The sequence below is a fragment of the Notamacropus eugenii genome, chromosome 2 (genome assembly GCF_028372415.1).
Source record: "Notamacropus eugenii isolate mMacEug1 chromosome 2, mMacEug1.pri_v2, whole genome shotgun sequence".
NCBI classification, from domain to species: Eukaryota; Metazoa; Chordata; class Mammalia; order Diprotodontia; family Macropodidae; genus Notamacropus; species Notamacropus eugenii.
The window spans coordinates 455,520,742-455,592,830 of NC_092873.1; the positions used below are offsets into that span (position 1 = coordinate 455,520,742).

General features: G+C 35.9%; 1 pseudogene; it reads right to left on the reverse strand.

Moving 5' to 3' along the window:
- Nucleotides 1-19,984: 19,984 nt before the first annotated feature.
- LOC140523180 (complement component 1 Q subcomponent-binding protein, mitochondrial pseudogene) lies at nucleotides 19,985-54,368 on the reverse strand (annotated as a pseudogene).
- Nucleotides 54,369-72,089: the final 17,721 nt, after the last annotated feature.

The window sequence follows — 72,089 nt, forward strand, 5'->3', positions numbered from 1 at the left end:
TTGTTGCCATCACAAAAAGAGAGGAAACTATATATTTTACATGTAGGTTCTTTTCCTGCCTTACTCAATCTGATGGGTGTGAGATGGTAACTCAGACTTGCTTAATTGATATTTCACTAATTAATAGTGAGTTGGAGCATTTTATATGGATATTGATAGATTTGATTTCTCCCTCTGAAAACTGCCTATTCAGTATTTTTAGTAATTTATTAAATGGGGATGCTTGGGTACTTTTAGTGGAATTGAAAAGTTTTATCAGATTACTATATCATATTATCTGTCTTGTACCACATATTTCATAATTTATTTGTTATAAAATACAAACCAAAACAGTGTATAATTAAGATAAAACTACAGATAACATTTCATAAGATGATTACAGAGCAAATCTGGAAATTATAGTATGTGTGTGATGCAGGTTAGTCAGTGATAGAAAACCAGTTTTAATATTCCTGTGAATAGTTTAAGTGCTATAATAAATAATCAAACTATTTGTCATTTCAGTAATAAAAGTATGCATGATTAGATTCTAGCATAGGTCAAAGTGCTATAAATAATTCAAATAGAGGAGTAAAACATTTCTGAAATTAAAAGCTCATGTGTTATACAAAAATAAGTATAAGTTGTTGCCTAGGTTTTTTATTCAATTGATTTAACATTCCTGTGAACTAAACACAAATATAGAATTTTTTTTTTTTGTACAAGGACAGCATTGAGTCCAGTCAAATACCAACACAAGATAAAACCATAGAACGCAAAACTTAGAAAACTTGATATCCCATATAGACAAGATTACTTAATGATTAAATAACAATCAATAAGAATTATTGAATGTCCAATTTAGACAAATCTCTGTACTTGGGAGGGGGGAAGCATAAATAAAATAATTCCCAAAGAGAAAGAGGAAGACTACACACACACACACACACACACACACACACACACACACACACACATACACACACACACACACACACACACACTGCTTATCATGCATATAGGGTATTTGTTTAGTTTCAGAGGAAGTAGTTATGGTTTGAAGGGGACCAAAAAAGACTTCATGTAGGATATATTAATTGTACTGAGGCTTGAAGGAATCTAGGAGTCAAAGATGAGGAGAGAATCAATTTTATCCATGGGGTACAACCTGTTCAAAGAATATAGATATAGGAGACAAAATGCAATGAAAGAGAGAAAGAAGACCAGTTTGACCGAACAATATGTAGCATATATAAAGGGCAGAATATAATGAGATTAATCCTTATTTTAGAAAGCAATTCCTCCTTAATTTACCATATAAAATTATGGCAAAACAAACACCTTATAAATACCTATTGAATTGAGTTGACTTTTAAGAGTGTGGTGATTAAATTCTGAGGGAATTATATTCATCATATTTTTCAACAGCAGAAAAGGTAAATGAGATGAATAAATAAGCATCATTTTCATGTTGACATGTAATGACAATTTTTGATCTTGTTTTCATGTTTTAGTAGGTTAGGAAAAAAGAATATGATGAAGCAGACATAATATTTAGGGTAGATTCTTAGAATGCATCCAGGGGCAAAATTTCATTGTAGATATCACAACATTCTTGGAAGACAGGATAGTCTTCATTCAAAGCCAGGCAAATCTCTTTTTTATTCTTCTATGTTGCATAGGAAATTAGACAAATATTTTTTTATTGGAAAAAATGGCCATTGTATTGGCCATTATAAGCAGAAACAATAATAATAATAACAATAGTATCAAGCATTTATACAGCAGTTTAAAGTTGGCAAAGGACTTTACAAGTATTATTTTATCTTCACAAAAACCTATGAAGTGGGTGCATCATCAAGTGACTTAGGTTACATCAATTTAGATGTAACAGACATCAAATCTAAGACAGATTCAAAACGAAATTTATGCTGTGAAGAAAAAAGTAAAAAGATAACATCCATTCAGAGGTCTTATCTGATTTTTAAACTTTATGCAGTTTGTCATTAACAATTTAATTTTTCATTCTTTTGAAAGTCCAAGAAATAATAATCAATACTTTTCTTAAATACCCCTTTCCTATACACACACACTCACACACTCACGTAAACCTTGAAGGATTTTTGCCTCATAGTCTTCCAAGCTCTGTGCACTGGTAAGAAGATTATGTTTTACAGAATAGCAAGTCTCATCCAATTCATTTTATTTTAAAATTTGGCTTTATTAGTGCAGGGATTTTTCCCTCAATAAATCCTTTGTATTTTCTTCTGGAAAGTTCTGGATATAGAATGCTGAAAATTCTTTAGTTCATGACCTACAAGGATTGGTTTGAGGTACTGGACATGGTTAAGTATGAGAAAAAATATAAGGGAATGCATGACAACTGTGAGTATGTGAAGGGCTGTCACACAGAAAAGGGGTTAGTCATATATTGTTTGACTCAGTGAGTATAACCAGCATCAATAGGTTGAAATTTCTAAGAACAAAATTAAGCTTGATATGTGGAAAAAACTGCCTAACCATTAAAGTTGTCGAGAATTTGAATAGTGTTAATGGTCCCCCTTCTTAAAAGTCTTCAAGCAGAATGTGGACATCCATTTCTCAGATATAGTAGAGATTTCTTCATGTATTAGTTGGATTAGGCAGCTAGTAGTCAAAAATTCTCTCTGAGAACTCCTCTGGAGAATTCATGTTTCATTTACAAATGACCACTTAACAATTCTTTTTATAAGATGGCAGAGTAGAGGCAGCAACTCAGCTGAACTCTCTCAACATCCTCCTCCTCCAAACAAACATAAAATCATTCCTCAAATTGACTTTTTGAGAGGCAGATACAGTAAAATGTCAGGGTAAGATATTTTTCCAGCCTAGAAGTTAGTCAGGCAAGGTCTGTGACATTGGATGTTTATGGGATGACTACAACAGTGTCAATGACAGCATTAGGAGCTCTTGGTCCAGAAACCATGAGGGAATAATAAAAATTATCAGAAAGAGTTTAGAGAAAATTGGTTGCCAGCACTGGTTGCTGCTAGAATTAATTGTAAACTATTATCCATTCACAGTCCTGAGTCATAGTTCCAAGTGTGGAGATGAGAGATGGGGGTTACAAGGTCTCAGTCCTGGTCTCAGTTCCAAGGCAGAGAGGATCACTAGAATTTGTGTCTGCAGGGGAGTGAAAAATAAATCAGTTCCTTTTGATTAATTAATTTATTTTTAGTTTGTTTCCTTCTTTAGGAAGAACTAGCCCTAAGTCAAGTCCCACAAAAGTAAATAGTATCATAAGTCTAGGTTACCTACATATAGGTATAAGTTGTTGTCTTTGGTTTTTGAAGAGGACCATGAAAAAGTGAAATTTCAGTTTCTCTGACTAGCTGATCAGACCAATATGAGCTCTGAATGTTCTACCACAGGTTGGGCATGGATAGTCTGTGTGTATATTTGGGGTGGATATCCCAAATTTGCACATCCTGCATTTACTTTGTGTTGTCTCAATTCTGCTTTGCTCAAAGAGAACAGCAACTTTTCTCAAGTGGGCACTTCAAACTGAGGGGTCCTATGTCATTGTCTCCCATGTTGAACAGTCAAATCTAAAGTTCTTGAGAGAGACCTTGAGGGTGTCCTTGTATTGCTTCTTCTTCGTGTGATTGCCTGCCCCATGCTAGTTCTCCATAAAATAGTCTTTTGGCAAGTGTATATTTTGTATTCAAGCATTGGAGCTGCTGTCTCTTAAGCATAGTTTGAACACAAAACAATCATTTATTAGTATATAGTTTAGAAAAAGACATAAAAAATAAAATAAGACATAATAATAAAAAAGCATAATAATAAAATAAGTTTGCTCCTTGAAAAAGCTATGTTTCCCTTTCTGGAAGAAAAGAAGACTGACCAAAGGCTCAATTCCACTTTCTGGAAGCTGGAGAAGGGTTAGGTACAGGCTAAGTTCCTAGTTCCATTCTTAGTGTATGAATTCCTTTTTTTCTTGAGTTAGAGTCTAAATTGAGTCAGGGACTCTTATAAGGAAGATGGAGGGTTGGGGTAAATGCAAACCACTGACTGGAAGTTCCTGAACACCATCTTTCTATAAATGATCAAAGAAAACTGCCTACATATCTTAGATCCATAGGATAAAATAGAAATTGCAAGACTAACAATCACCACCTAAAAGTTATACCAAAAGGAAAACTCCAAGAAATAGTCTAGCCAAAATTCATGTCAAGGCAAAATAATTATAAGCAGCCAGAAAGGAATTAAATGTCTTTGAGCCATAGTTAGTATTACGAAAGTTTTATCAGCTTCCGTGTTAAAGGAGTAGAAGTTTTGGAATATGAAATTCTGGGATGCAAAGGAACTAGGATTAGAACCAACCACGGTGTCCTCACCACACTAAGTATAATCAGGAAGCAGTGCTAAGATGGCGGAGTGAGAGCAACTATTCACCTAAGCTCTTAGACAAACTCCTTCAGATAACTCTAAGGAGAGAATCTGACCAAACTTTGGAGGTACAGAATCCAATAGGAGACAGGCTGTGGCAGATTTACAGCTCAGGATAGACTTGAAGGTCAATGGGAAGGATAGGTTTTGCGGGAGTGAGCACTCAGCACAAAGTTCAGCACATCCAGTGCAGCAGAGCAGGAGGGCCCTGGGGAGGCCTGAGGTAGCATCAGGCAGACACAGAATGGTAGCCCAGGGCAGGAGACCAGCATAACTGAGTGAGTGACAGCCACTGAGCCCCAGATATCAACATGAGCAGCTTCTGAGACTTTCAGCCTACAGATTAAATGTCTATAAGTCACCTACGTGAACTTCCAGGAGCCAGGATGGTGGAGTGATCAGTAAATGCTCTCTCCTCCCCCCTTGTTGACCTCAAAAGAACTGTAAAATATTTCCCCAGAAAAATCCTGGATTGGTGGGAACAGTCAAGGGGGCAAACAGTCTTATAGCATCTGAGGCTAGGAAAATAGCTAAGAGGGATTCCTCTTACTGTGGCAGAGGTGAACCAGAAGGAGAGGGGCCCCAGGATGGTGGAAACTCACACTAGTACCCAGGTGAGCCTCAGCATTAGGAGAGGAGCCACAGGAGTGGTGAAAACTCACACTAGGATCCAGGTATGTCTCAGTGCTCCAGGGAAAACAGGAAGACAATAGGGAAGCTGAGTTCACCAACCTCTGAGCTTGCCTTTGCCTCAGCTCAGTTGAGGAGATCTACCCTGGCTAGACCATTGCATGCTTAACAAGCTAGCCCCAGGGGAAACACACACACAAAAAAAATAAAAAGACACCTGCCCTTAGATTTTTCACACCAATCAGCTCAACACCACGTTCTGCAGCTTCTAACTGAAAGAGCCAGAAGCCACAACATACAATCACCATCATGAGCAAGAAAAAGTAAAACAAGGGTGAAAAAACCGTGGAATCTTTCTAGGGGGACAAAGAACAAAACAAGAATAACAATAGTCAGTAATGAGACTGTACTCCCATCTGAAACTTCAGAATGGACTATGAACTGCTCACATGCACGAAAAGCTCTCCTAGAACAGCTGAAGAAGGAAATAGAAGAGAAACTGGCCAATGAGTTTAAAACTACGATAAAAGAATTCCATAAAGAGAACATTTCTTTAAAAAGGCAAATTGTACAAATGGAAATGGAAGCACAAAACTGGGAAAATTGGGCAAATGGAACAGAAAGTTCAAAAACTAACTGGAGAAAATAATTCCTTAAAAGGAATAATTGGACAGATGGAAAAGGAGATGCAAAAGTGAATTGAAGAAAACAATTTGATAAAAATAAGAATTGGGCAAGTAGAAACTAATGACACTATGAGACACCAAGAATCAGTCAAGCAAAAATCTAAAGAATGAAAAGATAGAAGAAAATATAAAATATCTAATTGGAAAAACAACTGACCTGGAAAATAGATCCAGGAGAGAAAATTTAAGAATTATTTGCCTGCCAGAAACCATGATAAAAAAAAAAAAAAACGGTCTGGCCAATATCCTCCAGGAAATCATCAAGGAAACCTGTCCAGAAGTGTTAGATCCAGAGGGCAAAACAGTAATCAAAAGAGTCCACCATCTACCTCACAAAAGTAATCCCAAACTAAAAACACAAGGAAAGTCATTGCTCAATTCCAGAACTATCAGTTGAAGGAGAAAATACTACAGGCAGCCAGAAAGAAAACTTTAAAATATCGAAGAGCTTTAGTCAGTATTACACAGGAACTTGCAGCTTCTATGTTAAACAATAGAATGAACTGGAATCTGATATTGCATAAGGCAAAGGAGCTGGCACTACAACCAACGATCAATTACCCAGCAAAGTTCAGCATAATATTTCAGGCAAGGAGATGGACATTCAGCAAAATAAGGATATCCAGACCTTCTGGACAAAAAAGCCAGAATTCAGTAGAAAATTAAATCTTCAAATGCAGGTCTCAGGAGAGGCATATAAAAATAAACAGGGGAAAAGAAAAACTTGTTCATCAATTTGGGCAAACTGTTTACTGCCCTATAAAGGAAGATGATATTTGTTAATCTTGAGAATTGGGCTTCTATTATGAAATATAACAGGGATATACATAGATAGAGAAGGTATAAAGTAAATGATGAGATGATTAAAATATGATTTAATCATGCAAAGGGATTTTTACAAGAGGTACGAAAAGGAGGAAGAAGAAAATGATGAATTACATCACAGGAAGAAGTACAAAATTATAGTAGCGGGAAAGAGGGGAGGGAGATGAGCATTGATTGAGAGGTACTCTCATCTGATTTGGTTCAAGGAGGGAACAATAAACTTAATTAAGCATATAATTCTAACTAGCTCTACAGGTAATAAGAAGGGACGGGTCAAGAAAGTGGAGGGGAAGCTAAAAGGGAGGGAAGAAGTAGTAAGGGTAAAGGGGAGTAAAAGGGAGGGGGACTAAAGGAAGGAAATCAAGGCTGCAGAAGGTGGTGGCAAAAAGTGAAAACTATTGAGGAGGGAAAGGGAGATGGGAGAACTAAAAGCACAAATGGTGGGAAAGAGGATGGAGGGAAATACACAGATTGTAATCAACTGTGAATGTGAACAGAATGAACTCTCAGAATGTAGTAGATCATTTTTTTTTGTTATGTGTATTATGTTTTGGTTTGTTATATGATTTCTCCCATTCATTTTAGTTCTTCTCTGCAGCATGAATGTAGTGAAAATATATTTACTAAGAATGTATGTATAGATCCTATATAGAAGTATATGCCATCTCTTAGAGGAAGCAGGGAGATGGGGGATACGTAGGGGGGGGAAATATGAGTTATATGGTAGTGATTGTAAAACACTAAAAGTAAATAAAATTAATATATAAAAAGAAAGAAATTAAAAAAAAAACCTGAGTATAATCCTTCAAGGGAAAACATGGACAGTTTGGGGTAAAAAAGAACTTTCAAGCATTCCTGATAAAAGAACAGAGCTAAAGGAAATGTGACATTAAAACACAAAACTGAAGAATAACATAAAAGTCAAATATGAAAAAGAAGCTATAAGAATCTCAGTAATGTTAACCTTTGCTTTCCTACATGGTAAGATCATATAAATAGTGTTTTGTAAATTTTTTTGACATTTATTTTTTATATATTTTCATTGTTCCAAAATCACTACAATATAACTTATATTATTTTTCCCTTCCCTCTGCCCTACCTTCCCCTTCCCTCCTCCAGAAGGCATACAATTTTATATATGTTCTACACAGACATTCCTATTAAATACATTTTCATCATAGTCATGTTGTATATAAGAATTAAAATGAATGGGAAAAATCGTAAAAGAAACCAAAATGTAGCACAAAAGAAAATGATTTACTACATTCTGCAATTGAATTTCATAGTTCTTTCTCTGGATGTGGAAGGCATTTTGCCTTAAGAAACCATTGGGAATTTTTTAAATCCTTGTATTTCAGTGAAGTTCCAAGTCCACCAGAAAAAATTCTACCATACTGTGGTCATTGTGATACACAAATATCTCCTGGTTCTGCTCCTTTCACTCAGCATCAGATCATATAACTCTGTCCAGGTCTCTCTGAAGTCTTCCTGTTCATCATTTCTTATAGCAAAATAGTATTCTATTATGTTCATTTACCATAATTTATTCAGCCATTCTCCAGTTAATGAGCATCCCCTTGATTTCCAGTTTTTGACTACTAAAAAGAGTGCTGCTATAAATATTTTTGTTCATGTGGGACCCTTTCCCATTTTTATGCTCTCTTGGAAATACAGTTATAAAAGTGGTATTGCTGGATCAAAGGGTATGCACATTTTTGTAGCCCTTTGCGCATACTTCTAAACCACTATCGAGAATGAGTGGATCAGCTCAAAGCTCCACCAACAACGAATTAGTGTTCCTACTCTCCCACATCTTCTCCAAGATTTATCATCTTCCTGTTTTGTCATGTTAGCCAATCTGATAGGTGTGATGTGGTACCACAGAGATGTTTTGATATACGTCTCTCTAATCAATAGTGATTTAGAACATTTCTTCATATGACTATAGGTATCTTTAATTTCTTCCTCTGAAAACTGCCTATTCATATTTTGATGATGATTTATCAATTGGAGAATGCCTTGTATTCTTGTACATTTGACTCAGTTCTCTATATGTTTTAGGAATGAAGCCTTTATCACAGACACTAGATGCAAAAATTCTTTCTAAGTTTTCTACATCACTCCGAATCTTGGTTGCATTGGGTTTGGTTGTATAAAATCTTTTCAGTTTAATGTAATCCTAATTATCCATTTTGTACTTCATAATGCTTCCTATCTCCTCTTTAGTCAAAAATTATTCCCTTCTCTATAAATCTGATAAATACACCATTCTTTGCTCTATTATAGTATCAATCTTTATACCTAGGTCATGTACCCATTTGGATTTTATTCTTGTGTATGATGTCAGGCATTGGTCTATGCCTAGTTTCTGCCACACTGTTGTCCAGTTTTCAAGCAATTTTTGTCACACAGTGAGTTCTTGTCCCAAAAGCTGGAGTCCTTGAGTTTATCGAACAGTAGATTGCTGTATTTATTGCCTACCGTGTCTTGAGTACCTAGCTTATTCCACTTGTCTACCCTTCTGTTTCTTAGCCAGTACCAAGTGATTTTGATAATTGCTGCTTTGTAATACACTTTGAAATCTGGTAAAGCTAGGCCACCTTCCCTAGCATTTCTTTTCATTAGTCCCTTTGATATTCTGGACCTTTTGTTCTTCCAACTGAATTTTGATATTATTTTCTCCAGGTCTAGAAAATAACTATCCAATAGTTTGATTGTTACAGCACTAAGTAAGTAAATAAATTTAGGTAGAATTGTCATTATTATTGTACTGGCTCTGCCTACCCACGAGCAACTGATATTTTTCCACTTACTTAGATTTGACTTTATTTGTGAAAAAAGTGTCTTATAATTGTGTTCATATAGGCCCTGATTTTGTTTTTGCAGGTAGACTTCCAAATACTTTACAGTGTCTACCCTAGCTTGACATGGGATTTCTCTTTCTATATCTAAGTATGTCATCATATCATCTGCAAAGAGTTTATTCTTTGCCTCTTCTAATTACTTCAATTTCTTTATCTTCACTAATTGCTACAGCTAACAGTTCTAGTACCATACTGAATAATGGTGCTGATAATAGACATCCTTGTTTCACACCTAACTTATTGGAAATGCATGTAGCTTATCTCCATTTCATGCAATGTTTTCTAAAGATTTTATGTAGATATGGCATGTTATTTTATGAAAAGTTCCATGTAATCCTATGATCTCCAGCGTTTTTAATAGGAATGGGTGTTGTATTTTGTCCAAAAGTATATCCACATCTATTGAGATAATCATGTGATTTCTGTTAGGCTTGTTTTTGATATGATCAATAATGCTAATAGTTTTCCTAATACTGAACCAGCCCTGCATTCCTGATATGAATCCTACCTGATCATAATGTATTATACTCATGATAAGTTGCTGTATTCTTTTTGCTAAAATTTCGTATAAAATTTATGGGCTTAAAGTTGGGCCATGTTATTTCTAATTATCATTTTAATTTCTTCCTCATTGGAGATGAGTTCACCCCTTTCATTTTTGATATTGGTAATTTGGTTTTCTACATTTTTTAAAATCAAATTGATGAGAGCTTTATGAATTTTATGGCTTTTTTCATAAAACTAACTCAGTTTTATTTAGTAGTTCAATAATTTTCTTAATTTCAGTTTTATTTATCTCCCCTTTGGTTTTCAGTATGTCTAATTTGATATTTACTTGGGGATTTTCAATTCATTCTTTTTCTAGCTTTTTCAACTGCATGCCCAATTCCTTGATTTCCTCTTTCTCTGTTTTATTCATGTAGGCATTCACAGATATAAAGCTTTCCCTAAGAATTACTTTTGCAGTATCCCACAAAATTTTGTAGGTTGTCTCATTATTGTCATTCCCTTGAATGAAGTTGTTGATTGTTTCTAAATTTGTTGTTTAACACACTCATTCTTTAGGATTAGATTGTTTAGTTTCTAATTAGTTTTTGGTTTGTGTTTCCATGGCTTTTGATTACATGTAAATTTTGTTATACTGTGATCTGAAAAGGATGCATTGACTATTTCTGCCTTTCTGCTCTGGATTATGAGGTTTTTACGTTCTAGTACATGGTCAGTTTTTGTATATGTGCCATGTACTGCTGAGAAAAAGGTATATTCCTTTCTATCTACATTCACTTTTCTACAGAGATCTATCATATCTATCTTATCCAGAGTTTTATTCACCTCCTTAACTTCTTTCTTGTTTATTTTAAGGTTATATTTATGAAGTTCAGAGAGGGGGAAGTTGAGGTCCTCTACTAATATAGCTTTGCGGTCTATTTTTTCATGTAACTCATTTAACTTGTCATCAAAGAATTTGGATGCTATACTGCTTGGAGCATATATGTCGCATAATGATATTGCTTCATTGTCTATGGTGCCTTTTAGCATATAGTTTCCTTCCTTATCTCTTTCGAATTAGATCTATTTCTGCTTTTGCTTTGTCTGAGGTTAGTATTGCCTCCTCTGCTTTTCTTACATCAGCTGAGGCACAATGTATTCTGCTCCGACATTTTCCCTTTACCCTATATGTATCCCCTCATTTCAAATGTCTTTCTTGTAAACAACATATTGTTGGAGTATGACTTTTAATGAATTTTGCTATCCATCTCTGTTTTATGGGAGAGTTCATTCCATTCACATTCACAGTTATGATCACTATCTGGGTCTTTCCCTCTATCCGCTTTCCCACTATTTGTGCTTTAATTCTTCTGTCTCCCTTCTAATCCTCAATAGAGTTTTCACTTTTGAACACCATGTCCCATAGTCTTCCCTTCCTTCTTTCAGCCTCCCTTCCTTTTACTACTCTTTACCCTTACTACTTCTTCCCTCCCTTTTAGCCTCCCCTCCCTTTCTTTGCCCCTTCCCCTCCTTCTGCTTATAGATCTAGTTAGATTTATATACTTAATTTTGTTGTTCCCTCCTTGAACCAAATCTGATGAGAGTATCTCTCAAACAATCCTAATCTCCCTCCCCTCTTGCTATGCTATAATTTTGTACTTATTCCTGTGATGTAATTAACCATCTTCTTCTTCCTCTTTTCCACATCTCCTGTTACAATCCCTTTGCATGCTTAAATCACACTTTTTATCATCACATCATTTACTTTATACATGTTCCCTCTATATATGTATATCACTTTTATATTTCATAATAGATGTATAATTCTCAAGAATAACAAGTCTCATCTTCCCTTAAAGGGAAGTGAACAGTTTTCCAAAATTGAGTAACAAATTTTATTTTGTACTGTTTACCTTTTTGTGCCTCTCTTGAGACCTGTGTTTGAAGATCAAATTTTCTATTGAGTTCTGGCCTTTTTGTCAGAAAAATCTGGAAATCCCTTATTTCATTGAATGTCTGTCTCCTTGCCTGAAGTGTTATGCTGAACTTTGCTGGGTAATTGATCCTTGGTTGTAATCCCAGATACTTTGCCTTATGGACTCTCATATTCCAATTTCATGCAAGATCCTGTGTGATCCTGACTGTAGCTCCTCGATATTTGAATGATTTTTTTTATGGTTTCCTGTAGTATTTTCTCCTTCACTTCATAGTTCTGGAATTTGGCAACAATATTTCTTGCTGTTTTTAGTTTGGGATCCCTTTCAGGAGATGAAGGGTGGATTCTTTCGATGACTGTTTTGCCCTCTGGATCCAGTACTTCTGGGAAGTTTCCCTGGATGATTTCTTGGAAGATATTGTCCAGGCTCTTTTTCTTTTCATCATAGCTTTCTGGTAGGCCAATAATTCTTAAATTTTCCCTCCCAGATCTATTTTCCAAATCAGTTGTTTTTCCAATTAGATATTTCACATTTTCTTCTACCTTTTCATTCTTTAGATCTTGTTTGTCTGATTCTTGATTTCTCATAGAGCCCTTAGCTTCTACTTGTCCACTTCTAATTTTCATGAAATTGTTTTCTTCAGTTAATTTTTTCTTCACCTTTTCAATCTGTCCAATTATTCCTTTTAAGGAATTATTTTCTCCAGTTAGCTTTTGAACTTCCTTTTCCATTTGTCCAATTTTCCCAGTTAGATTTTGTGCTTCCTTTTCCATTTGTTCAGTTTTTTTGTTTAAAAGGCTATTCTCTTCAAGGAATTCTTTCTTCATACCTTTGAAATCATTGCCGAGTTTTTCTTCTATTTCCTTCTTCAGCTCTTCCAAGAGTGTTCTTTGTGCATGCATGCAGTTCATAGTCTCTTCTGAAGTTTCAGAGGGGAGTGCAGTCTCAATGCTGACAGTTTTGGTATTCGAGTTTTGGTCCTTGTCCCCATAGGAAGATTCTATAGTCTTTGCTTTCTTGCCTTGCTTCTTCTTACTCATTATGATGATCTGTGTATTGTGGACTCTGGTTCTTTCAGCTGGATGCTGGAGAATCTGGTACTGAGCTGGCTGGTGTGAGAAAGCAGAGGACAGGTATCTTTTTTATGTGTGTTTCCCCAGAGTAGCCCTCAAGCTAGTTTTTAAGTGTAGGGGAGGGATGGTCTCATCACCAGAGATCTCCTCAGCTAAGCTAGAGCAAAGGCAAGCTTAGTGCTTGGTCATCCTGACTGTCTTATTGTCTCGGTTTCCCCTGGAGCCCTGAGGCACCAGGATCCTGGTGCAAAGCTCCACCTTCCTTGGACTCCTCTAGGTTGGTTCCCTGAAGTGGGGCTGTCTGGGACAACTTTGGTCAGCACAGTAAGAGTGATTCTTTTTAGCTATTTTCCTGTCTTCTGGTGCTATAAGACTGTTTGTCTCTTCTGTTGATCCTGCTGATCCAGAATTTTTCTGGGGAAATATTTTATGGTTCTTTTGAGGTCAATAAGGGTAGGCAGAGAGAGCATTTACCAATCACTGCACCATTTTGCCTCCCAGAAGACTTACAGACCTTTAATTTGTGAGCTTATAGTCTCAGGAGCAGCTGTGGCTGATATCCAGGGCTCAGCGATTCTCATTTTCTGGACTCTGCTGGTCTCCTACCCTGGGCTGCCATTCTGCCATTCTACCATGGTGGCACTGACTCAGGCTGTCCCGTGGCTTTCTTGCTTGTCCATGCTATGGCAGGGAAGTGCTTTGCTGTGTGCTGTATGCTTCTCCACCTCTGTGGAACAGATCCTTCTGGTCGACCTTCCAGTCTTTCCTGTGCTGTAAATGTGCCAAAGTCTATCTCCTATTGGATTCTGCACCTCCAAAATTTGGTCAGATTCTCTTCTTAGAGGTATGTGAAGGTGTTTTTCTAAGAGCTTAGGTGAGTAGTTACTCTCACTCCCCATACAAATAATTTCAAAGAAAAATATCATTCCTAGGACAGTGAGAAGGATTATATATAGAAAGAAGGTGTCTCTGCGTGAATTGATTATGCCAGGATGATATAATTTGTATAGGTATGAAAGAGGGATGCTATGCAACAGAGGGGGAGGGTGCAGAAGAATGGAAAAAATGTTTCTCACATAAAACAGGAGCAAAAGAAAGAGCTATTACAGTGGAAATAAAAATGGTGGGGAGGTGAGGTGACATTTGAAAGTCACTTAACTCTGTTACTTCTGTTTCTAAATCTGCAAAATGAGATGAAGGACATGGCAAACTACTTTATTAGCTTTGCCAAGGAAACTCCAAATGGGTTCACAGAAAGTTAAGCATTACTGAAATAACTGAAGAATAACAATAACAAAAACCAAGTGATCATAATTTCAGACAAAGTGAAAAAAGAAACCTACTTACAAAAGATAAGGAAGGAAAGTATGACTTGTTAAAAGACACCATACACAATGAAGTAATATCAAAACTAAATATATATCTATATCTATCTATCTATCTATCTATCTATCTATCTATCTATATATATATCTATCTATCAATATATAGATATAGATATATAGATATATATATACACAAAAGCACCATGCATTCTGATTACCCCTTCCCCAATCTGCTCACCCTTCCATCACACCCCTCCCTTTGCTTATCTCCATCTTCTCTCTTTTCTTGTGGAGTAAAATAGATTTTTATACCCCATTACCTATATTTCTTATTTCATGCAAAAATACTTCTCAACATTTGCTCCTAAAACTTTGAGTTCCAACTTCTCTCCCTTCCTCCCTCACCACCCATTCCCACTGAGAAGGCAAGTAATTCAATATACATTATATATATGGTTTTGCAAAAGACTTCCATAGTAGTCATAATAGTTTCATAATAGAATAACTGTATTTCCCTCAATCTTATCATGCCCTTCATTTATTCTATTCTCTCTTTTGACCTTGATCCTCCCCAAAAAGTGTTTACTTCTAATTAGTCCCTCCTCCCACTTGCCCTCCTTTCTGTCATCCTCCCACCCCACTTATCCCCTTCTCCCATACTTTCCTGTAGGATAAGATAGATTTTCATACCAAATTGAGTTTGCATGTTATTCCCTCCTTAAGCCAAATGTGATGAGAGTAAGCTTTACTTTTTCCCTCTCCACTCTTCCCTTTTCTCCCCCATTGAAAAAACATTTTCTTATGTCTTTTATAAGTGATAATTTGCCCCATTTCATTTCTCCCTTTCTTTTTTTTAAATTTATTTATTTGACATTCATTTTAACAAAATTTTGGGTTACAAATTTTCTCCCCTTTTGTCCCCTCCCCCCCCCAAACACCGAGCATTCTAATTGCCCCTATCACCAATCTGCTCTCTCTTCTATCATCCCTCTCTGCCCTTGTCTTCATCTTCTCTTTTGTCCTGTAGGGTCGGATAACTTTCTATACCCCTTTACCTGTATTTCTTATTTCCTAGTGGCAAGAACATTACTCGACAACTGTTCCTAACACTTTGAGTTGCAACTTCTTTACCTCCCTCCCTCCCCACCCCTTCCCTTTGGAAGGCAAGCAATTCAATATAGGCCAAATCTGTGTAGTTTTGCAAATGACTTCCATAATAGTTGTGTTGTATAAGACTGACTATATTTCCCTCCATCCTATCCTGTCCCCCATTACTTCTATTCTCTTTTGATCCTGTCCCTCCCCATGAGTGTCGACCTCAAATTGCTCCCTCCTCCCCATGCCTTCTCTTCCATCATCCCCCCCCACCCTGATTATCCCCTTATTCCCCACTTTCCTGTATTGTAAGATAGGTTTTCATACCAAAATGAGTGTGCATTTTATTCCTTCCTTTAGTGGGATGTGATGAGAGTAAACTTCATGTTTTTCTCTCACCTCCCCTCTTTATCCCTCCACTAATAAGTCTTTTGCTTGCCTCTTTTATGAGAGATAATTTGCCCCATTCCATTTCTCCCTTTCTCCTCCCAATATATTTCTCTCTCACTGCTTGATTTCATTTTTTAAAGATATGATCCCATCCTCTTCAATGCACTCTGTGCACTCTGTCTCTATGTGTGTGTGTGTGTGTGTGTGTGTGTGTGTGTGTGTGTGTGTGTGTGTGCATGTGTGCGTGTGTAATTCCACCCAGTACCCAGATACTGAAAAGTTTCAAGAGTTACAAATATTGTCTTTCCATGTAGGAATGTAAACAGTTCAACTTTAGTGAAGTCCCTTATGACTTCTCTTTGCTGTTCACCTTTTCATGGCTCTCTTCATTCTTGTGTTTGAAAGTCAAATTTTCTTTTCAGCTCTGGTCTTTTCATCAAGAATGTTTGAAAGTCCTCAATTTCATTGAAAGACCTTTTTTTCCCCTGAAGTACTATACTCAGTTTTGCTGGATAGGTGATTCTTGGTTTTAGTCCTAGTTCCTTTGACTTCTGGAATATCCTATTCCTTGCCCTTTGATCCCTTAATGTAGAAGCTGCTAGATCTTTTGCTATCCTCATTATATTTCCATAATACTTGAATTGTTTCTTTCTGGCTGCTTGCAATATTTTTTCCTTGACCTGGGAACTCTGGAATTTGGCCACAATGTTCATAAGAGTTTCTCTTTTTGGATCTCTTTCAGGCGGTGTTCTGTGGATTCCTTGAATATTTATTTTGCCCTCTGGTTCTAGAATCTCAGGGCAGTTTTCCTTGATAATTTCATGAAAGATGATGTCTAGGCTCTTTTTTTGATCATGGCTTTCAGGTAGTCCCATAATTTTTAAATTGTCTCTCCTTGATCTGTTTTCCAGGTCAGTTGTTCACCAATGTGATATTTCATATTATCTTCTTTTTTTAAATTTTTTTTTTAATTTCTTTGTTTCTCATAAAGTCATGAGCTTCCATTTGCTCTATTCTAATATTTAAAGAAGTATTTTCTTCAATGAACTTTTGAACCTCTGTTTTCATTTGATTAATTCTGCTTTTTTAAAGCATTCTTCTCCTCATTGGCTTTTTGGACTTTTTGTGCAAATTGAATTAGCATATTTTTAAAAGTGTTATTTTCTTCAGCATTTTTTAGATCTCCTCAGGTCTCTTTTTGACCTGCTTTTCTTGATTTTCTTGCTACATTCTCATTTCTCTCCCCAATCTTTCGTCCACCTTTCTTACTTAATTTTCAAAATCATTTTCGAGCTCTTCCATGGCCTGAGACTATTGCATATTTATTTTGGAGGGTTTGGATGTAAAGCCTTGACTTGGGTCTTCCTCTGATGGTATGCATTGTTTTTCCTTATTCTAAAGGATGTAAAAAAATACCTGTTCACCAAGAAAATAGCCTTTTAGAGTCTTATTTCTTTACGTTTTTTGAGCATTTTTCCCAGCCAGTTATTTGACTTTTGAGTCCTTTGAAAAGAGGATGGTATTCTCTGGGGATCTGTAAGTTCTCAGTTCCTCCAAGGTGGCTCAATCAAGGGAGAGGAGTTTAACTCCTCTCCAGGACTGCTCTCTGTTCTGGGAGCAACCACAAGCACTCTTCTTCCTAGGATCTGTGAGGAGAATTCTCTCTCCAGAGCCTCCTCCAGCTCCACTAGCCAGTACTCCTCATCACCCCAGGATAGCTACTCACAGCTGAGACTCAGATCAACTATTCAATTCCCCCATGGTCTTTAAACTGAGGGCTCCAAAAATGGATGCTACTGCAGTGGCTGCTGCTGACAGGTCCAGATTGCATTCTCTTCTTTTCCAGGTGAAAAAGCTTTTTCACTGACCTTTGAAGGTGTCTTTGGCATTCATCGGTTGTGCGCTCTGGGAACTGCTGCTGCTTGGGGTGGCACCGTGAAGTCTTCTTTGGTCATGTCCTATACTCTGCTCCAAGCCCGGTGTATTAGACCTTTCTTGTCAGTCTTCCAGCCTATCTTGGGATGGAAATTTCTTTCACTTTGTCATTTTGTGGCTTCTGCTGCTCTAGAATTTGTTTAAAGTTATTTTTTGCAGATATTTTATGGGCTGTGGGGGAGGAGCTTCTACACATCTGTCTTTCTACTCTGCCATCTTGGCCTGCAGCTTGTATACTTAAAAAAATCTTTTTTGACAGTTTTTTTTTTCAGCATTTCCAGTATTGAAGTATGTTTTACCTGACTTCAAATGTATAATCAATATTATATTATCTTCTCAAGGAAAGACAAGCTGCTGCTTTGAAACTAAAAATGTTTAGAATTTATCATTAATTTTTAAAAATTGTAATTGTAAATTACTTAACAAAATAAATTACATATATATGTACATATACATATATTTTAATATTGTTAGAAACTAATAAGAATAATTTACTTTCTGACACATCAGTGATGAGTTACATTTAAATATATACATATTATATGTGTTTGCATATACGCAACTTTTCTCCTTTAGTTACTAAAGCATTAAAAGGTAAAATTCAAACACAATTCTGGAAGTTTCATAGTCAATAATATGTCCTTAACATATTTTCTGAATTTAATTTAGTTGAATCTTTAGTCTTTCTAGCCAATTCACTTGATTTTGATCAGTCATCACTGATGAAGTATCTTTAAAACTACACAAAAAACCTACAAGTAAGTTATTTATACAATTTAAAAGAAAAAATGTGCTTTACTTTTCTGAGTTTTTTTGTAATTAACCTATTGGGGGGGGGAGCTAGTGACAGTATGGTATATCTTGCCAGGACTGTGTACTTTAACTTTCAACTTAAGAGCCCATTCCCAATATTTTACATCTATATTTATATCTATATACACACATGTGTGTATGGGCATATTTTAATATAGAAGAGATGTTTTTTCATTGAGAAAGAATGGACTACTTTTAAAATTATGTATAACATATACGTGTATGTGTGAATGTATGTAGGCATGTTAATGTGGAAGAGATGTTTTTCCCCTTGAGGAAGTATGACCTACCTGTTCATAAGTTGTTTTTCATTTTGGGCTTATTTCAACAATGTCAGGTGTTTTTTTTTTTAATTTTTGAATCATGATAATGTCACCTTAATCCTTTTTTTTAGATAGGTCTCTAGATGGGGCTTTGTCTCCCTAATCTTCCTATCATCACAAATCCTTAGGAAGTGTTTCTTCCATCATCTTCTGCTGTTAAACCAATATTGTAGTCCTTCTAAGATTTTCTTCTATGGTTCACTTAGTTAGAAATTTTCCCTTTGAAATTATAACCTTTTTCTTTTTTGTCCTATTTTTTTAATAATCTAATTGTGTTCTCTTTTAATAAGACAACTAGGGAAGAAAATCAAAACAGCTTTAAAGTCTGTAAATATGTAACTGCCTGCTATATACCAAACACACTGCTAGACGTGAGGGAGGATGTTTCACTATTTCATTGTATTTTTGATGGAAGGAAGGAAGGAAGGAAGGAAGGAAGGAAGGAAGGAAGGAAGGAAGGAAGGAAGGAAGGAAGGAAGGAAGGAAGAAAGGAAGGAAGGAAGGAAAATTTTATTGGACATTGAATACTAGGGACATAATATTATCAAGTAAGACAGCCTCTGCTCTCGAGTTCATATTCTAATAGGCATAGACAACACAGCTAATTTAAGCTATAAGTCAGAAAATTTCAGCTTTCCTTAATGAGGAGAAGCAAAGCAGATGGTACAGTATATTCTTTAATTTCCTTTCCATTGATAAAATTGTATGTATATTTAGTGTTGAATCATTTGCCAGTGCTAACCTGGGTAACAATAATTTTCTCCTTTTTTGTGGATCTTTAGTAGTTGTGGATTCTGATGAGGCATAGCATTTGTAAAAGGAGTTGCTAGGTTGTATCACCTATGGGCTGCTACTCTTCTTGTTTGCTGGGGGAATCTTAAAAACAAGGCTGGTAATCTGTTTTTTATTTTTATTTTTTTTTTTATGGACAATTCTGTTTATTCCTGGGAGTGGGAAGGGGGCTCAGGGGAGCACGGACTGACACTGGGTTCTGGAAAAGTCCCAGGGTTTTATTTCCCCTCATTCTGTGGTAGTGTACAAATATGCCAGCAAAGAAAATAAAAGGGCTCAGGAACATAATTTAGGCCTGGTGGTATTTTGCGGCACTATCTACACAACAGCTTCTAGATAATGTTCTCTTGGAAAGAAGGTCTCTGAATGCCCTGCAGGCCCTTGGTCTCAGGCCTTCCTACTGACACTTGACAAACCCTTTCAGGTCTTCCAGAAAGTTGATGTGCTCCTGGTGCTCTAAGGCCATGCTGAGCTCAATCAGTTCATCTGCAAAGGTGTTGTCCACACCACAGTTAGCCAGAAAGTTCATCAAGTGGTTGCACGGGGCCAAGTCCAGGGAATCTGTGTTGCATGTAGTTTGTGTCCTTCCAGTCAGATTCAGTGGTGGGCTGAAAACTGACTTCCTGAATGGAGAAGACATCACTCTTATCCTCATCTTCCTGTCCAACCTCATATTCTGTATAGTGGCAGTCCAGCACAAGGGCCTTCTTGATATCATCCTTCATGACCTCCACCAGGAAGTTTGGGGTTGATGTAAGCTCAGGCTCTTGCTGTTCCTGGACTTTCTGTCCCACTGATGGCTCATCATCAAATGTCAGTGGGACACTGTTGTTAATATTAAATGTGACTGTGATCATCTCGCCCTCGAATCTCCAGACTAATTTGGCCTCTGTCCCTTACACACCCAGTTCCCAATCCTTGGGCATCTTGGGGAGGGATTTGTGTTTCTGAATTTTCCTCTCCTCTTTAATTTCATTGGTCAGGAATTCAGCAAAGGCCTGGTCCCTCTAGGTGTGGAGCCCCCCACACATGCACGAGCATAAGCCAGGGGTGCTCTGGGGCGGCTGCAGGACCAAGGCTGGTAATCTGGAGCATACTCTCTAGCATAGTAGTTCTTGGCCTCGGCATGCTGGAAAAAGCTGCTCTGAAGCAATTAAGTGGAACATTAGATAGACTGCTCTGCCCAGAGTCAGTAAGACCTGACTCATGACCAGAGTTCAAATCTAACCCTAGACACTTAACAGCTGTGTCATTCCAGGGAAATCATTTAACCTTTACCTCCCTCAGTTTCCTTAACTATGAAGTGGAGATAATATTAGTACCTATTGTTGTTACGTAGATTAAGTGTGATAATATTTATAATTGCTTAACTGAGTACTTGAAATATAATAGATGCTTAATAAGTGGCTGTTTCCTGCCAGTGCATGTAACATACTTTCATAACTGTTATAAAGGCATTGGAGGATATTCAAATTTTATACAAATATAAATTACAGAGAAATGTTTGCAGACTTACTTAAATGGTAACAAATAGAGACCAAGAAATTACCTGAGCATATGACTGAAATATATGGATTTTTACATCTATTTCATTTAAATAAACTTTTTTAAACATTTATTGCATTAAAAAAAAAAAACAAAAACAAAAACAAACTTGTGCTAAAATGGCAATTGGCCAAGAGAGCATCTAACAGACAGAAAGCACTGGAAATTTGTTACTATCTAAGCATAATTTTCAAAATGACAATTGATCATGACACAAATCATATTTGAAAATCTGAAAAAAATATTTTCATTTAAAAATCGTTTGCTCTTAGTTTAATCATTCCTAATAACATCGCAGCTACTAAAGTAATCTTCCTGAGCTAGAGGTCTAACTATTTCACCTCTCAATAGTCAATAAACTTCTCAACAGAGTCAAGAAACTTCAGTGGCTCAGGATGGATGAAGTCTCTTTGACTTTTAATGATCTTTATAAGGCAGTTTTTTCCTAGGCACCTAGGTGGTGCAGTGGATAGAACTCTGGATCTAAAGTCAGTAAGATGAGTTCAAATCTGGCCAGTTGTGTGACCCTCAAAAGTTACTTATCCTCTCTCTGCCTCAGTTTGTTCCCCTGTAAAATGGGAATAATAATAGCATTTACTTGACAAGTTTATTCTGATGAACAAAGGGAATATTTGTAAAGTGATCAGTGCAGTGCCTAGAATAAGTAGGTGATTATTAAATACTTCCTTCTTATGTTTTACTCTCCTCTAAGTACTATATGATGCAGTGACACTGAATCACATTCCTTGCTGTTGCTCTTCTAAGACACTCCATCTCCTAACTCCTGATTTTTACTAGCTTTTCATTTCTCATGCCTGTAATTTTTTCCCACTTCATCTTTTACTCCTGGCTTCTTATAAGTCTTAGCTAAATTATTCTGTTTTGTAAGATGTCTTTCCCAGCTTCCCTTAATGTTATTACCTTCCTTCTATTGACTATCATACACACACACTTGTGTATATACACATATACTTATGTGTGTATAGGTGTGCCCATGCATTCATATACAAATAAATACAAACACACATACTGCACTCACCTTTCCTGAAGTCCTGCTAAGTTATCATTAAACTGCAATATTGTTTCACTCCATCTTTTTGTATTTTTTATCATTGAAGAATCCATTTAGAGGCTTGATTTATCATTATTTCTCAGGGAAACTAAGGAGAGCTCAGGCAACTTTCTGGCTTTTCTCTGCCATCTTGTCTCCAGCACCCTCTCCTCTTAAATTATTTTTTACTCTCTTCTTCATTTATATTAATTCCATTTTCCTGACACATTGTTATCAGCCAATATTTGGGTATTTAGGTCCACGGATTTAAAGATTAATTCCCATGAATAAATATTTATGTTCATTTTTCATATAAGGTCATTTTAGGCTACAAATACCTTAAGGGTAGGTACTGGACAGTGATTTTCCTCCTTTTTTATTATTAGCTCTTACCATGCTATTTTGCAAATGTTAAGCATTTTATCAAATCTGTTGAATTAAATTGTTCTAGAATTATTTTAGGCATGATCATCCCTAAAACCTGAAACAAAATTTTAGTCATTTTAACTTGTAAGAGTTTATAGTTTCAAAACTCCCTCAGAAAGATGTTCATGGTCTGAAAACTAAATATATTTCTCTGACATATATACATAGAATAAAAACCTTTTTTCTGTGGACATGGTAGCTAGGCTTCTAGAGATGGATTCATTTTTTTTTTTGAATAGCAGTTAATTAGTGTAGCCCCTTTCTTTTATGATTTAAACTACTTTGTAAAGGCAGAGTCCTACTATAAGTCTTTATATTTTTTTTTAGTATGTAACTAGTTTAATGGAGAATAATACACTTACAAAATCTTAATGAGCTTTTTTCTCCTACCCAAGAACTCTTGAAACCTTTAATTCTCTAATGATGCTCCTCTCAGGAGGTAAAAACAAGCGTTATTATAATGTTAGGCTTCTCAAAAGTTTTTCAAAGTACCTACTTTATAAAAATGAAGTAATTTCTAGCCTAGAACATAACTTGTATATAATATATAAAAATGAACTTTTGTTACTTCTGGAAAATATAGTTCTAGGTATCAAATCATTAATCACAAGTAACTAACAGAGAAACAGATACATAAATATATCATGGGAGATGATAAACGGATGATATATTGATCTATAGATCCATCAATATATAGATGTAAATTTGAAGAAAAACTCTCTGAACAATTGTTTATAATTTAATTGGGAAAGAAGCACAGAAAAGGAAGCTGAAAAGCATTTAAGGCATTTGTGGAGAGAAAGTAAAGACAAGAAGGAAAGATGGAGACATTCAGTCAGAATTTGAGCCAAGAGGAACAAGCATGCAGGCATGGTTGGCTTGGTACTTCATCAAATTGAAATTTTCAAGAGGAACTATGCAACTGGAAGTGGAATCTTCCTTGGTGAAAAATCTGCTGCAGTGGAAGAGGAATCTCGAAATGTCAGTAGCAGTTCAAGAAATATATATCTACATTTGGTGATCATCCTGGTGATACGATTTCTTTGTATATTTGTGCCTGAATTTTTATGTTATTTTGTAGTCTTTTCTTTCTATTGGAAATTATGCACTCAAGTAACTTGTTGACTCTTCTAATGAGGGTAGTTATTGAAAATAGATTGTTACAGCTAATTCAAGGCAAGTGAAATGATTATATGAAATATATTAATAAGTATATTTTGTCTTGTTTTTGAAACAGTAGAAAAGTAGAAAATACAAATTGCATCAAAATAACCCACAAGGGCAGCAGCCCTTGAAATCTTCAGCCTGAAGACGGACTTCGGTGGGTCACTACTTGAACTTCCAGGAACTGGGATGGCAGAGTGATCAGTAAGTGCTCTCTGCTCCCCCCTGATGACCGTTGGGGAACCATAAAATTCTTCCCCAGATTAATCCTGGATCAGCGGGAACAGCAGAAGGGGGCGGGTGGTCTCATAACACCAGAGGCTGGAAAAGTGGCAAAGGGGGATTCTTCCTACGGTGGCGGAGACGGCTGGAGGGACAGATGACCCAGGGCAGAGAAAATTCGCACTGAGACCCAGGCAAGCCTCAGAGCCTGGAGACGAGCCCCAGGAGGGGCGGGAACACGCATCAGCTTCTAGGCGTGCCCAAGCCCTCCAGGGGAAAAGGGAAGACAATAGGGAAGCTGGGATCACCATCCCCTGACCCTGCCTTTGCCTCAAGTCAGCTGAGGAGATAGCCTGAGGACAGACCACCCCTCCCACATACCTAACAAGCTAACCCCAGGGTTGATCGGGGAAACAAAAAACAAAACCCTGCTTTTAGCCTAGACACACATCAGCTCAACTTAAAGACCTGTACCTTCTGACTGAAAGAACCAAAAGCTACAACACTCAGCCAACATCATGAATCGGAAAAAGCAGACAAAAAGTGAAAAAACCATAGAATCTTTCTATGGGGATAAGGACCAAAACACAAACACCAAAGAGGTTAGAGCTGAGACTGTACTTCCATCTGAAACCTCAGATGGGACTATGAATTTCTCGCAAGCACAACTAGATTACCTGGAACGTCTGAAGAAGGATATAAAAGAAAAACTGGCCAATGATTTTAAAACTATAAAAAAAGAATTCACTGATGAGAACATCACCCTGAAAAACAAAATTGAAGAAATGGAAAAGGAAGTTCAAAAATTAACTGGAGAGAATAATTCCCTAAAAGGAAGAGCTAATCAAATGGAAAAGGAAACCCAAAACCTAATTGGGAAAATTGATCAGATGGAAAAGGAAACCCAAAACCTAACTGGGAAAATTGGTCGAATGGAAAAAGAAGTACAAAAATTAAATGGAGAAAATAGCTCCTTAAAGGGAAAAATTGGTCAGATGGAAAAGGAGATGGAAAAGCTAACTGAAGAAAACACTACGATGAAGATTAGAATTGGGCAAGTAGAAACTAATGACTCAATGAGGCAACAAGAATCAGTCAAACAAAATCTAAAGAATGAAAAGATAGAAGAAAATGTAAAATATTTAATTGGAAAAACAATTGACCTGGAAAATAGATCCAGGAGAGAAAATCTAAGAATTATTGGCCTGCCAGAAACCCATGATGAAGAAAAGAGTCTGGACAATCTCTTCCAGGAAATCATCAAGGAAAACTGTCCAGAAGTACTAGACTCAGAGGGCAAAATAGTCATCGAAAGAATCCACCGTTCCCCTCCCGAAAGGGATCCCAAACTCAAAACCCCAAGAAATATAGTTGCCAAATTCCAGAGCTATCAAGTGAAGGAGAAAATACTACAAGCAGCCAGAAAGAAACAATTCAAATATCAAGGACACACAGTCAGGATCACACAGGACCTTGCAGCTTCTACATTAAAAGATCGAAAGAATTGGAACCCAATATTCCGTAAGGCAAAGGAGTTGGGACTTCAACCAAGGATCAACTAGCCAGCAAAGTTCAGCATAACATTTCAGGCAAGGAGAAAGTCATTCAACGAAATAAGGGATTTCCAGAGCTTCCTGACCAAAACACCAGAACTCAATAGACAATTTGATCTTCAAATGCAGGTCTCCAGAGAATCATAAAAAGGTAAACAGAGGAGAAAAAACAAAAACAAAAACTTGCTACTCAAGTAGGGCAAACTGTTTACCTCCCTATAAGGGAAGATGATACCTGTTAATCTTGAGAACTGTACAGCTATTATGATAAAAGGGATATACGTAGAGGCAATGGGCATAAAGTAAATGATGTCATGTCAAAAATATGATTTAAGTATGAGAAGGGAATGTAATAGGAGGTGTGGAAAGGGGGAAGCAGAAAATGGCAAATTATATCACAGGAAGAAGTACAAAACTATAGTAGAGGGAAGGAGGGGATGGAGATGAGCATTGTTTGAGAGGTACTCTCATCTGATTTGTTCAAAGGAGGGAACAATAATATTAAGTAGATAATCCTAACTAGCTCTATAGGTAGTAGGAGAGGAAGGGGGAAGAAAGGGGAGGGTGGCTAAAAGGGAGGAAAGAAGCAATAAGAGTAAAGGGGACTAAAAGGGAGGGGGGTCAAAAGAAGGAGGGGAAGGCTGCAGGAGGAGGGGGAGAAAAGTGAATACTATTGAGGAGCGGAAGGGAGACGGGAGAGCTAAAAGCACAAATGGTAGGAAAGAGGTTGGAGGGAAAAACACAGATTGTAATCATAACTGTGAATGTGAATGGAATGAACTCTCCCATAAAACAGAGATGGATAGCAGAATGGATTAAAAGCCATAATCCAACAATATGCTGCTTACAAGAAACACATTTGAAACGGGGGATAAACATAGGATAAAGGTCAAAGGATGGAGCAGAATATATTGTGCTTCAGCTCATGTAAGAAAGGCAGGAGTAGCAATCCTAATCTCAGACAAAGCAAAAGCAGAAATAGATCTAATCAAAAGGGATAAGGATGGAAACTATATCCTGCTAAAAGGCACCATAGACAATGAAGCAATATCATTACTAAACATGTATGCTCCAAGTGGTATAGCATCCAGATTCTTAGAGGAGAGGTTGGGGGAGTTGAAGGAAGAAATTGATAGCAAAACTATACTAGTGGGGGACCTCAACCTCCCCCTCTCTGAACTCGATAAAACCAACCTCAGATTAAACAAGAAAGAGGTTAAGGAGGTAAATAAAACTCTGGATAAGGTAGATATGATAGATCTTTGGAGAAAATTAAATGGGAGTAGAAAGGAATATACCTTTTTCTCAGCGGTACATGGAACATTTACAAAAATTGACCATGTACTAGGACATAAAAATCTCACAATCCAGTGCAGAAAGGTAGAGATAATCAATGCATCCTTTTCAGATCATAATGCATTAAAAATTACATGTAATAAAAGGCCATGGAAAGAGAAACCAAAAATCAATTGGAAACTAAATAATCTAATTCTAAAGAAGGGTTGGGTTAAAGAAGAAATCATAGAAACAATCAACAATTTCATTTGAGAGAATGACAATAGTGAGACAACATACCAAAACTTATGGGATACTGCAAAAGCAGTTATTAGGGGAAGTTTTATATCTCTGAATGCTTACATAAATAAAATAGAGAAAGAGGAGATCAATGACTTAGGCTTGCAGTTGAAAAAGCTAGAAAAAGAACAAATTGAAAATCCCCAAGTGAGTACCAAATTAGAAAAACTGAAAACCAAAGGAGAGATTAATAAAATTGAAATTAAGAAAACTATTGAATTAATAAATAAAACCAATAGTTGGTTTTATGAAAAAACTAATAAAATTGATAAACCTTTGGTCAATCTGATTAAAAAAAAGAAAGAAGAAAACCAAATTACTAATATTAAAAATGAAAGGGGTGAACTCACCTCCAATGAGGAGGAAATTAAAACAATAATTAGAAACTACTTTGCCCAACTTTATGCCCACAAATTCGATAATCTAAACGAGATGGATAAATATTTTAAAAAATACAAATTGCCCAGATTAACAGAAGAGGAAGTTGAATACTTAAACAACCCCATCTCAGAAAAAGAAATTGAACAAGCCATCAATGAACTCCCTAGGAAAACATCTCCAGGGCCAGATGGATTCACAAGTGAATTCTATCAAATATTTAAAGAACAGTTAATTCCAATACTACATACACTATTCTTGAAAATTGGGGAAGAAGGAGTCCTCCCAAATTCTTTCTATAATACAAATATGGTTTTGATACCCAAACCAGGAAGAGACAAAACAGAGAAAGAAAATTATAGACCAATTTCCCTAATGAATATAGATGCAAAAATTTTAAATAAGATTCTAGCAAAACGAATACAGCATCTTATCACGAGATTAATACATTATGATCAGGTAGGTTTCATACCAGGACTACAGGGCTGGTTCAATATTAGGAAAACTATTAGCATTATCGATCACATCAACAGCAATGCTAACAAAAACCACATGATTATCTCAATAGATGCAGAAAAAGCTTTTGACAAAATACAACATCCATTCCTACTAAAAACATTGGAGAATGTAGGAATAAAGGGAACTTTCCATAAAATAATAAGCAGTATCTATCTAAAACCTTCAGCAAGCATTATATGCAATGGGGATAAGCTAGATGCATTCCCAATAAGATCAGGGGTGAAACAAGGTTGTCCATTATCACCACTATTATTTAATATGGTGCTAGAAATGTTAGCTGTAGCAATTAGACAAGATAAAGATATCCAAGGAATTAAAACAGCCAAAGAAGAAACTAAGTTATGACTCTTTGCAGATGATATGATGATTTACCTAGAGAATCCCAGAGATTCAAGTAAAAAATTACTAGAATTAATAAACAACTTTGGCAAAGTTGCAGGGTACAAAATAAACCCACACAAATCTTCTGCATTCCTATATATTAGCAACAAAGTCCAATAGCAAGAGATAGAAAGAGAAATCCCATTTAAAGTTAGGGTAGACAGTATAAAATACTTAGGAGTCTACCTGCCAAAACAAACCCAGGGATTATATGAACACAATTACAAGACACTTTTTGCACAAATAAAGTCAGATTTAAGTAAGTGGAAAAACATTAGTTGCTCATGGGTAGGCCGTGCTAATATAATAAAAATGACAATTCTACCCAAATTAATATACTTATTTAGTGCCATACCAATTAAACTATCAGACAATTACTTTCTAGAGCTGGACAAAATAATATCAAAATTCATTTGGAAAAACAAAAGGTCCAGAATATCAAAGGGACTAATGAAAAGAAATGCTTGGGAAGGTGGCCTAGCGCTACCAGACCTCAAACTGTACTATAAAGCAGCAATTATCAAAACCACTTGGTATTGGCTAAGAAACAGAGAGGTAGACAAGTGGAATAGACTTGGCACTCAAGATGCAGTAGGCAAGGAATATAGCAACCTTCTGTTTGATAAACCCAAGGACCCCAGCTTCTGGGATAAGAACTCATTGTTTGACAAAAATTGCTGGGAAAACTGGATAACAGTGTGGTGGAAATTAGGCATAGACCCATACCTGACACCGTACACGAGAATAAAGTCCAAATGGATACATGATTTAGGTATAAAGATTGATACCATGAATAAACTGGAGAAGCAAGGAATAGTGTATTTATCAGATCTATGGAGAAGGGAAGAATTCTTTACTAAAGGAGAGATAGATTGCATTATGAAATGCAAAATGGATAACTTTGATTACATTAAACTGAGAAGTTTTTGCACAACCAAACCTAATGCAACCCAAATCTGGAGGGATGTAGTAAATTGGGAAAGAATTTTTACAGCTAAGCTCGGGGATAAAGGCCTCATTTCTAGAATATATAGAGAACTGATCCAAATGTATAATCATACAAGTCATTCCCCAATTGATAAATGGTCAAAGGATATGAACAGGCAATTTTCAGAGGAAGAGGTTAAGGCTATCTATAATCATATGAAAAAATGCTCTAAATCACTATTGGTTAGAGAGATGCAAATCAAAACAACTCTGAGGTACCACATCACACCTATAAGATTGGCAAACATGACAGAACAAGAAAATGATAAATGCTAGAGAGGATGTGGGAAAGTTGGAACACTAATTCATTGTTGGTGGAGCTGCGAGCGCATCCAACCATTCTGGAGAGCAATTTGGAACTATGCCCAAAGGGCTACAAAAATGTGCATACCCTTTGACCCAGCAATATCGTTACTAGGACTATATCCCCAAGAAATCATAAAAATGGGAAAGGGTCCCACATGTACAAAAATATTTATAGCACCACTCTATGTAGTTGCCCAAAACTGGAAGTCAAGGGGATGTCCATCAATTGGGGAATGGCTGAATAAATTATGGTATATGAATGTAATGGAGTACTATTGTGCCATAAGAAATGATGAACAAGAAGACTTCAGAGAGGCCTGGAAGGACTTATATGACCTGATGCTGAGTGAAAGGAGCAGAACCAGGAGAACTTTATGCACAGCAACAACCACAGTGTGTGAGAGTTTTTTCTGGTAGACTCAGATTTTTGTAATAACACAAGAACTTCTTACCAAAAAAAAAAAAAAATCCCAATGAAGGATCTCAAGGCAAAATGCCTGCCACACTCAGAGAGAGAAATATGGAAGCCACTCACATATTGTAGCAGATCATGTTTGTGTATGTGTATGTGTTTGTGTATCATGTTCTGATTTGTTATACGATTTCTTTCATTTATCTTAGTCTGACTACATAGCATGACTATAGTGAAAATATACTCAATAGGAAAGTATATGTAGAATCTATACAGAATTGTATGCAGTCATGGGGAGGGAGGGGGGTAGTGGGGAGTAGGTGGGGAGGGATAAAATCGCAATTGCATGGCAGTGATTGTTAAACATTACAAAATAAAAAAATAAAAAAAAATAACCCACAAGGAGATATACATTGTAAGTTATCTCTTGCAACTCACTCAAAACACAATGTTAATGTAAACGAAGTGTGTCTATATCTATCATTTGGTAATCCTTGTGACTATTCTGGTTTCTACATTGTTTAATGCTATAGCTATAATGATGGGACTCTAATATAGAGTTACATAGGCTGGGAGGTCCTAGTGAACACTAAGCATATAGGGAATGATAGCTTTGGACTTTTCCAATATTCTGACCTATTTTAACCTTGTGTCAAACATTGAATGGTCTCTGCTTCTTATTAGTTAAAATTCCAGGTCAAATATACTTTTCTGCTGATTCAAAGAACTAATTCAAATTCTCATCCACTTTCTGGTCCCAATAAAGAAACTCCCTTGACCTGAGCCTGGTATTAATAAGTGACTCTGGGAATTTCTTCAGCAGATCTGGGTCTTATTAAGAATGGCTTTTCCCTCATCAATTATTTGTTCTCAGGGAAGTCTGATTTTAGAGGATAAAATTCCCATGTTTGAATATAAAATTTTAGAATGTATTTTTCCTAACATGACTCTTTTTATCTTAAGCTGAGTTAGTTTTGATGAATGTGTAAGGACACACCTCTTTATGTGTGAAATTGTATCATAATGAAGTTCATGTTTACACTAGCACCCCAAATATCAATTTCTTGAGCATTGCTCAATAACCAATTATTTGGCTTCTTTGCTTTAACCTCTGCTTTGAAGTCAAAGGAAGCATTGTTGTTTAGATATTTCTCCATTATGCTTTTTTTCATTTTTAATCAGTTGCTTTCATGATTTCTTTACTCATTGTGGGCTGGGCATTGTATATCTTCCAGGGTGTTAAATAGTCAGTTTCATAGCCTAATCATTGCAAATGTGCTCATGGGAAATGGTTCCCAGTTAACATTTATGTTTTTTATCAATGATATTTGACTTTTCTTGAGTAACCTTAAGGTAACACAAAGAATAAGAACTTGGGGTCAGGTGAAAAGACAGGGTTAATAATAATGTAAGATATTTAGGAGCAGGGATAGATATTTAGGGGAAAATCACATTACCTTCCAAATAATTTTGGTCTTGTGTATACAAAACAAACAGAACTTTCCTGTTGGTCATAATTTATGTTTTTAGAATTAAGTTTACTTAGTATGTTATTAATATACACAGTCATTCTTTCATTCAAAAATATTTTAAGCATTTATTATATATTGTATATAATACTGTGAGAGGCCTAGAGGAAGACACACACACACACACACACACACACACACAGACAGACACTGTAACAGCAAGGAACATGGTATTTGTTTGTTGGGAGTTGTTTTCCAGGCTCAGGCTACATTGTGAGCACCTGCACATTCAGTCCACTTTCAGCCCTGATGGTTCACAGGTATGCTGAGTCACGTGGGTTTCATGTCTGCTGACTCTGAGCCAATGAGAAGCCAAGTCTCAGTTATATGTACTCTAAGGTTAGTGTTTTACTTTGGGAGTTCACTTATGAGAAGGATCTTGTGTTTACCTGGTAGAGACTGAGTGGCCATATATTCAGATGCCCAAACTGGTCAGATGAAAAGGCTCTCTTGGTCCAGGAATGTATGTAAATTGTATAGCAATTATTTTTCTGATTCAGACAGTAGAGTCCTGTCTGTTGGTTTTGATAAAGATAAAAGGTTGTCTGTTGAATAGGTGGAAGGCTTGGTAATTTTGGCAATGGAAAAGATAAAAAGGTCTATCTGGAAGCATTTGTTTGAATTGATTAAAGTGATTGTTGACCCCTTGAAAGCTGCCTTTCCTTTTATAAGTGCAGATTTGAGAACCTGCGATAGTAGGCCTCCCTGTGTATGGTAGGGTACTTACTGATACACACACACACACACACACACACACACACACACACACACACACACAGAAACCAAAATTATTACCTCCATAGAGACTGCAGTTTGTTATGGTGGTAAAAAATAAATGCAGATTGGTTTATTAATCAAGAATGTGTGTTGGGGAAGACTAATACGAAATATGGCCACAAATGCAAGCTAGAACCAAACTTTGAAGGGTTTTGAATGCCAGGCAAATTAATTTGAACTTTATTCAGTAGATAGTGAGTCACTAAAGATCTTTGAAGAGTGATATCACTAGATCTATGCATAAAAAAAGGCATTATGAGAGAAGAAAGAGGAGGTTACAGGTAAAGGGGCCTATTAGGCTGTCCTAATAGTCTTAGCAAGTAGCAATAAGGACTACTTTGTACGAGGGTGATATTGGTACAAATAGAGAAGAGATTTTTAAAAATGGTGGAGGTGGAATGGGCAACTGACAAATCTGAGAGATAAATGAGAGAGAAGAGTCAGTGATAATCTCAAGATTATAAACATAAGAGATTGGGCATATGGCAGTACCACAGACAGAATAGTGATGTGAGAGAGAGTAACAGGTTTAGGGGAAAATGTAATAAGTTTACTTTTTGATATATTGATTTTTTTCAAAATATATTTCCACAGTAATCATATTATGAAAGAAGAATCAGAAGTGAATAACCATGAGAGAAAAAAAAAAAGTGAAAATAGCATGCTTTGATCTGCATTCAGACTCCACAGTTCTTTCTCTGGTTGTGGATAATGTTCTCCATAATGAAACTTTTAGAACTGTCTTGGATCATTTTATGGTGACAAGAGCTAAGTCTATCATAGTTGATCATCACACAATGTTGCTCTTCCTGTGTACAACATTCTCCTGGTTCTGCTCACTTCATTTAGTATCTGTTCATGTAATACCAGGTTTTTCTGAAGTTTGCATGCTCATCATTTCTTATAGCACAATAGTATTTCATTATATTCATATACTGAAACTTGTTCAGCCATTCTCCAACTGAGGGACATTCCTCATTTTCCAATTCTTTGCCATCACAAAAAGATTTGTCATAAATATTTCCATGCATGTGGGACCTTTTCACTTTTTTGTAATCCCTTTTTACAGACCAAGTAGTGATATTGGTGGATCAAAGGTATGCACAGCTTGGTTGCCCTTTGGGCATAGTTCCAAATTGCTCTCCAGAATGAGTGGATCAATTCTCAATTCCAGCAAAAATGCAGTATTATTCCAATTTCCCCACAACTTCTCCAACATTTATCATCTTCCTGTTTTGTCATGTTAGCCAATCTGATAGGTGTCATGTGGTATCTCACAGTTGATTTGATTTGCATCTCTCTAATCAGTAGTGATTTAGAGCATTTTATATGACTATAGATAGACTTAATTTCTTCATCTGAAAAGTACCTGTTCTTATCATTTGGTCAAATGACATTTGGGGGATGACTTGTATTCTTATAAAATTGACTCAGTTCTCCATATATTTGAGAAATGAAGCCTTTATCAGAAACACTTGACTGTAAAAATTGTTTCCCACCTTATTGCTTTCCTTCTATTCTTGATTGCATTTGCTTTGTGCAAAACTTTTTTAATTTAATCAAAATTTTGCATTTTGAATTTCAGAATGATCTTTATCTCTTGTCTAGTTATAAATTTTCCTTTCTCCATAGGTCTGACAATGAAACTATTCTTTGCTCTCCTAATTTGCTTATGATATCACCCTTTATGTCTAAATCATGTACCCATTTAGAAGAATTAGACTCATATGATTACAGTGTTTTAGAATTGGAAGGGTTCTTCCATATCATTTGATGGTGTTGGTTGCAATAATGAATGGATGAAAATATTGGGATGGCAGTCTTCATAATATAGAAACATTCTCATCACTCACAACTCTCTTTCAGCTATTGTTTCATGCATTGCCATTTCAATTCAATCTGAATGGGCTGAAATAATCAGATAGCTTTTATGCCCTAAAAGATTCACTTTTTCTATCAATGCAGAAATTGTTAGGTTTTTCCCCCAAACCAACATAGAACACTGTCTCCTGAGACACAACTCTTTATTAATGAGAGTGGCTGAGAAAATTGAACTTTATCTTCAGCCAACACAGTTAAACATAGTGTAAAGTGACAAGTGACATCCAAAACTCTTCAGAGATAGATATTTGTCAGATAAAGGATAGTCAGGCAAAAGCAGACCAAATCAAATTTTTCCTAATAAAAAAGTTCTCTTGTTTTCTTTCTGAAAAATCCAATGATAACTTAGGGATTACTGCTAAGCAAAGGTTTGGCAAAGAAAAATAGTGTTCCATCTTCTTTTCTCTCTTATTCTAATCTCTACTTATAATACGCTGCATTCTATCCAGATCAACATAAAATCCCTGTGATATTAAATCATGACCTACTAAAAAAATCAGACCATAGGTTTCTGAAGAATATTTAAATATTTTAACGTGAGTTTACTGATTCACAAAAAGTATTTGGCTTTGTGTGAAATATGAGATAAAGTGGTAGATTAGGAAAAAGAAGAAAAAAACTTTGGTTCTAACCCACTTTGGATACAACTCATTTTAACTTGCTGAACCTCAGTTTGTTCATATGTGAAATGGAAACAATACTTATAAAGTTGTGGCAATTTTGTAAAGTAATACACTAAATTCTTTTGCCCACCTTTACATGATATGTAAAATTGAGTTATTATCATTATTATTATTATACTAATAGCATATTAGAAAAAAAGCAGAGAAAAATAAAGGTGCAATGCTAATAAAAATGCTATTGAAATACTTTATGATGAAAAAATACTCAGTTCTTTTAATTGAATTAAGGATACTCAGGACTAGTTATCTGGTCTGTTGTGCAACAAATGACATTATAAATCCAGTAGAGACATTAAGGAAAGGATTGAAAGCATTTTCATTTCTTTTTATGTTAGTCATTTACTAAGAGATGGGCCAGCCAATTGATTTTTCTCTTTATTTTGCATATAATGCTAGGAAGGCAAAGCTTCAAATAAAACCAATTCCTCTCCCTCTCTTTCTAATCAAATAGATATGTAATTTAAATTAAAAGTCTAATTCAAAGATATATCTAATTGAAATGTAATGATACAAGAAAAGTAATTATTAAGCATGTTTTGTAAAGGAAATCAATGAACTGACCCAGAGGACTAGAAACAAAATGGAGATCTGGAAATAGTAATTTCATTCCATCTAGGCCATTAACTTAGGGACAGTACACACAAGTTGTCCTTGCTTCTTGTAGTTTGCTATTCAGTGGTTTGATAGAAATGAACTAAAGACTTCAGCATACTTTTTATTGAGAAGAAATTATCATTGTATTTAATAGACTTCTTTTCAGATACTGGTTCGATTGAGCTAAAGAGGATATTTTACCCCTTCAACCCAATGAAAAGTTCTGTAAAATAGAAGGAAAGCTGTTAGAGAGTAAGAAAGATAAAACATTAACATCCACAAATTAGATTTATCTTCACAAATTCCTTAAATAATATTAGATCAATTCTTCTCCCAATTTAGAATATTTTGTTAAAAATTTCTGAATTGGCGATTTTAGAAAATTCATCTCAAATCAATCACAGATCAATAATAAAATAAAAGCAACTATGACAGAAAATATCTTAATTAGCAAGTTACATTTAAAATCATTTAATTTACAGGTGGAGCCAAGATGGCGAAGTAGAAAGACGCACATACACATAGCTCCAAACCCACAAACCACAGAATGGCTAGAGGGGACCAACCCAGGGCGAATTCTGCACCCAGAGATCACGGAATATTGGAGCGAGAGAGATTTCTGTTCCAGAGAGACCTACAAACCTCTCGCGGGGGGTCCTTCGCGCCGTGGACTGGGCGCTGGGACGGGGAGCAGAGGGCAGCCCTGCCGCGGCCACGACACCGTGAAGAAAAGATCCGAGAGGGCTACGGGGACGGGATCTCCAGCGGCCACGCGGGTCCCCCCACCCACAGAGGGACCTGCAAACCTCTCGCAAGAGGTCCGTCGCACTGCAGACGTGGAGCCCAGCCCAGACCTGCGGCGGCCGCGGCTCCAAGAGGCACAGATCCGAGCAGGCTTCAGAGACGGGATCTCCAGTGGCGGCACAAGTCCCCCCCACCAACAGGTGACTGACGGGGGTAGGTGAGAGAGTCTCTTTGGCGGGTTGAGAGGGGAGTGGGGTGCCCCCAAGGCTCAGGCCCCCCCAGGAGATAGAAGCTGAGAGGCGGCTACAGACAGGGGCTCCCCAAACGGGCGGGAGCCTGGATCCATTGTGGAAGGTCTGTGCATAAACCCCCTGAGGGAACTGAGCCAGAGAGGCGGCCCTGCCCCTGACCACCTGAACTTAATTCTCACACTGATTAGCAGCCCTACCCCCGCCAAAAACCCTAAGGCGGGAAGCAGCATTTGAATCTCAGTCCCCAAACGCTGGATGGGAGGACCAGGAGGCAAGGTGGGTGTGAGGAGAACATTCAGAGGTCAGGTCACTGATTGGGGAGAATGCCCAGAAAAGGAAAAAGAAATAAAACTATTGAAGGGTATTTTCTCGGAGAAAAGACACTTCCTCCCTTCCTTCCTGATGGGGAGGAACAATGCTTGCCATCAGGCAAAGACACAGAAATCGAGGATTCTGTGTCCCAGCCCACCCAATGGGCTCGGGCCATGGAAGAGCTCAAGAGGAATTTTGAAATCAAGTTAGAGAGGTGGAGGAAAGACTGGGAAGGGAAATGAGAGGGATGAGGGAGAAGCATGAAAAGCAGATCAGCTCCCTGCTAAAGGAGAACCAAAAAAATCTTGAAGAAATTGGCACCTTGAGAACTAGCCTAACTCAGTTGGCAAGGGAGGTGCAAGGGGCCAATGAGGAGAAGAATGCTTTCAAAAGCAGAATTAACCAAATGGAAAAGGAGATTCAAAAGCTCACTGAAGAAAATAGATCTTTCAACACTGGAATGGTATAGATGGACAGTAAGGACTTTATGAGAAAGACAGATATCTCAGAACATACCGCGCAGATTCGAAAAATGGAAGATAATGTGAAATATCTTATTGGAAAAACAACTGACCTGGAAAATAGAATCAGGAGAGACAAAGTAAAAATTCTGGGACTACCTGAAAACCATGATCAAAAGAAGAGTCTAGACATCATCTTCCATGAAATTATCAAGGAAAACTGCCCTGAGATTCTAGAACCAGAAGGCAAAATAAATATTCAAGGAATCCGCAGAACACCGCATGAGAGAGATCCAAAAAGAGAAACTCCTAGGAGCACTGTGGCCAAATTCCAGAATTCCCAGGTGAAAGAGAAAATATTGCAAGCAGCTAGAAAGAAACAATTCAAGTATTGTGGAAATACAATCAGGATAGCACAAGATCTGGCACCCTCTACATCGAGGGATAGAAGGGAATGGAATAGGATATTCCAGAAGTCAAAGGAACTAGGACTGAAGCCAAGAATCACTACCCAGCAAAACTGAGTATAATACTTCAGGAGAAAAAATGGTCTTTCAATGAAATTGAGGACTTTCAAATTTTCCTGATGAAAAGACCAGAGCTGGAAAGAAAATTTGACTTTCAAACACAAGAATGAAGAGAACCATGAAAAGGTGAACAGCAAAGAGAAGTCATAAGGGACTTACTAAAGTTGAACTGTTTACATTCCTACATGGAAAGACAATATTTGTAACTCTTGAAACATTTCAGTATCTGGGTACTGGGTGGGAGTACACACACACACACATGCACACACGCACACACACATAGAGACAGAGTGCACAGAGTGAATTGAAGAGGATGGGATCATATCTTAAAAAAAAATAAAAAAATGAAATCAAGCAAAAAAAATCATTTAATTTGAATTTTAAAAAATTAAAAACCAAATTATGAGTATAAAAATAGATAACATGACATATTCTACTTTGACAGTGAAATATTTTCAAACATCAAAGGATTTTCACATTTCAACATTTATCTTCTTACTTTTTGTGCCTATATTGTTTCAAACCTGCTCAGAACTTAAATAAAACACAGTGTCTCTGCCATTCACATTGGCACTTACTTATATATTTATTGCCTTCTTTTGTGCTAAAATTGGTTCTTCTAGAATCCTAAGAATTGAAGTCCGAAGAAACATTATAAGTTATCTAGTCCAATCCCCCTCATTTTGCATGTGAGAAAACTGAAGGCCAAGAAGGAATAATTTTCTCCAAAGTCACACACCTGTTGTAAGTAGTAGAGATAGGGTTTAAACCCAGGTTCTCCTATTCTAAATGCAGTGCTCTGTCTAGTACACTGCTCTATTTTCAGATATACATTTTTGATTTCCCTAGAAAAACTGTAAACTCCCTAAAGACAGGAATTCTTCTCTTTACATTTGTTTCCTCCATCAGACTTAGTATAAATTTATGCACCTAGTGGTATATGAATAAATATTTATTGAAATGAATTGAACAATACTTTGGATTCATAGTTCACAAGGTATGCAATGTTATAAGTGAAACATAGAGATAATCAGACTCAATTTGACTGTCACATGGCATACCTAGAAGTGAATTGAACAGGCCCTTTTTGTTCTACTGACGCATTTTTTACTGTATTGCATTTTTTGTTTTCATAATAGTATTTCCTATCTTCTTCTTCCTTTCTCCTCTCTTAGCTCTTCTCATAGTGTTCTCCTTCTTTACCTTTTTTTTTGTCCATGAGTTTGGGATTTGTTATCATTTTTAAACATATAGATAGGACATCATCAAGGAACATTACTTCCTACAACACTAAATCCTGGTTTAAAACCTCAGGAAAATCACATTGCCTAAAATCTCTGGATTACCACTACTTTAACTGAAATAAGGGTACAATAATGCCACAGAAAGTTACTATAAGAATTTACTAATGATTTCAAATGAACTGAAAGTATTCTTTAAAGTACAGATAAAAGGAGTAGAGCCAAGATTGTGGAATGAAAGCAACTACTCAACTAAGCTCTTAGACAAACTCCTTCAGATACCCCTAAAAAGAGAATCTGATCAAAGTTTGGAGATGCAGAATTCAATAGGAGACAGACTGTGGCAGGATTACAGAACAGGACAGACTGGAAAGCTGACAGGAAAGATCTGTTCTGCCACTGGGGAGGAGTCCACGGCGTACAGCACAGAGTGTAGTATCCCCACCACAGCAGTGACAGGCAGGAAAGCCCTGGGATGATGTGAGGAAGCAGCAGCACAGTGGAAGAGCAGCCTGGGATGGGAGACCAATGGAGCCAAGCTAGTGACAGCCAAGGTGCCCCAGGTATCAGCAGCAGCTTTGCCTGACACTATCAGCTTGTACATTAAATGTCTGTAAGTCTTGAACTTGAACTTCTGTGAGTGAAAATGGCAGGGTGATCAGCAAATGCTCTCACCCCCTCCAATTGTTGACTTTGAAAGAATCACAAAATAGTTCCCCAGAAAAATCTTGTAACAGTGGGATCAGCAGGTGAGACAAACAGTGTCAGAGCACATGAAGGTAGGAAAATTGCTAAAGGGTGTTGCTCTTACTGTGACAGAGGATTGAAGCTGTCCCAGACAGCCGCATCTCAGCAAAGATCTGGAGCCCCAGGAGGGTGGAGCCCACAACCACTAACACCAGGAACCCAGGCATGCCCCAGCACTCCAGGGGAAATGGGAAGACAATAGGGGAGCTGGAATCTCTGACCTTGTCTTTGCTCTAGCTCAGCTGAGGAGATCTCCCTCAACCAGATTCCCCACACTTAACAAGCTAGCTCCAGGGCTAATCTGGGGAGGAAAAAAAAAAAAACAAAACAATCCAGCCAGATTCTTCTTTCTCACACCAGTCAGCTCAAGACCAGGTACTTTAGTTTCCAGCTGAAAGAACCAGAGGCCACAGTACACAAAGTGTCATCATCATGAGTAAGAAAAAGGAAAACAAGAAGAAAAAGACCATAGAATCTTTCTATGGGGACAACGACCAAAGCACGAATGCCACAGAGGTCACTGCTGAGACTGTACTCCCATCTGAAACTTCAGAAGGGACTCTGAATTGTTCTCATGGACAAAGAGCACTCTTGGAAGAGTTGAAGGAGGAAATAGAAAAAAAGCTGGCCAATGGTTTTAAAAGTATGAAAAATGAATTCCTTAAAGGGAATAATTGGACAGATGGAAAAGGAGATGCAAAAGTTAACTGAAGAAAATTAGAATTGGGCAATCAGAAGCTAATGACTCTATGAGACATCAAGAATTAGTGAAACAAAATCTAAAGAATGAAAAGATAGAAGATAATGTAAAATATCTAATACAAAAAACAACTGACCTGGAAAATAGATCCAGGACAGAAAATTTAAGAATTATTGGTCTACCAGAAAGCCATGTTGAAAAAAAGAGCCTGAACAATATCTTCCAAGAAATCATCGAGGAAAACTCCCCAGAAGTGCTAGATTCAGAGGGCAAAATTGTCAACGAAAGAATCCACCATTCACCTTCCAAAAGGGTTCCCAAACTCAAAACACCAAGAAGTAATGTTGACAAATTCCAGAACTATCAAATGAAGGAGAAAATACGACAGGCGTCCAGAAAGAAACCATTCAAATATCGAGGCGCAACACTTAGGATCACACAGGACCTTGCAGTTTCTACACTAAAAGAACAAAAAAATTGGAATATGATATTCCATAAGACAAAGGAGCTGGGACTGCAACCAAAGATCAATTACACAGCAAAGTTGAGCGTACCATTTCAGGCAAGGAGATGGACATTCAATGAAGAAGAGATTTTCAAACCTTCCTGATAAAAAGGACAGAACTCAATAGAGAATTTGATTTTCAAATGCAGGTCTCAAGAGAGCATAAAAAGGCAAACAGGGGAAAAGAAAAACTTGCTATTCAATTTGGAAAGACTGTTTACCTCCCTATAAGGGAAGATGATAATTGTTAATCTTGAGGACTGTATATCTTTTATGAAATATAAAAAGGATATACATTGATAGAGGGAACAGGTATAAAGTAAATGATGTCATGATAAAAATGTGATTTAAGCATACAAAGGGATTGTAGCAGGAGATGTGAAAAGGAGGAAGCAGAAAATGGTAAATTACATCATAGGAAGAAGTACAAAATTATATTACAGTAGAGGGAAAGAGGGGAGGGATATGAGCATTGTTTGATGTTCACTCTCATCTGATTTGGTTCAAGGAGGGAACAACAAAATTAATTAAGTATATAAATCTAACTAGCTCTATATGCAGTAGGATGGGAAGGGGCAAAGAAAAAGAGGGAGGTTAAAAAGGAGGCAAGAAGTAGTAAAAATCAAGAGGAGTAAAATGGAGGGGTGCTGAAAGAAGGGAGGGAAGACTGCAGGAGCTGGTGGTCAAAAATAAAAATTCTATTGTGGAGGGGAAGGGAGATGGGAGAACTAAAATCACAAACGGTGGGAAAGAAGGTGGAGAGAAAGACACATAGTAATCATACATGTGAATGTGAATGGGATAATCTCCCGCATGAAACAGAGATGGATAGCAGAATGGATTAAAAGTCATAGCCAAACATTATGTTGTTTACAAGAAACGCATTTGAAATGTGGGGATACACACAGGATAAAAGTAAAAGGTTGGAGCAGAATATATGGTGCTTCAGCTAATGTAAGAAAAGCAGAGGTATAAATCCTAATCTCAGACAAAGCAAAAGCAGAAATAGATCTAATCAAAAGAGATAAGGAAGGAAATGATATCCTGCTAAAAGACACCATAGACAAGGAAGCAATATCATTATGCAACATTTCTCTAAAATATTTTTAAAATTATCTTGATACTCCATAATTTCTGTAATAACTATCCTAAGTTGATACTTTAAAATAGTTTACTTTAGATCCATCTAATTTTCCCAATGTTGAACTAACCCTTGTAAAGTCAAAAAGCAAAAAACAAAAATAAAAACAACTGACATATGAACCATATCCCAATAGATTAACACATTCTGTAGCTATAGTCACTCAGTTATTCATTAAACCAGTGTATTTCATCAACTGGTTTTTGTGATTTCTTGTTAAGTTAATTAGAATTGAGATACCTTTACATAATAGTTTTATTTTTTCTGGTTGTCATTTCATGTATTAGTATGCCAAAATTTTCATTAGCAGCTGATTATCCTGTTTCTGTGATTAGCTAAGCTCATCCTCAGAAAACAGACTTGGCTTTATAGCATTGTTTTAAAACAACAAAGCACTTTCATCCATATATCAAGATGATCACAAATTCCTTGGAAAATATAACAGAGAAAAAAAAAAACTGTTCCATAAGTCTCTGATAATAAATATCAAGCAATGTATAACCCTGGGAGAGGCATGTTAACCAAAAGATTTGAAACTGTAATAGAACAAATCCAGCACAGAGTCAAGGTAGAAAAAAAAAAAAAGATCCCTTGTGGTTAATGAAGTATTCTTATTTGTGTTAAACCTTATATTGATCACATCATGCCCTAAGACATTGTAGAGCCTTCCCTAAGAAATACGTATTCATTTAAAGGAGTTTGCCATGCCAATAACACGCTAGCACACTAAATGGATAGAAGATTGCACAAATTTCATTGTGCATCTGAATGGACACCTAGTAGAACTCATTCAACAGTATGTATATCTGAGATGGAAAATACAGATAGGCAACATTCCAGCACTGAAAAGAATGAAGAGAGAAGGCTGAAAGGTGTTTAAACAATTGGAAAAAAAGACTTTTATTGCTTTTAGTTGGTTTTCCCAAAGTCTACATAGGACCTCATTTTAGTTAAAGAAGTTGAAACCCAGAAATCTTGATTCAATGCTACAGAAAGTAATGGAAATGATTCCCAGACATTAAAGTTGCAAAAATGTTGTGTCCTCATGGCATGAAAGGATAGGGAAAAGAAGAATTATGTGGAGAAGGGAGCTTCCTCGTCACAGCAGTAAAAATTATCTTTTCAATATCAACTTTTTTGTATAATTTGTGCTGGTCTGCATTTGTATCTAAAGACCACTGCCTCCAAAGATTTAAAGATGCAAATAAATCTCACAAGGGAAAAGAAAAGATGCAAATTGATTCTTAACACCCTGCTCTTATAAGAAGAATTCCAATGAATAAGAACAAATGTCAACAAGAACAGATGTTTTCAAGAAATATGTGGCAGAGAGAGAAGATGGGCTGATCACATTGCAAGAGCAAGGGATGACAGTTGACAGCCAGAGTGTTTTACTGGTACATTATGACATCAGGAGAAATAAGCAAAACCTACAAGTTCGGTAGAACCATAATGGGAGGAAATGGTAGAGAGTCCCACAAAATGGGCAAGAATGAATTTGTTGTTTGGATTGTTGGAGGAAAATTCTCAAATGATGAGATCAGAAAAACTTGAGTTATTGTGTAAATTGTTTTCCTCATTCAGCATCTTTTTCTGTGCAATAATTTGTACAAGTTTCCTCATGTTTCTCTGATTTTGATATATTAATGTTGGTGTTACAATTTTGTTTTCCAGTTATTCACCTCAATTCATTCATCATTCCTAAATTAATAGTCACCCACTTTCTACTTTTTGCTACTAGAGTAAGAGAAATAGATTAACCCCTACTACCATGCAAGTTAGGCTGATTTTCCTTAAAAGTAATTGATAACATCCTCAAGTCTATATTGTATCAAACTAAAGACTCAGATTTTTAATAACCCTTCCTATTGCCCTTAGTTCAAAGCCACAAGGAACTCCAATAGTTCTCTGATGCTTCCTTGGTAGATCAGCCTGGGCAAATCAGACAAGGGAGATTCTCTTAGCTGAATCAGTTTGGAGGTGTACTCAGAGATTATCCTTGTTAAAAATTCTCTTCCTGCTGTGCCTAGCAAAATCTTTTCATAAATGTTAAATCATCTGAGTATATTATTTTGTTTAAATGTTGAATCTAAACTCCAAGGAGTCTGGACTGAGTTAAGATCATCTTAGAAGGAATTCATACCATGTCATTCACTATGCAAAGGATCAAATTTAAATTCTATCTTTTAAACCTCTTCAACCCTGGTCCTTTCCTCCTTTTCTAGTCTTGACACTGAACACTGATGTTCCTGGCACAAAAATATCATTTCCAAATCCCAGGAATTTTCACTAGTTTTCTCTTATTCCTCTAACTCTTTCCCTCATTGTCTCTGCCACCTGACTTCCTTCCAGTCTCAGGAAAAGTTCCATCTTCTATAAAAAACAAACAAAAAAAATCTTTTTAGATTCTCACTATCTTCACACTTTTGCTCTGACATTATCTTCATTTTAGTATGCTCATATCTTGTTGGAAAACTTTGTCTCCTTTATTTTATTGGAAGTTCTTAGATAGCAGGAACTTTTTTTAACTTTTCACTCTTTTTGGAGGGACAGTGCCTGGCAGGTAGTGGGTACATATTAAATGTTTTCTGTCTTGACTTGAAATGACTTATTACAGTGTTGTATGGATTTTCTTGTTTGCTTGGCCAGACCTATGATTTCATCCAGTCAAGGAACTTGATGGTGTGTGAACTCCTTCTACTCTGAAGGTTAGAAACTCATATATGATGCATTCTTTGAAGTTTGCCTGGTGAGCTGTGAGGTTAGCTAAATTGCCCATGATCACAGACTTGCCAATGAGTTAAACCCAGAGTTGAAAAGGAAGAAGAGAGTAGGCTGAATTGTGTTCTAGCAATTGTAAAAACACTTTTACTTCCATTAGTTAGTTTTTCTGAACATCAGGCAGGACTTGAAACAAGTCCTTCTGACTCTATCTGACCCTCAAGATTATCCCTTTAGTTTCTATTTTATATTGCTTTTTACTCCTGGTATAGTTTGAATATTTTATAATGTCTGAGATCTCTCTCCCTTTAGCCTTCTAGTGCTATGTCTTCTAATTTAAGAAAAAGAGAACAAGTGGTTTTATACAGTTTTCTCCCTATAGTATGTTCTGCTAATTTTGAGATTCCTCTTTTGTATGTTTTCTAAAACAGCATATTGAAAAAGTAAAGACAGACATATGTAGGTCTTTCATAGCTATGATCTGGTGAGAAAGAACCTTAATTATTTCTCTATATTGGCCTTTCAGAGCCAAGTGTCTTCAGTTATGCAATGGTTTACCAATTTTAATAAAGCAAAGCACAAATTTAGACTGTAGAAAATAATGAAAACATAGCTCACAGTTTTCGGCTATTGCTGTCTATTAAGTTAAAATCCATTAAAATGAATGTATTCTGCTCACAACTACAAATCACATTAAGGACTGTGGAAATTGCTTAAACAAGAATTTACTATGCCCAGAATATTCCAGCCTTTATTATAGTTTGAGTGCAGTCAGGCACCACCTAAGTGGTGGCATTCTGTGCCTTATGCTTTTCTCAAAATGGAAATGTTGCTGCATTTTACCTTTGTGAAAAATTCCAATTGATTTTTAAAAACAAGATGGCATTATGAGTCATTAAGAATATTTCTTCTTGCAAATCCATGTTTTAGAAAATCAGAAGTGGTGCAATTAATCTTCAGTGAAGATAGTTGTGAATAAATTAATTTCATGGGTTTAGGAAGAGGAAACCAAGAAGATTAAAAAGAGATGATGCCTGAACCAGTTGGTGACCTTTTTAAGTTGTACTGTTATTTGTGTCATTACTATTAGTGGGAAGATTTCTGGTCACAATCCAGCAGTCCAAATGCTCTCAACAACTGTTTTTTCCACAGAAAAGAGAATATAGAGAAGATAAATTAGGAGCAAGTTTAAACCAATGATGTCTATGGCATTTGAATCAATAACTAGCACTCTCAGGAAAGAGAAATCAACTTCATAAAACAATCTTTCTAGCAAGATTATGTGCTGCTCCTGAAAATGTATAGACTCTGATACATTAGGGATGCAATTAATAATGGCTGATGGTTACGTGTTTTGGAAAATCCTTGCAGAATAACAAGAGACTGCTATAACTCATGTTTTAATGAGGCTAGGTGTATTTGGAGAAGGAAATCAATGTGTTGAGTGCTAGAAGAGCACTTCTGGATCCTATCGCATTAGCGCTATACCATTACTAACAACGTTATTATCCATGTTTGGATACACATGAAGATGCTTTGGAATAACTAATGGTCCCATGAATGATCTGTAACAATTATAAAAAAGATAACCTTTTATTTATTTGATGCTAATTGCTCTCCATTTATGTCACTTATCTCCCTCCTCACACTATTTATTTCCAGTGCACTTCAAACCTAAAATTAATAATGCTAAATGTGAATTTCATTGAAAAGTCTCTCAGGAGAGAATCTGATGTCAGGTCACTCATATATAATAGCTGGCATTTAAAATAAGGTATTCTCCAAAAATTTGCTCTTTTTTTTATTTTAGACAAATACTAAAACTTAAGTACATAAGAAAAGAAAAAGAAACATTATAAACTTAAATATAAATAAGGAAAGAATAAAATGTGTCATGTGCACATCAGAACATAGGAGAGGATTCAAAATATATAGCAATAATATATCATTTCAAAAAAGTCCATACATTAAATAATATGCATTAAGTTAAAAGCTGTCCCTCTTTTCTTTGCTTCCTTGTAGGTTCTCTTTTGTTCTCTGCTGTACAATTCTTTGTTCTTTTTTCTCCCTTCCTCTCTTCTACTTACCACCCCAAGGCTACAGTTGAGAATGGATATATTAATTTATATAGGCATATACATATATATATGACATATATATATATATATATTTCTTAGGGAAAGTATATGTTTATGTATGTATACTTACATAAGCATATACTTTCCCTAAAAGATTCTACTCATAATCTTGTTTTTATGTTGGTGTACATCTTTTTTTTTTCCTATTTCTCCTAACTCTTCTACTTTACTTCTACCTGCTACCTTGATCTCCTCATATTTACCCTACCCCTACTCCAGCAATCCTTTACACTCCCATTCCCCTAAATTTAAATACCCTTTTGTACACCCCTTTGACCTATTCTGTCCCTTCCCCTCTAAAGCTTCCTCCTTTATCCTCCTAATCCTCTAAATCTAAACACCCTTCTTCATCCCCCTTTTAACCTATTCCTTCACCCTCCCTTCCGAAGATCCTTCCTTTATCCTCTCCCCCTGCTTCTTCCCCTAGAGTTTTATATACTTTTTAAATTTAGAAGACTTTTTATACTCTTTTAGATGTGTATGTATTTTTGCATCTTAAATCCATCACCAATGAAAGTAGGTTTCCAGAACTAACATCCCTCCTCCTCAGCTAATTCTACCGCATCAATTCTTCCTTTATTCTTTTTGCTGTTTTACGTAGCAAAATAGTTTTTTTTTTTAGTTTTACTAAAATAGTTTTACTTTTTAAAGTCATCTCATACTCAAATCTACCCCAATTTTTTTATAAGCTACCTAATTTCTAGTAACAATTTTAGACATAGGTTTTATATTTTCCACACCTAAAAGGTAAACATTCTATCCTTATTGAGTCTCTTGTAATTGGTCATTGGAATGTACCTTATAGTTTTCTTGGCTCTCGCATGTCAAATTTTCTGTTGAGTTCAGGGTTTATTTCAACAGTCCTGAAAATCTGACAATTGATCAAATGTTCGTTTTTTTTTCCCATTCAAAATTATGCTTAACTTTGCTGAGTGTGATATTTTCTCCCAGAGCCCCAGTTCTTTTGTTCTTTGATATATACTGTTCAAGACCTGCAATCCTTTGGTGTTGTCACCACTAGGTCTTCTGTTATTCTAATTGTGGTACCTTCATATGTAAGTTGGTTTTTTCTTGTTACTCATAATATTTATCCTTGATTTGGGGGTCTGGGAATTTAGCTATAATATTATATATGTTTTATAATGTAATATATGAATATTTTATAATACATAATATATAACTTATTATAATGCATCATATCATATTATATCATGTTATGATATATTTCCTTCTAGGATTTCTTTCAGGTGGTGATTGATAAATTTTTTGTATTTCTACTTTCCCTTCTTGTTCTAATGCTTCTAATGCTTCAGGACAATTTTTTTTATTATTTCTTCTATTATTGTATCAAGATTCTTTTATTGATCAGAACTTTCAGGTGATCCAATTATTCTTATGTTTTCTTGATCTGTTCTCTAGATTCACTGTTTTTTCTTAACATTACCTTATATTTTTTCATTCTTTATATTATGTTTTTGTATTTCTTCATCTTTTATTACTTCATTTGCTTCTGCTTGCCCAATTCTGAAGGATTTTTCAAGGAGTCATTTTATTCCTTAAGATTCTGAGTCTCCTTTTCTAACTGGTTGATTTTCTTGTCATAATCTTGTTTTTCTTGTAATATTCTTATTTTTCCTTCATCTCTGTCATTTGATTGTTTAAGTCTTTTTAAAATTCTTCAATGAGTTCTTTTTAGGCAGGTGACCATTTAACATTACTCTTTGGGGTAGAAGTGGGTTTCTTTGTTTTGGTATCCTCCTCTGAATATGAACCCTAGTCTTTTCTATTCCTGTGGGATCTTTCTACAGTTGGATTCTTTCTCCTTTGCCTGTGAATTTTTTTTTTTTTTTTTTGGTAACGGTGTAGTTTTTATAATCACCTCTAGACCTGGAGTGTGGGGGATAGTGGCTCTGCCCTCTGATTCTCTTCAGTTCTCCCCTGTGACCTTGAACTCAATTTGAAACGTCCAGTCTCCTATAAGTGCCCACAGTCACTGACGTCCCCACACCACTGCTTTTGCACTGACCAGGGCATGTGCTAGTTCCTTCTCGCCCTCAGTGCTTTGCAGCACAGCTGGGTCTGGCATTCTTTGTCAGCAGAGGCTTCCTAAATCTTCCTGACTCAGACACCCAACTCCCGTCACTATTCCTGTGGCAGAGCAGAAGCTGCTTCCCAACCCAGCTAACCCCAGGACTTGCCTCTTGTTGTTTAAGCAGCTTGCTACTTGTTATTAAAATGGACCCTAGCCTGGAGGTGTTTACTCTTTACATGTAGGAAATCTAATCCTGGGATTTTTCTTTAGGTCTTTTTCTGAATGTTCCAAGTGTACCCTTGTTCTGCCCTTCTCTCATTTATTTTCATGGTTCTATGTTCACCCACAGCAGCTATTTTATCTCTTTTGTGGAGGAAAATCTTGAAAGCTGGAAAATTTTCTGACACATTCCACCATCTTCCCAGAATCTTCTCCCTAAGATATTCTCTGTTGAGCATTTTGGGGCATCTAGGTGACACAGTGGAAAGAATGCCAAGCCTGGATTCAGGAAGGCTCATCTTTCTGACTTCAAACACTTACTAGTTCTGTGTTCCTGGGCAAATCACATAACGTTGTTTGCCTCAGTTTGCTTATCTGTGAAACAAACTGGATAAGAAAATGGAAAACAACTCTAGTGACTGTGAAAAGAACAGCCAAAATGGGATCATGAGGAGTTGGACACTACTGAAAGAAGACTGAACAACATAAAGTGAGTATTTACATTTTAGAACTTGTTTCTATAGACTTTTTCCTATTTCAAATGAGTTTCTGTCATCAACAAGTAGAGGAACATTGAGTAGAGGAAGGTTTTCATTGTATGCCCCTGAAGTCCATACCATACAAAAACATAAGGCATATATCATATGTGTTAAGAAAGTCCTTTGAGCCTATGCTCTAATTCTTGTTTTACTTTAACCATGATTCCTCAGTTTATTCACCCTACCTTTTTAAGAGATTACCATTTCCATAGAAAAGATAGAAGGATTATAAAAGGTCCATTTCATTTCTGTTGGCTATGCCCACATTAAATCAGTGGACTACTGCTATTCTTGAGCATTAGCAAGTATAGTAAATCAAAGGCCTCTCTTCCTGAAACACTCATTTACCCACCAACCCTCTATAGGATATATACTGGTTTGGTGGAAGAATTTTAAAAAATAGTGGTAAATCACAATAAGGAATTATCTAATAATGAGTTGCCAAAGGCAAGCATTAAGGGATTGGTAGTGCTCATGGTAGCAGTGACATAACTAGGGTCTGTAGAAAATGAAATGGGGTTGAAGAATGGTTGAAATGGTGGATAAATAATTTTGTATTGCTGTGATGGTTTGGGAAGTACAGTATGAAGAGATTGATAAATTGCATGTCACAAAGCTAGTAACCAAACTATACCATTGATTTAAACAATATACAAGTGAGAATATAAATTATTGGAAGCAAATTTGACCAATTTGCAAATTCCTATGTACAACATCACATCTCACATTTTTGTGCTTTAGCACAGACTATCTTCCATGGAATTTATTTTCTCTCCTAAGCTCTACCTTTTGGAAACAACAGATCCCTGTAATATTCTGAGGCTCAAGTATCACCTCTAACAAGAGATTTTTTCTCAGTCCTCCAGTCATTAATATCTCTCAGTTCCATCCTCAGCACCTTGGAATTATCCTTAAAAGAAGTTACTGTAATCTTTTTCCTAATATTTTATTTAAAATTTTTGCTTCTATGTTCATTATATAAATTGCTCCATAATTTTTTCTCTCTGTTTTGACTCTTCCCAGTTTAGGTATCAACACTATATTTGTATCAGAAAAATAATTTGGTAGGACTGCTTCACTTATTTTCCCAAATAGTTTATATAGTATTGGAAAAAAAAAAATGTTCTCTGTACGTTTAGTAGAATTACCCTGTAAATTTATCTGACTCTGAAGATTTTTTTTCTCTAAGGAGTTCATTGATGGCTTGTTCAAATTCTTTTTCTGAAATGGGGTTAAGTATTTTATTTCTTCTATTGTTAATCAGGGTAATTTATATTTTGTAAATATTCATCCAATTCACTAAGATTGTCAAATTTAGCGGCATAGAATTGGTCAAAATAACTCTCTATTATTATTTTCTTATTTCCTCTTCTTTGGTGGTGAATTCATCCTTTCTTTAAGATGCTAGTAATTTGGTTTTCTTTTTTAAATCAAATTAACTAAATGTTTATCTATTTTATTATATTTTTTCATAAAAACAGCTATTAGTTTTATTTATTAGTTCAATTGTTTTCATAATTTTTTTCTTTATTAATGTCTCCTTTGTTTTTCAGAATTTCTAATTTAGTATTTAATTGGGGATTTTTAATTTGTTCTTTTTCTAGCTTTTTTAGTTGTACACCCATTTCATTTATCTCCTCTTTCTATATTTTATTCATGTATTTAGGGATATAAAACTTCCCCTAATCATCGCTTTCACTGCATCCCATAAGTTTTAGTATGCTGCCTCATTATTGTCATTCCCTTGGATGAAATTATTGATTGTTTCTATGATTTGTTTGACCCATTCAGTCTTTAGGATCAGTATATTTAGCTCCCAATTATTTTTAGTCTATCTTTCTATGGCCCTTTATTACCTGTAATTTTATTGCATTATGATCTGAAATGGATTCATTTAATATTAGTGCTTTTCTGCATTGAACTATGAAGTATTTTTGCCCTAGTATATGGTCAGCTTTTGTGTAAGCATTGTGTACTGCTGAGAAAAAAGATATTTTTCTTTGTATCTGCATTCAGTTTTCTCCAGAGATCTATCATGTCTACCTTATTCCGAGTTCTTTTCACCTCCTTCACTTCTTTCTTGTTTATTTTGTCATTAAATTTATTAAGTTTTGAAAGGGCAAGTTGAGGTCCACCACTACAGTGGTTTTGTTGTTTATTTGTCCTTTAACACCCTTAACTTCTCCTCTAAGAATATGGATGTTATACCACTTGGTGCATATAGGTTTTGTAATGGTATTACTTCATTGTCTATAGTACCTTTTAGCAGTATGTAGTTTCCTTCCTTATCTCTTTTAATTAGATCAGTTTTTGCTTTTGCTTTGTCTGAGATTTTTACATTGGCCAAAGCACAATATATTCTAATCTGGACTCATCTCTTTATTCTGTGTGTACCTCTTTGCTTTGAATTTGTTTCTTATAAACAACATATGGTAGGATTATTGTTCTTTCTTTTTAGTTTTTATTTTAAAAATATTTTTAAAATATTATTTATTTATTTTTAGTTATCAACATTCATTTCCATAAGCTTTTGAGTTCTAGATTTTCTCCCCATCTATCCCCTCAATCCACCCCAAGACACCATGCATTCTGATTACCCCTTCCCCCAATCTGCCCTCCCTTCCATCACACCCTTCCCTTCCCTTATTCCTATCTCTTCTATTTCCTTGTTGGACAAGATATATTTCTATACCCTGTTACCTATATATCTTATTTCCCAGGTGCATGTAAAATCAATTTTTAACATTTGTTTTTAAAACTTTGAGTTCCGACTTCCCTCACTTTTTTCCCTCCCCACTCATTCCCACTGAGAAGGCAAACAACTTAATATAGATTATATTTGTGTAGTTATGTAAAAGACTTCTGTAAAAGTTATTTTTTGAAGGAATAAGTATATTTTCCTCCATCCTATTTGGCCCCCTATTTATTCTATTCTCTCTTGTGACCTTGTCCCTCCCCAAAAGTGTTTACTTCTAAATTACCCCCTCCTCCTGTTTGCCCTCCCTTCTATCATCCCTCTACACCCCACTTATCCACTTCTCCCTTACTTTCCTGTAGTGTAAGATAGATTTTCATACCAAATTGATTGTGCATACTATTCCCTTCTTAAGTCAAATCCAATGAGAGTCAATTTCTCTATCTATCTATGTGTATGTGTGTGTATATGTGTGTGTGTGTGTGTAATCCCTTCAACTACCCAAATACTGAGAAAAGTCTCAAGTATTACTAATATTATCTTTGCACGTTAAAATATAAACAATTCAACTTTAGAAAGTCACTTATGATTTCTCTTTCCTGCTTAGCTTTTCATGTTTCGCTTGATTCTTGTGTTTGAAAGTCATATTTTCTATTCAGTTCTGGTCTTTTCATAAAGAATATTGAAAGTCCTCTCTTTTAATGAATGACCATTTTTTTTTCTCCCTGAAATATTATACTCAATTTTTCTGGGTAGATAATTCTTAGTTTTAATCCTAGATCCTTTGACTTCTGGAATATCATATGCCAAGCCCTTTGATCCCTTAATGCAGAAGCTGCTAGATCTTGTGCTATCCTGATTACATTTCCACAATACTCAAATTGTTTCTTTCTGGCTGCTTGCATTATTTTCTCCTTGATCTGGGAACTCTGGAATTTGGCTACAATATCCATAGGAGTTTTCTTTTGAGATGTCTTTCAGGAGGCAATTGGTGGATTCTTTGAACATATATTTTACCCTCTGTTTCTAGAATACCAGGGCAGTTTTCCTTGATAATTTCATGAAAGATGATGTCTAGACTTTTTTTTTTATCTTGGCTTTCAGGTCAGTTGTTTTTCCAATGAGATATTTCACATTGTTTGCTATGTTTTCATTCCTTTGGTGTTGTTTTGTAATTTCTTTATTTTTCCTAAAGTCATTAGCTTCCATGTGCTCCATTCTCATCTTTAAGGAATTATTTTCTTCAGTGAGCTTTCGGATCTCCTTTTCCATCTGACCAATTCTGCTTTTTAGAGCATTCTTCTCCTCATTGGTTTTTTGGATGTCTTTTGCCATTTGGGTTAGTATATTTTTAAAGTGCTATTTTCTTCATCATTTTGGGGTCTCCCTTAGCAAGCAGTTGATTCTTTTTTTATGATTTTCATGCAACATTCTCATTTCTCTTCCCAATTTTTGCTCTGCTTCCCTTACTTGATTTTCAAAATCCTTTCAGAGGGCTTCCATACCCTGAGATCAATTTATGTTGTTTTTGGAGACTTTGGATGGAGGAGCTTTAACTTGGTTTTCTTCTATTTCCATTCTTTTGTCTCTTGTCAACAAAGTAAGATTCTATAGTTTGATTCTTTTTCCAGTTTTTCCTGATTTCCCCACCCATTTGCTTGACTTTTGAGGTCTTTGTCAAGGTAGCTCTTTGCTTCCAGTGGGGGTAGAGGGTGTATTATCAGCTTCTTGATTCTCCATACAATCTATGTACTGAGAGCTCCAGAGACAGTGGCTGCATCTGCCGCTGCTGCTTCTGTGGCTGCTGTGGGTTCCTCTGCTCCATCCCCCCCTCTGTCACCCTGGGGCTGGGGCCAGACCACTCCATTCCACTCTCCTGCACTGTTCCCACAGCCTGTTCCCACTGACCTTCCAATTTGTCCTTGGCATTTATGGGTCCTGAAGTGTGGCAACTGCCACAGGTGTGAGAGATTCAATCTCCCCAAGACCTGCTCAGATCCTGTTAGTCCCAGTGTGGCTCGATAGACACTTTCCAGTGACTTTCCAGGCTGTCTGTGACTGGAAATTCTCTTCACTCTGTCATTCTATGGGTTCTGCAGCTTCATAATTTGTTTAAAGTCGTTTTTTATAGGTGTTTGGCTGGGCTTTGTGGGAGTGATTTAAAGTCAATGCTGTTACTCAACCATCTTGGCTGCTCCCAGGATTGTGATTCTTAATCCATTCTGCTATCCTCTTCTGTTTTATGGAAGAGTGTATCCGATTCACATTATGATTACTGTCTGTGTCTTTCTCTCTATCTTATCCCCCTCCCCATTTATGTTTTTTATCTCCTTTCTCCCTTTCTCTCCTCATTAGAATTTTGTTTTTGACAGTTGCCTGTCCCTCATTCTGCCTCCCCTTCTCTTCCCTCTTCTCTCCACCCTATCCATTTTCTTTCCTCTTTTCCCTCCTACTTCCTAAAGTGTGAGTTAGATTTCTACACCTAACTCACTATGCTATTTCCCTCCTTGAGTCAAATCTGATGAGAGTAAGTTTCATACAAAGGCCATCTCCCTCCCTTCTTTTCCTCTACTGTAATATGTCTTTACACCTCTTGATGTGAGTTATTTACTCTTTTTTGTCTCCTCTTTTCCCTTCTCCAAGTACAATTCCTTTTCACAACTTAGATTTTTTACCACCATATTAAAGTTGACTTAAACCCAGACCCTCTGTCTATGTATACCCCTTCAAAATTTTGTAATAAAGATGAAGTTCTCAACACTTACAATGATCATTTTCCCTTTTAGGGATGTAAATATTTGCTACTATTGAATTGCATAGTTTTTTTTTTCCTGTTTATCCTTTTATGCCTCTCTTGAGTCATGTATTTGAAGATCACATTTTCTATTTAGCTGTGGTCTTTTCATCAAGAAGGATTGGAAGTCCCTTATATTATTGAATGTCATTTCTTTCCCTGAAAGATTATACTTAAATTCACTGGTTCTAATTCAAGCTCTTTTGTCTAATGGAATATGATATTCCAAATCCTGTAGTTTTTAATGTAGAAGCTACAAGGTCCTGAGTAATCTTGAATGTCATTTCATGATATTTGAATTGTTTCTTTCTGGCTGCTTATAGTATGGTCTCTTTGACATGACAATTTTGAAATTTGACAACAATATTCCTTGATGTTTTCAATTTGGATCTCTTTTAAGAGGTGATTGATATCTTTCAATAACTGTTAACTTCTGGTACTAGAAGCTTAGGGCAGTTTTCCCTGCTGATTTATTGAAAGATGCTGTCTAGGCTCTTTTTTCATCATGGTTTTCAGATAGGCCAAAAATTTTAAAATGATTTCTTCTGTATCTATTTTCCAAGTCAGTTGTTTCTCCATTGAAATATTTTATATTTTCTTCTATTTTTTTCATTCTTTTGATTTTGAATGATTCTTGATGTCTCTTAGAGTTATTTGCTTCCACTTGCCCAACTGTAATTTTTAATGTATTGTTTCTTCAATTATAATTTGTACCTCTTTTCCCATTTGGTCCATTTTACTTTATAAGTTCTCTTCAGTGAGTTTTTGTGCTTCTTTTTCCATTTGGACAATTGGATTTTTTTTAAGGACTTGTTTTCTACAGTCAATTTTTGTCCTTCCTTTTCTAACCTATTGACTCTCTCTTATTTGCCTGTCATTTACTTTCTCAATTTTTCTTCTACCTTTCACTTTTGATTTTTAGCATCCTTCTTGAGCTCTTAAAAGAAGATTTGTGGGGCTTAAGAACAGTTCATATTCATCTTTGAGGTTTTGATGTGGGTATATTGACAATGTTTTGCTCTTCTGAGCTTTTGTTTTGACCTTCCCTATCCCCATAGTAAGAATCTGTGGTCATTGCTCATTCTTACATTTTGCTGATGGTGTTTGCTTATTTCTTGTCTTTTAAAGTTGGGTACTCCTACTGAAGTACACCACTTTCTGTGCTATGGGCCAGGGGCCTGGTCACTGGCTTTGTGTGCTGGAGCCTCAGGTGCTGGCAGCTTGGAGTTCTAGGTCTGGCAGCTTACATGGTACTGAACTGGCTTCAGCAATACTGAAGCTCTTGGGGTGAGGGTGAGTGGTCTGGCCCCTTGATGACACCTGCTCATTCAGGCTGATTTGGAGCACTACAAGGTTTGGATGTTGGGGGATGCTGGTTTGACTGGAGTTGTGCCTCCAGGAGTTGTGCTTCCTGGAGTTTGGCTGAGGCACCGTGAGGTTTGGCTTCTGTAAGACACCTGCTCCCCTGGTGCAAGTGGTAATTTTCTAAGCAAGAGTCTAGTTGTCCTGCCTTTGCTAAGGCACTCAGGGGGTCCTGGTGTTGGCACTTGCCTACCCAAGGGCTCAGAATCTTTCCCTACTTTGTTGAGGTAGGTCTTGCCACTGGTTGCTGGGATGCCTCCCATCCTGTACTGCTCCTCTTCCACCAGGTGAGAGGGGCCTTTGCCATTAATCCCCCAAACTTCTTGGGCTAGAAGACTGCTGTAGACTGTTTTTCTTCTGTCTCTGCTTTTCCAGGGTTTTTCCTGGGATGATATTTTCTGGCTTTTTAGAGGTCAGTAAAGGAAAGTGAGAGCATCTTACCTCTTATTCCACCATCTTGGCTCCCAAATCCAATATAATTTCCTCAGTTTTCCTTCTTCTCTACATCATTTGACACTGTTCTTCATCTTGTCTTACCTGATTATTCTCTCATCTATGGGTTTTCTATGATACTGCACACAGTTCTCCTCATATCAGATCTTTCTCTCTCACTTGAAGGTTCTTCATTCATGTTATGCTCAAATAACATGAGTATAACCAAAAGTTCTTACTGAATCTTCTCGTTTTTCATCCCTCTATCACATAACCCTTGTTGAGAGATGGTAATTTAATTAATTCCAATAGATTTAAATATCATCTCTATGTATATGTATATATATTTCATACATATATATATATATATATATATATATATATATAAAACTATTAGTAGTCTCTCTCTTGAACACCAGCTGCCCATGCACAAATGTGTTTTGTATAACTTGAACAAAATGTCCCATAAGTATCTAAAAATCAAGTCCAGAACATAAGTCATTATTACCCTTTCCCCAATGATTGTTAATGTATATGTTGTACATGTGTGTATATAGTAGGTATGAATCTATATACATGCAGAAAATCTATCATCAATCTATGTCTATCTCCTGGACCTTATTATTCCATCAAATCTGCTCTCTCCAAAGTTGCAAGTAATCTCCTATTTCAATGGTCTTTCATGATTCCTCATTCTCCTCCTCATCTGTAACACCTTTTACAAAGGGGATCACCCTCTCCTCAATAATTTCTTCTCTCTAGGCTTTTCGAACACCAACATCTGCAGATCCTTCTACTTCTTTAATGACTCCTTCTCAGTTTCTTTTGATGAATCTTCATCCAGATCATTTCCTCTAATAATAGATATTCCACAGTGTTCTGTCTTAGGCCCTATTTCTATACTACTTCACTTGGTAATCTCAATACTTCCCATGGTTTTAATTACACCTCTATAGAGAAGATTCTCAAAACTACTTATTCTGCCTCAACCTCTCTGATGACCTCCCATCTCACATCTCCAGCTGTCTTTCAGACATCTCAAATTGGATATTCGGTAGACACATTAAACTCCACATATTCTAAATCAAACTTTCTTTCTCCAAAGCCTCCCATGCCCTCACACCTTTCTTATTATTATAGAAGGTACTGTCATCTGTCTATGACCATAGATATCACCTTCAACTCTTCAGTCTTTCTCACTCTCCATTTCTCATTTTGAGACCTGTAGATTTTACCTTTGGGACATCTCTCAATATGTCCACTTCTTCCTTTGCCACTGTCACTGCTAATGGATTTGCCTGCTTCAAATATCTCCCCACTCTAATCTACCAACTATTCAGATACCAAAGTGATTTTCCTACAGTACAATTCTGACCATGTCACACACTCTCTGCTCAATAAACTCCAATGGCTCCTTTTCATTGCCAGGATCAAATATAAAGTGCTCTCTTTGACCTTCAAAGCACTTCATCACATATCCTCTTTCTACTTTTCCAGTCTTCCTACAACTTAATCTCTCATACTGTGACTCTTTGATGCAGTGACACTGTCCTTTTTGCTGTTTCATTGACAAGACACTCCATCTCTGTTCCCCAGCATTGTTGTGCTCTCACCCATGTATGAAATGCACTCCCTCTTCATCTCATGCCTTCCAAATAATTCTTTTTAAAATAATAAGGATGAGAAGGGAAAATAACTAAAGATTTCACTGGAAAATATTTTTAAGTGAAGAAGAATAGAATTGTAGACAAAATAGCATAAATAAGACATGTGGGAATACATGGGAGTAGGTTTTTGTATAATAATGAATGATTTCATAAAATGAAACATGAACAAAGTTTCAAGTTTGTTCATTTTCTACTTCACTGTCTGGCTAGCTAATCCACATTTTCATCTTCTTGAAGAAGACCTTCAGTTCTCCTGATGAAAATGAACATATTATGAGACATTGATGTGCTGACTCTGGTCCTCTGGCTTTGTGAAGTCCTGACTGAAGATGACACATTTTTCCTTCCAATATTTTTTCCAGCTACACATTATCTTTGCAGTTTCCACTCTATTCAGTAATACATTTTGTAACATGTTACTCTTCTCTGTATAGGGATCAATATTGTTGTTAGTAGACACTTAAAGATTTTCAGATTAACTCACTCTGAAGAGTTGAAAAACATTCATTTTTAGAAGAGATCCATTATCTTTATTATGCTAAGTAACGTAAATTCTTTAAACTGCTATGTATTTAGAAAACATAGGATGTTATTTACATTAACATATAGCCTTTCTAAATAGGCTTAGGTAAAAATATAATTTATGCTACGAGAACCTCTGTCAGGAAAATTTCTTAACAAGAAGAGTGATTGTTTTATAACTAACCCAAGACAGGTGGTTTTTTTTTTTTTTTTGCTGAATATATTTTCACTCTCATTCTCATGCAGCTAAATTTGCAAAAAATATATATGTATTTTTGTCCAAAATCTCTTTTATTGTATCTCATCTTTCTATTTGCAGGAAACATCCATGACATAGAAATTGAAGACTATTACTGTGTTGTATCAATTTGACAATCAATGGTAGTGTCTCTGTGTCACAATGACCCTACAAAAGTCAGTTGAAAAATGTCTCATGCATAGAGGCATTAACTCAACAAAAAGGAGTGTCTCTTTGAGCTGTTTTTTCTGTTCTTTGAAGAGCTAGAAGGGTGAATAGTTGGATAGGGAGGAAAAATCTGACACCCCATCCCTGATGCATTTAGGAGAATAATGGATACCATGGCTGAATCTACATATGTACATTTTATCTTCTGGGAATAGGTGGAAAATGGCCAAAATTTGTTGGCTGCAGGATAGATAGCATCTCATTTCCTATTGTGACTGGTTGCCAATCAACGTTCTATAGCATTGCAAATGACACTATCTGTATTGGCTATGTATCAGTAATATCATGCCTGGACTATAGATCAAATAATGACTACTCCACCTTAGAAATAAGTAATGTTGAGCCAGTTACCACCTCCTTCCTTACTACACACTCTTCCTGAAGTAGTGAGATACTTAAAAATCATGATAAGTAGATTGACTTTTACACATCCCTCCCCTTTAAATTTAGATGATCAACAAATGCTTTTCTTAATTAAGCAATGTTATTTGATTCAGTCATTATTTTTATATTATTGTTCTGGTAGCAATCTATTATCCCAGAGAAACTCCTGAGTTTTTCCCCATTCTCAAATCATAGCAACAAACAAGCAAAAATCTGGAGAAAAAATAAAGTTATTTTATTTTACACATACTGCTATCAAGGGTGGGGAGCCTGTGATTAGATTATATTAAAAAATGAACTATAGATTTTTTTGTGGAGCATGTTTTACATGAGTACTTTCATGTTTATTTTCTCCTAAAATAATTTTGTCAGGTTGGAGGCTTTATTTATTTTGTTAAATATTTCTCAATTACATGAAAAAATTAAGCAATAACTTTTTTGAACTTTTGAGGTCCAAATTCTTTCCTTCTTCCATACTCACCTGCCTACTGGAGAAAGTTAGCACTTTGGTTTCAATTATATTTGTGGAATCACACAAAAACTTTCCACATTATTCGTGTTGCAAGAGAAAACAAAATAATAAAGAAAAAATATATACGTATGCATGTACATATCTCAGTTTGTATTCAGAGTTCGTTATCTCTCTGGAGGTGGATAACACTTTTAGTTATATGTTCTTTGGAATTGTCTCAGATCATTGTCTTACTCAGAAGACCTAAATCTTCCACAGTTGATAATTTTTTTTACAATAATACTGTTACTATTTACACTGTTCCCCTGATTATACTTCCTTCACTTTGCATGAGATCATGTAAGTCTTCCCAGGTTTTTCTGAAGCCATCCTACTCATAAATTTTTATAGAATAATAATATTCCATCACAATTATATACCACAATTTGTTTAGCCAATCCCCAACTGAAGGGTATCCTTTCAATTTCCAATGCTTTCACACAACAAAAAGAGCTAACAGAAAACAATTTTTGCACGAGTCGGTTTTTTTCCCTTTTCTTTAAACTGTTTGAGATATAGACCTAATAATAGCACTACTAGACCAAAGGTTATGCACCATTTTATAACCTTTGGGCATAGTTTCAAATTGTTCTCCACAGTTGTTGGACTAATTTACAATTCCACAAACAGTGCTTTAGTATTCTAATTTTTCCACATTCAATTCTCTCATTTTCCTGTTCTTTGCTGGTATCTTAGAATTGTTTTAATTTGCATTTCTCTGATTCATTATGATTTAGAACACTGTTTCATGTTACTATTGATGACTTTAATTTCTTCTTTTGAAAACTGCATATAAATATTCTTTGTCCATTTGTCAATTGTGGAGTGAAATTATTATTTTTTATAGATTTGGCTCAGTTCCCTATATATTTGAGAAATGTGGCTTTTATCAGAGAAACTTGCTACTGTATTTTCCACAACTTATTGTTTTCCTTTTAATTTTGGCTGCATAATTTTTGTGCAAAAGTCTTCAATTTCCTGTAATTAAAATTATGCATTTTACTGCTTATAATTTTCTCTATCTCCTGTTTGGTCATAACTATTCTCTTATACGTAGATGTGACAGAAATATTTTCCCCATGCTATTTATTTATAAAACTCTATATATCTAAATTCTTTATCTATTTTGATCTTATCTTGATATATGGTATATCTTATAAGGTGTAAGATGTTGGTCCAAACTTAGTTTCTGTCGAACTGCTTTTTTCACTGCTCTTTTCAAAACTAATTCTGGTGTCTTGGACATTTTTGGTGCTCCCAAAGTGCTGTGATCTGGGAAGAAGTGTAGTGCGCTAGTAATGTAGTGATCTGCAGTCTGGCCCTTAACCAGGAAAAGTCCCTGAACCCTTGGGATTGCAATCAGTAATGTTCTTCATGGCCCCTCCTCCCTTGGGATAAGAAATAATACTGGTTGGGGTCCCTGATCCATTGGGTCAGATGTAACACTGCCTTTTGTGGTTCCCACTCCCTCTTCACTGAAAATGTTCCTTTCCTTGAACTATGACCCAGAAGTGAGAATAGTCAATGGAGTTACAAAGACAATGTGTGGTCTTATGTCCAAAGTTACCACCAGAGTAGTATATAATCTCTTTCTAAGCAGTTGCTAGGTCATTTACAATCTCTGGCTTGGGAGCTCTTGAAGCTACTGCTGTTTTGCTTCTGTCTACACCACCTACTCCCACCACTGATGTTTCATCTACATGAACTCTGAGCCAGTCTCTTACCTCATGTCACAGAATTCTTTTTCCATCCTTCTACATTGTCTTGAGCTAGAATAATTTCTCGTTCTAACCTTTTGTTCATTCTTTCACTTTAGAATTTGATTTGAGGCATTATTTTAAAGTTGTTTGGAGGAGAATATTAAAGACTGGCTGAGTGCTTCTGGACTCTGACGTTGTGGCTCAACTTTTAGAAATATGTTCAATTTATTTAACAATATTGGTTAAACATGTATTTTGATGGTTGGAAATCAATTTCATTTTAAAGAAATTGTCTTATATAAGACACTCCTTAGAAAATTATAAAATTTAAGAGTTGGAGGAGAACTTCAAGGTCATCCAGTGCAGATGAGGAATTTGGGCTTAGAGATGTTAAAAAGTATATTTAAGGTCAAGCATGCAATAAGCTGGTATTTGTACCAAGATCATGTGACTCCAAGAATAGTGGTGTTTCCATTACATCTCATGTATCATTTTCTGTATCCTCAAGATCAAATGTAAGCTATAAACTAAAATGTCATTACTATTTAATTAAGAAAATTTAAAATTTATTTAATATTTTGTTACTTTGATTTGAATGATTTGATTTGAAGCTAAAGACCAGAGAAAGACCTGTGATAGGAGGCTGCGTTAAAATACTATTTTAGGGAAACTTACAACACATGATGAGAGAGAATTCTTTCTTAAAAAACCTGTGAAAAATACTGAAGAAAAAATGTTGTCACTGATGAATTTCTCACCTCATTTTTTAAATAGTCATAAATTTCCAAACTCTTTCCCTCCATACCCTAAATGATATGGATAAGCATAGATGATATAGATATAGACATAGATACCTAAAAGTTTTTAGATATCTCTATAAAATTTAGTAACTTCAGTGCTCTGAACAAACAAAAATAAGTCATCTGTTCTACTTAATGGGCTTCACAAGTATGTATGAAGATATTTCACAAGTACCTTCAAAAGTATCTCTTTCCCTCTTTTAATAGTACTTAGCATCATGGCAGATAAAATGAAATGAATAATAAATGCATTTTAAGGCAATGTCTTATTTTGTATTGGATAATATAATACTTGCTTTCTTAGAGACCTATTTATGGTATGTCTATTGAAATGAAGTCCATTCTAGCCATTAAAAGGAATTCACAAACATTAGATGGTATGGGAGGACATGCATTATAAAACTCAAAGAGGTTTTAAATGCTATATTATTACTCAAGACTTTACATTATTCGCAATTTTTGATTGAGAATATCTTTGAGAAGCTATTCTCTAACTGGAAATTGTGTTTTGAGGACATTTTATATAGCAATTTCACTGTCTACTGAAGTAATTTCTACCTGAAATGAAAATTTTAAAAAATACCAGTTTATATTTAATACACTCAAGTTTCCAACAGAGTGGTAATTCTTTTCCCCTTTCCTGAAAGAAAGACATTAGGTATTTAAAGCAGAATCAGATACTGAAAAAAATAAACCAATTTGAATCCTGAAGCAAATGAATAACATATCCCACCCATGAAATATAATTATTTTTTTCCATTTTGAATGGAAGCCTTCAGTATCTTCTTTATCTTTCCCATCCATGACTTACAGATCTCCCTAACTCATGAGAGAAAGATTTTGCTTTTCCTTCATGGGTGAGGGATTTTGCATTTATTCCTTGGTGTTTCCACTCAGGCTGACCATAACACGAAGTCCATTGTCCCTCAAAAATAATATGCAGTTGAAAGGTAAGAATTATAACATCAAAGAAGAAAAACATGCTGAACTTCAAAGTCATTTCTTATACTACATTACTTCCTCTTTAAATAATGATAGTGGATACACCTAAATATATCTTCATTTTCTTTGAGTGCATTGTCTTATTTCAGGATCTCATAATGGAAAGAGAAAAGGTTTTTTGCCAGAACCATTTAAAACTTGGATGTCATAGTACACAGAATAGTTTCACTGACTGTGCTTTTGAAGGCTTGAGAGAATTGCTGTCACTGCATTTCACCAACACGTGCATTTTTCCTTCTTTTGGTTTTCATCAAGTCTTTGGTATAATTCTAAGTTTAAAGACTACTTCCTTACTTATGCTCTTTTGAAAGAAGTAACCTAGCTAAGTATTGGGAACTTCATCTGCAGTATGGTCAGAATGAAATGAATACCATGCCCACAGCAACTCTCAACGTTCATTTCCTGAATGGTAGAGTAAAGGTGCAAGTAATAGCAACACAAATGAAAACACAATAACTTTAGTTGAAAGTGCTTACACTTTTCTCCCTACAACATAAGAAAATAATAATATTTATTGATAAAATTTCATTTTGAACTCAGCTGCAGTTTTAGGATCACAGAAATAAATAATCAGTTCTCTTGTCTTGTTTGGTCCCAGTTGAAGATAGCCATTTAAATATGTTTCATTTAAGTACTTAAAAATCCCACTCAGGCCAATACATTCATCTTCACATAATTAGTCTATTTCTTATGGAAAACTGACAAAAAATACTTGTAGAATCTGCAATATCTTGTACTATTCATAATTCAATAATAGGCCATTTATGATGACATATGATAGACCTAATGATGGTCATTTAGTTGCATTTCAGAAGGACTGTTGATTACTATTATTGCATCACATTAAAGACTTGACAAAGAGTTTATTGTTTAAAGTATTAAGCAAAAGAGTCAAAGAATGTTACACTACTTTTGAAAAAGACTTAACTTCTACTGTGAATAAAGTTGAACTTAATCTGTGTGTTTTAAGAGTCTTGCCTTTTTATGTGTAACTGAAATTTCTAAAATTTTGGCGTCTTATAACCATTTGTTGCCTGCCTAGTAATCCATATTTAATTAAAAAGTATAACAATTTTATATTGTTTATCATTTTCTTTCCTAACTGTAATTGAAATGTGGTTGACATTGGCTGAAAGTCATTTTTAAAATTTGTACAACATGCTACAATATATTGCTCTAATTATAAGCTTTAGCATTGTTAAATTGTACAAAAATTGATAGATGGAAAATTAGGAATAAAATAGGTATGTTATAATCTTCTCAGCTTTTGTGCAATATTTTATAGATTAAAATCCATACACTATCTCTGTAATTACAAGTAAGGCAACCCAGGCAGTAGTAGCACCATACCATCTTTCACTTTTTCCAGGAACTGTGTAACATACTCCAACATTATAAGATCTTAATTTATGAAGACAATAAAATTGTTCTATAGCAATCCTAATTTCAGTAAGAAAAACTGCAAGATCAATAATCCTGAAATATGTGAAATTCAAGCTAGAGTAGCATGCAATATCAGCATTCTAGACTCATTTTTCAGGTTTATGCAGAATCCCTCTTATCAGAAAACTCTGTAGCAACTTATAATGGATGGATATAAAGGAGAATAATGGAACACATATATTAAATTTGTTAGCTAGTTCTGGTAATTACTGCTGTAAAAGGCTCACATACCTATCCAATGGATGTCAAAGTTACTTGAATGAACTTCCTAAATGCTACTTTGGATTTATAACATTATGTTGAAGATGCATTAAGGAGAGACCTAATAAATGATCATTTCGTTATAATATAACATAACCGTTGTTGGAGAGGGGGTTCCTAAATGGTAATTAATGTGAGTACAGTTTAGAACATCTTTCTACTATTTAGTCTTTTGAGAAGGAACATTAGGTTATAAATTTGGTGCTCCATGATAGCATACAAATATTTTGACAGGGGATTTAATCATTTGTGGCTGCCACAGACATCAGATCTCCATGTATTTTGTTACTCACCTTTGATTTTACAACTGCTCTCAATTGCTTCTTCCAGATTGATCAAAAAGCCTTTTGCCTAGGAATGGGTTGTGGGACTCTTTAACATTTTCCCTTGCTATGGAGAGGAAAAAAAAAAAAAACAACTTGAGGGGCAGAGAGAAGAAAGGAAAGCCAACTCTGGGTGGGGTGAGTGGGTGCAACCATATCAACATTTGACAAATAGGTCTTGTATAGGCCTTATTCCCAAAATTTTCACTTTTACTGCAATTTTGAATATATTTGGCCTAACGTGAGCCAGATGTATGTTATTCAAAGATATTGTAATTATCTACTCATAAATATTTCCTTTGGTAGAAAATTTATTATGAAAATTTTCCAGAGAATTAATGCATTAAAGTAAATTCCAGACAAGTTTTTAAAAGACCATATGGATAACTTTGCTAATCACTTTCTCCTTCCCTCTCTCTCTCTCCCCCTCACTCCCTCCCTTCCTTCCTCTCCATCTTTCTCTCTTTTTGTGTGTTTCTGTCACTGTCTCTTCTGAACCTCTTCTCTGTCTTTTTCAATAAATTTCAGTTTCTTTCTGTTACCTTCAGAATCCAGTAAAAAATCATTTGTCAAGTTTTTAAAGTTTTTTATAACCAATCCCCTTTTTACTTGAGCAGTCTTCTCACAGTTTAAACATTTCCACATACTCTATAACACTCCTCTTACCCAAACTTCATGAAAGCCTAGTCTTGACGTGGAGAATTGGATGTGATTAGATTTGCATTGCATTGACTTTCTTGCTGTTCCTAGAATAATACTCTACATCTCACTGTAGTAAATTCTCACATTATCCACCATTCATGGCATTTTTAAAAAAAGAAAATAGTTTTATTTTTTTCTTATGTTTTTATAACATATTTACTTTTTCAATTCTCAACATTTGCTTACACAAGAATTTGAATTCAAAATTTTCTCCCCATATCTCTACCCCCTCCCCTCATTGCACAGCTTGCATCCCATCCACCTCTTCCTCCAGTCAGTCCTCCATTCTGTCACCTGCCTTCTTCCATCCCTCTCCCCTTTGTTTTCCTCTACGGTAAAATAGATTTCTATCTCTCATTGCCTGTATGTCTTATTTCCCAGTTGCATGCAAAAACTAGTTTTCACATTCATTTTTTAAAGCTTTGAGTGTCATATTCTCTCCCTTCTTCCCTCCCCACACACCCTTACTGAGAAAGCAAGCAATTCAATATAGATCATACATGTGTATGACAATTCTATAATAGTTATGTTGTGAAAAACTAACTACATTGCCTTCTGTCCTATCCTGCCCTCTATTTATTCCATTCTCTCTCTTGACCTGCCACCCCCATAGCAGTGTTTCTTTCTGATTATACCTTTCCCCAGTTTACTCTCCCTTCTCTTATCTTCCATCTCCTATTGCCTTCCCCCTACCTTTCTGCAGAGTAGAATAGATTGCCATATCCAATTGAGTGTGTCTTATTCTCTCCACAAGCCAAATCTCATGACAGTAAGGCTAACCTATGTGCCTTCATCTCCCTCCTCTTTCCCTCCATTGTAAAAGCTCTTTTTTGCCTCTTTTATGTGAGATGATTTACTACATTCTCCCTTTCCCTTTCTCTTACTCCTGGTACATTCCACTAAATAGCAAATTTAACTTTTTTGGTATTCACCCTTCAAATTCAGCTCATTCTGTGCTCTCTCTCTCTCTCTCTCTCTCTCTCTCTCTCTCTCTCTCTTCTCTCTGTTTCTCTCTCTCTCTGTTTCTCTCTCTGTCTATATATATATGTGTGTGTGTGTGTGTGAGTGTAGATGTGAATATATATGTAAGTGTGTATGGGTATGTGTGTATACATGCATATATATGTATATTTACACCCACATATGCATGTGTGTCTATACACATATACACATCGAGCCATGTATACATATACATATACATATATATATATACATACCCATACACACACATATATAAATATACATATATATTCCCTCTAACTACCCTAATACTGAAAAAGGTATCATGAGTTACAATTACAATTATAAATTTCATCTTTCCATGTAGAAATGTAAAGAGTTCAACTTTAACGAGATCCTTAAGGCTTTTCTTTCCTGCTTACCTTTTCATGATTCTCTTGATTCTTGTATTTGAAAGTCAAATTTTCTATTTAGCTCTGGTCTTTTCAACAAGAATGTTTAGAAGTCTTCTATTTCATTGAAATTCCATTTTTCCCCCTGAAGTATTATACTCACTTTTGCTGGGTAGGTGATTTTTGATTTTAATCCTATCTTCTTTGACTTCTGGAATATCATATTCCATTCCCTTTGATTCCTTAAGGTAGAAGCTGCTAGATCCTGTGTTATCCTGATTGTATTTCCACAATACTTAAACTGTGTTTTTTCTGACTGCTTGCAATATTTCCTTGTGACCTCGGAACTCAGGAATGTGACTACAATTCTCTTAGGAGTTTTCCTTTTGAGGTCTCTTTCAGGAGGTGATCAGTGAATTCTTTACATTTCTATCTTACCCTCTGGTTATAGAATATCACGATAGATTTCCTTGGTAGTTTCTTGGGAGATGAGATCTAGGATCGTTTTCTGATCATGGTTTTCAGGTAGACCAATGATTTTTAAATTATCTCTCATGGATCTATTTTCCAGGTCAGTTGTTTTTCTAATGAGATATTTCACATGATCTTCTATTTTTTCATTCTTTTGGCTTTGTTTTATAATTTCTTGATTTCTCAGAAAGTCATTAGCTTCCATCTGTTCCATTCTAATTTTTAAAGAACTATTTTCTTTATAGAGCTTTTGGACATCCTTTTCCATTCGGTCAATTCTGCCTTTAAAGGCATGCTTCTTTACATTGACTTTTTGGATCTTTTTTGCCATTTGGTTTAGTCTATTTTTAAAGGTGTTATTTTCTTCAGCATTTTTTGAGCCTCTTTTATCAGACTGTTGACTCACTTTTCATAATTTCTTTTCATTGCTCTTATTTCTCTTCCTAATTTTTTCTCCACCTCTCTTACTTGATTTTCAAAATCCTTTTTGAACTCTTTCATGGGCTTAGACCTTTGCATATTTTTTTGAAGGATTTGGATTTAGGAGACTTGACCTTGCTGTCTTCCTCTGATTGTATGCTTTTTTCTTCCTCATCTGAAAGGATGGAAGAAAATACTTTTTCACCAAGAAAGTAACTTTTTTATAGTCTTCCTTTCCCCCTTTTGGGCATTTTCCCAGTCAATTACTTGACTTTTAAGTCCTTTGTTAAGTGCAGGATATACTGCCCTAGGCTTCAGAGGTTTTGTGCAGCTGCTCTCTGAGATATCTCTAGGTATCTTTAAGTTTTCAGTTTCTCCAAAGTGGCATAGTCAAGGGAAAGGTGTTTACTCCTCTCCTGGCCTACACTCTGGTCTTTCAGAAACCCAAAGCACTCTTTTCTGCCCTGGAACTCTGAGTAAAATTCCCTCTCCACAGCTGCCACCAGCTCCACCACACCAACATTCCTCCTCAACTTAGGACTGCCCCTCAGCACTGAGACCCAGATGCGCCCATTGATTCCTCAAGGGTCTGTAGATGTAGCATCCAGAAGTGGATGCTACTGTTGTAGTGGCTGCTGCCACCCTGGGACTGGAGCTGGGGTCCAACCAAGCTTCCCTGTCACCCAGGTAAAAGAGCTTTCTCATTGACCTTTGAAGCTATCTTTGGCATTTATGGTTAGAGAAATCTGGAAACTTCAGCAGCTGTCCATGATTCAACACCCCAAATCCTGTTCTAGTCCTGTCTGTTCTGCACAGCCGATGCTGGAATACACTCTACTCTGACCCTAGTGTGAGAGATCTTACCTGGTGGCCTTCCAGGGTTGCTTGAGTTGGAAAAATATTTCACTCTTGTCATTTTGTGGCTTCTGCTGCTCCAGAATTTGTTTAGAGTAATTATTTACAGATAATTTAAGGGTTTTAGGGAGAGAGCTAGAGCAGATCCATGCTTCTACTTTGCCATCTTGGCTCCACTCCAGTGTGGAATTTTTTTTCTCTCCTCATCTCCAAGGACATATACTTGATATAAAAAAGAAGGGAAAATTAATTCTGAATCTCTCCCAGGATGATGTAGATTTAATCTGCATCTGATTTAGTCCCTTTGATTCCACTATAATTTTCCTAGAAATTTTAAAAAATGTTTTCTTCATTTTGAATGTCTCTGCTCCATACTATATTTGTTTGTTTGCGTTTAAGGCCAACTGCTGAGTGATACTGTCTGGACACTATATTATCTCAAGATATATGGTTCACAAATGAATTAAGTACTGAAAACAAGGTAGAAGACTAGTCTGAATTATTGGGCAGTAAATAAAAAGTGAGATAGTCATGGTATGGTGAAGAAGACTAACTTTTATGAGAAGGTTTAAGTTAGGCTTAAGTGTAAGTTAGCAATGGAGATTGAGATAAAAGAATAAATTGTGAGAGTTATCTGGTTGTGACACACAGGGTAATTCTATATTAATAGTATCTCCAGTAACTGAAAGAGAACTTTTGATTCTTTTTTAAAAAGGATATGACAGACCTATCTTCTTATGTCTACCTGGAAAAATTCTCACTGAGACTAATCCACGCAAAGAGTCTCCAAAGATAGGTTTGACCTACCCTATGTAAAAAGCATCAGTTTTCTATTTTAGTTTGCTGGCATGAAACTTGCCTTAGTTAGTCATTTTTTAAAATATTTTTCTACTAATGATGAATTTTCACAGGGTTTTCCAAAGTATGCAGTACTCCTATATATATATATATATATATATATATATATATATATATATATATATATATATATATATATATATATATATATATATATAAAATTACTTTGTTTCCAGTTTTCAAGAATCACTTCCATAAGTCTTAAATTTTCTTCCTCTCCCTCCACTCTCCCTCCCTGAGATGGCATGCAATCTTATATTGGTTTTACACATACATTTTTATTAAACACATTTTCACATTAGTCAGGCTGCGTTGAAGAATTAAAATGAATGGGAGAAACCATGAGAAAAACCAAATCAAAACAAAACATAGCATAAAAGAAAATAGTCTGCTTCATTCTGCATTCTGATTACATACTTCATTCTCTGTATGTGAATGGCATTTTGCCTCAAGTCCTTTGGGAATGTTTTAGGTTTTTCCATTGCCATGAAGGACTAGCTCTATCAGAAATAGTCCTCGAACACTGTGGCTGTTAGTGTGTATAATGTTCTCCTGGGTCTGCACATTTCACTCAGCATGAGTTCATGTAAGTCTTTCCAGGTTTTTCTCCAGTTCAACTGTTCGTCATTTCTTGTAGTGCAGTAGTATTCCATTACAATCATATGCCACAACTTGTTCAGCCATTGCCCAATTGATGGACATTCCCTTAATTTTCAGTTCTTGGCTACCACAAAGAGAGCTGCTATAAATATTTTTGTATATGTGGGGCCTTGTCCCATTTTTATGATCTCTTTGTGATACAGCTCTAAAAGTCATATTACTAGGTCAAAGGTATGCACATTCTTGTAGCCCTTTAGGTCTAGTTCCAAATTGCTCTCCAGAATGGTTGGATCAATTCACTGCTCCACCAGCAATGAATTAGTGTTCCAATCTTCTACCCAATCTTCTCCAACATTTATCATCCTCCTGTTCTCTCATGTTAGCCAATCTGGTAGATTCTATATGGTAACTCAGTTATTTTGATTTGCATCTCTTTAATCAATAGTTATTTAGAGCATTTTTTCATACAACTATAGATAGCTTTAATTTCTTCCTCTGAAATATGCCTATTCATATCCTTTGCCTATTTATAAGTTGGGGAATGTCTTCTATTCTTGAAAATTTGACTCAGTTCTCTATATTGTAGAAATGAGGCCTTTATCACAGACACAACTTGCAAAA